This window comes from Rana temporaria, chromosome 10 (genome assembly GCF_905171775.1).
Source record: "Rana temporaria chromosome 10, aRanTem1.1, whole genome shotgun sequence".
Lineage (NCBI taxonomy): Eukaryota > Metazoa > Chordata > Amphibia > Anura > Ranidae > Rana > Rana temporaria.
In genome coordinates this window covers 68753067-68825155 of record NC_053498.1, presented here as the reverse complement: position 1 = coordinate 68825155, position 72089 = coordinate 68753067, and the positions used below count along the sequence as shown (strand labels likewise).

At 45.4% G+C, this 72089-nt stretch overlaps 1 protein-coding gene across 1 annotated transcript; it reads left to right on the top strand.

Annotated features, from left to right (window-relative positions):
• The first annotated feature begins 24473 nt into the window (after positions 1-24473).
• On the top strand, positions 24474-30870 carry BTG4 (BTG anti-proliferation factor 4). Its single transcript, XM_040325391.1, has 4 exons — positions 24474-24722; positions 25955-26092; positions 29169-29364; positions 30507-30870. Exons 1-4 carry the CDS (start codon positions 24550-24552, stop codon positions 30732-30734), a joined length of 735 nt encoding a protein of 244 aa, XP_040181325.1. The 5' UTR covers positions 24474-24549; the 3' UTR covers positions 30735-30870.
• Positions 30871-72089: the final 41219 nt, after the last annotated feature.

The following is a 72089-nucleotide window of genomic DNA, read 5'->3' as shown; positions in this document are numbered from 1 at the left end:
CATTACAGCCTATCTCAGCGTTTACATTTGGATCAAAGAAGAGAGAAAGCAAGCTGATAAAAAGAGCTCTTCATCATTCAAAAATCTAGAACCACACCTTATCATCCCCAAGGAGATCCACAACCAGAAAGTTTCAACCGTACTCTATTGAACATGTTAGGAACCTTTCTAAAATAAGCAACATTGGGGTGACTATTTTGCTGCTGTGGTCCAGGCTTACAATAGTACAGTGAATGACTCCACTGGGTACTCTCCTTACCGGTTGATGTTTGGGAGAGAGGCTCGTTTGCCTGTGGATCTGGCTTTTGGAATATCACACTTTTCAGGCCTCTTATCTGGGATATGTTGATAGACTTCGGAGAAGTTTGAAGACTGCCTATGAGAAAGCCAAGGAAGTATCCATCGCTAGAGAGCAGAGAATAAAACGGAATGTTGATCTCAAGGTGAGGGTCCAAGACTTGCAACCAGGAGATCGGGTGCTATTGCGCAACTGGGGTGCCAGGAAAACATAAGTTGTTCCATCAATGGCGTTCTCAACCATACATTGTCTGCAAATGATTACCAGGGCTGCCCATTTACCAGATCTGCCCAGAAGGGAAGACGGGCCCACTCAAGACATGGCATCGAATCGAAGCCACTTGCTGCCAATATCTGAAGCCATTCGTGTCTTTCCACCTCCTTGCTGTGATGCACCCCATTCCCCTACTTTGAGATCTAGAACTCGTCGGATACCCGAATCCACCTCCCAGGAGGCTGAAGAAGAGGAGACTGATGAGGAAGAACTAACCCTTGACTGGTTATGGATTCCCCCCACTTGAGGATATCATCAGAGCCCCTCAATGTCCAATGGGAGACAGGAATGAAACATCTCAACCTAGAAGGGTAGAACCTCTGCCTTTTGAGGCAGACGGGCCTATGTGCTCCCCTGGGAAAGGAACTGGAGGGGTAAAACTAGAACCAAATGACAACCATGAGGTCCCCTGTCCCTTAAGCAGACGGAGAGAGTGCTCCTGAGAGTCTGGAAGAGCCAGAGCCGTTTGTAGTTTTTGGGGGACAGATTGTGAACCTGAACCTTTTGAGGGAATATACCTAAGACTTGGACAGAAAATTTGTCCTCCTAAGAGTCTTCTGGGGCCAAAGACTTTCAAGTGGGGGGAGGATGTAGCCGACAGCGGACTACAGTTATCTGGCACTGCAGACTTACCCTCTCCCTTCTTAGACCCTCTCTGTGTTCCTCTAGTTCTGGGCTTGAAATTACTTGCATCATCTTCCTGACCCCAGCAGAGAGCAGTCTGGGGACTGTAGGCTCCTGAACAGAAATCCTGGATCTGCAGAATGGACTACACATCCCAGCATGCCATCTGCTCCAAAGAAAGAACTTTGGGAGAGGCTTTAAAAGGGTCAGTGGACTAGACCCAAGGCCTCTTGCTTCCTGGGTTCTATTAAGTAAACACCCCTCCATTGCTGTACGAGAGGACTGTGGCCTACCACTAGGATTGAGCTTTGTGTTCGAGTCGAACTCCCGTTCGACTCAAACATCGTATGTTCGTCAGTTTGTCGAAATACGAACGTTATGGGCCGTTCGTGCAAAAATCAAGTGGCGTGTCACAGCCCATAATTCACTGCGACATTGATGATTGGCCAAGCATGCACTATGACCCGCATGCTTGGCCAATCACAGCTTGCAAAAAACGGAGAGCCATAATTGGCCAAAGCCAGGGTGGCTTTGGCCAATTATGGTTTAGGGGGTTTAGTACATGCCCCACACTATAACAGGCCGCCTGCAGGTCAGCCTTGTGTAGTGTGTTGCGGTGGTTAAGAGAAGACAGAGAGAGAGTGTCATTTATTGCAGGTAGATAGAGCAGGCAGGCTAGTCAGTTAAAGTTACTGACAGGCAGGCAGGTGATTGTGCTAGCTGCAGTATTCTCACGTGGTGTACTGTCTGTGTCCTCTGCAGTGTGCACCTAAAGCTATGTGGTGTGTGTACTGTCCGTGTCCTCTGCACATTGTGCACCTAACGTAAAGCTGGTGTTTCTCATATTTACTCCTAGAAGCAGGGATCTGCTCATATTAATACTACAGGCAGGGTATATTGCTGCAAGTACTTTCACGTGGTGTACTGTCTGTGTCCTCTGCAGTGTGCACCTAAAGCTACGTGGTGTGTGTTCTGTCTGTGTCCTCTGCAGTGTGCACCTAACGTAAAGCTGATGTTTCTCATATTTACTCCTAGAGGCAGGGATCTGCTCATATTAATACTACAGGCAGGGGATATTGCTGCAAGTACTTTCACATGGTGTACTCTCTGTGTCCTCTGCAGGCCATTAGTATGTCTGGAAGGACAACAAGGAGAGTCAGAGAGTCATGAGCCGATAAAAGAGGGCAAGCAGGCTCTGCGTCTGGAGGCAACAGTGCTGGTCGTGGACACGGTGCATCCTCATCAGCACGTGGCCGTAGGACACACTCGTCCTTTTTTTCGGCAGCTGGCTGTGTTGAGCCGCAACATACCGAAGACTTGGTAGAGTAAATGACCAAGCCGTCCTCCTCATCCTCTCTCACCCAGGCTCAGGGTACTTTGTCTGGCAAAGCAGCTGCCAACGCGGCCTCTTCCCTCTGCTCAATGGCATCACTCACTCCTTCCCTAGCCCCACCATGTCCTCCTGAGGAGTCCTCCGAACTGTTTGACCACAATGTTGGGTACATACTGCAGGAGGATGCGCAGCGTTTTGAAGGCTCTGATGATGGTACACAGCTAGAGGAAGGCAGTAACGTGAGCCCAGAGAGAGGGGGTGCCCAAGAAGGACAGCAATCTGGCAGTTATGTTCCCCCAGCTGCAGCATACTGCCAGGTTTTCTACAGTGATGAGGAGGGAGGGGATGATGAGGTTACTGACTCTACGTGGGTGCCTGATAGGAGAGAGGAGGAGGAGGAGGCACATCTCCAACAAGGCAGGATGCCCTCCGGGGGCCAGCTTAAGGGCAGCACACCAACTGCATCACAACACAGAGCTACGCATGTGCAGTGCGCTGCTGTCTCTCAGCGTTTTTCCAAAAGTTCTTTGGTGTGGGCCTTTTTTGAGAAGAGTGCATCAGATTACACCGCTGCTATTTGCAACATATGTCTCAAAGATATCTCGCGTGGCCAAAACATCACTTGCTTCGACACCACATGCTTGACCAGACATATGTCGACCTGCCTTGCAGTTCGTTGGCAAGCATACCTCAAAGACCCACACCAAAGAACAAAGCAGACCTCTCCTTGCTCCTCATCAGCTGGGATCTCAACCCCACTATACCCTCAGTCCTCTCTGAAGCCTGCACTGATAGGACTGAAGGTGTAGAATTAGGTGTGTCACAGCCAAGTACTTGCGGGCAATCTACTATCGGTACACCGATGGCAGATTGTACCAGGCAAATTTCCCTTCCCCAGCTGCTGCAGCTCCGAAAGAAGTTCTCTCTCAGCCATCCACATGCCCAGCGGTTGAATGCTAGCTTAGCTAAAATGCTAGCACTTCAACTGCTGCCTTTTCAGTTGGTAGATTCTGCCCCCTTCCGTGAGTTTGTGGAATGTGCAGTACCTCAGTGGCAAATTCCCAAACGCCACTTTTTGTCACGGAAGGCGATTCCGGCTCTCTACCGGCATGTGGAAGGCAATGTCCATGCCTCGCTGGACAGGGCAGTCAGTGGTAAGGTGCATATTACTGCTGACTCATGGTCCAGCAGGCATGGACAGGGACGTTACCTATCTTTTACAGCGCATTGGGTGACTCTGCTGGCAGCTGGGAAGGATGCAGGACAAGGTACAGTAGTGTTGGAGGTTGTTCCGCCACCATGCCTCCAAAATGCTACTACTGAGTCAGGTCACCCGTGGCCAGGTGACAAGTGCACCCCGTTGGGGTCAGGGATGCACCACAGGGTAGTGAACCCTATAGCCGACTGCTGCTAGCAGAGAGGAAGCGTAAACCCAAGATCACCCAGGGCGCGGAGTCTAAGACCCAGTTTTGTGTTCACCAGAGCCTCTAGTGGTGAGGATGGCCTTGGCCGTAACTGGATCCAGGTCGTGACCCCCGGGATCCCCTAGGTCACACTACGCAGGGAGAGAGGGGAAGCAGCCAGCAGGGCAAATGGTGGTAATGGGTAGGCCGAGATCAGGGCGACAGGCAGACAAGAGTAACCGTGGGACAGGCAAATGGTCAGGGGCACAGGCAAACAGCAGAAGTCAGGAACAAGCCAAAAACGGTACACAGGAAGATGATCGTAGCACACTGCAAACAGGAACTTAGCAAACTACACTATTGAACATCACTGCAGACCTGCAGTGCAACAGTTAAAATAGACTTCCTGGGATGGCCTGGGTGGGGCCATACAGGAAGAGGAAGTGATAAAAAAGGGAACCAGAACAGGGTCAGGCCTCTAATGAACAGATGGAAAAACAGGTAAGCTGCCAGACTATTGCATATTCATGACATACTGGTTGTGACACACCTCTCTCCTCCACCCCCTCTTCTTCTTCCTCTGTGGCCTCTTCCTGTGCTGATGTGTCCTCTGAACCAGCGGTGCTCCGTAGGCGTTCAAGGGGCTACGCAGGTACGAAGGCAAAGAGATGCCATGCGGTGCTTGAGCTGGTGTGTTTGGGGGACAGGTGCCACATCAGAGGTGGTTGACGCCACACCAGCTTAAGCCAGGAATGGTGGTTTGCGACAATGGCACCAAACTCCTCTCCGCCCTGCGACAGGGACAACTGACCCATGTGCCCTGTTTTGCTCATGTCCTTAACTTGGTGGTGCAGCGGTTCTTGGGCAGGTACCTGGGCTTACAGGATGTCCTGAAGCAGGCCAGGAAAGTCTGTGTGCATTAACGACGGTCATATAATGCCAGTGCTCGGCTGGCAGACCTCCAAAAGGAATACAACATGCCCAAGAACCGCCTAATCTGTGACATGCCCACCAGGTGGAACTCTACATTGTCCATGCTGCAGCGGCTGCACACGCAGCAGAGGGCCATCAATGAGTATCTGTGCCAATATGGCAGCAGGACAGGGTCAGGGGAGCTTGGTTTTTGACTGCATACCACTGTGCCACACTCAGGATTCTTATTCTATGAGCTCCAACTTGCCGGTGAAGATCATTGCAGGGCCTTGCATCCTGGACACTGTTATCCTATTACTATTTAAAGAGACACACCCCTAAAATCTAGACTACCCAGTCTCTAATTAGGATTAAAAGTATAATAGGCCAGCCAGGGGTTCCCCTTTTTGAAAGTATAGACAGCAATTTATTGTCTGTTCCTATGTGCATTGTAGGGATGAGCCGAACACCCCCCTGTTCGGTTCGCACCAGAACCTGCAAACACACCAAATGTTTGTGTGAACTTTAGAACCCCGTTAAAGTCTATGGGACTCAAACGTTTGAAATCTAAAGTGCTAATTTTAAAGGCTAATATGCAAGTTATTGTCCTAAAAAGTGTTTGGGGACCCGGGTCCTGCACCAGGGGACATGTATCAATGCAAAAAAAGATTTAAAAACTAACGTTTTTTCGGGAGCAGTGAATTTAACCCTTTCATGCCTATGCCTATGTATGACATTTGGTGTTTACAAGTTAAAATCCATATTTTTGGCTAGAAAATTACTTAGAACCCCCAAACATTATATATATATTTTTAGCAGAGAATCTAGAGAATAAAATGGCGATTGTTGCAATATTTTATGTCATACGGTATTTGTGCGGCGGTGTTTTAAACACAACTTTTTGGGAAAAATTTACTTTCATGAATTTAAAAAAAATGAAAAAGTAAAATTAGCCCAATTTTTTTGCATAATGTGAAAGATGATGTTATGCCGAGTAAATAGATACCAAGCATGACACGCTTTATAATTGCACGCACTCGTGGAATGGCGACAAACTACGGTAACTAAAAATCTCCATAGGCGACGCTTTAAACTTTTTTTACGGTTACCAGGTTAGAGTTACAGAGTAGGCCTAGTGCTATAATTATTGCTCTCGCTCTTACGATCGCGGCGATACCTCACATGTGTTATTTGAACACCGTTTTCATATGCGGGCGCGACTTCCGTATGCGCTTTCTTTGCTGCGCAAGCTCGCGGGGAGGGGGGCGCTTTAAAAAATTTTTTTTTTGTTTTCTTATTTATTTATTTATTTTTTCTAATATTACATTTTTTTTTTTTTTTTTTTTACATTTTGATCACTTTTATTGCTGTCACAAGGAATGTAAACATCCCTTGTGACAGCAATAGGTCGTGACAGGTACTCTTTATGGAGGGATCGGGGTCTAAAAGACCTCCGAGCCCTCCTTTGCACTTCAAAGTATTCAGATCGCCGAAAACGGCGATTCTGAATACTGTGTACTTTTTTAAATCCGGCGCCATTGGCAGCCGAGAAACCCGGAAGTGACGTCATGACGCCGCTTCCGTGGTTTCAATGCGCACACTGAATCAAAGCCGTTTACGGCTTTGTTTCAGAGCGCGCCGAGACGCTGGAGGCGCCGGATCGTGGATCGGGTCTCCCGGTGGGACGGGAGGCCCGGTCAGAGCGGCGAGAGGCGGCGGGAGGGGGGGGGATGTCCCCTCCCGCTCCTCCGGCATAACAACCGAGCGGCTTTTAGCCGCATCGGTTGTTATGTTTGGAAAGCCGATCGCCCGCTCTAAACAACGGTACCGGGATGATGCCTGCGGCTGCAGGCATCATCCCGGTACAACCCCTGAAAGCCGAGGACGCATATATGCGTACGCTCGGCGTGAAAGGGTTAATAATGCTTGAAGTGAAACAATAAAAGTGAAATATTCCTTTAAATTTCGTACCTAGGGGGGGGTGAAAAGCAAGTATGTGAAATAGCGCATGTTTCCCGGACTTAGAACTGTCTCTGCACAAAGTGTCATTTCTGATAGAAAAAAAGTCATTTAAACCGGACTCGCAGCTATAATGAATTGTTGGCTCCCGGCAATTCAAAGAGAATTCATTCATAAAAAAAAAAAGCGTGGGGTCCCCCCAAATTCAATTACCAGGCCCTTCAGGTCTGGTAGTCTGGTATGGATATTAAGGGGAACCCCGCCGTCAATTAAAAAACAAAAAATTACGTGGGGTTCCCCCCAAATATCCATTCCAGACCCTTCAGGTCTGGTGTGGATTTTAAGGGGAACTCCACCCCAAATAAAAAAAAATGGCTTGGAGTTCCCCCAAAAATCCACACCAGACCCCTTATCTGAGCACGTAACCTGGCCGGCCGCAGAAGAGGGGGGACTTGTCACATTCTATTTTTTGTTCTATTTTTTTTTTTTTTTTTTTATAATATGTATATTTTTTTACTTTATTTCAGATAATACCCGGTTTGTTCCTCCTGAAGAAGCGGTAGAATTCTGCAAAACATGTATAGGAAGGAATACATGTCCGTTGAGGACCCACTCTTGTCTCCATTCTGGAGTACACTAAGTATTAGTGAAACCCATGAGCATATAAGCAGACTGTGTTTTAATATCTTTTTTCAATTTGAAATGTGTGCTTTTCCCTGTATCTGGATATCTAGGCCCAGATTCTCAAAGGGCTTACGACGGCGCAACGCCATGTACGCCGTCGTAATTCCTAATCGTATCTATGCGACTGATTCTTAGAATCAGTAGGCCGGATTCAGCAAAGAGATACGCCGGCGTATCTCCTGATACGCCGTCGTATCTCTGAGTCCGGCCGTTGTATATATGCGCCTGATTCATAGAATCAGGTTACGCATAGATATCCCTAAGATCCAACTGGTGTAAGTGACTTACACCGTCGGATCTTAGGCTGTAATCTCACGCTGGCCGCTAGGTGGCGCTTCCGTTTGTATACACGAGGAATATGCAAATGAGGAGTTACGCCGATTCAGAAGCGAACGACCGCCCAGCGCTTTTTTTTACGTCGTTTGCGTTCGGCTTTTTTCGGAGTATAGTTACCCCTACTATATGAGGGGTATGTGCGGCGTATCCTATGTTAAGTATGGCCGTCGTTCCCGCGCCGAGTTTTGAATTTTTTACGTAGTTTGCGTAAGTCGTTTGCGAATACGGATGGACGTAATTTACGTTCACGTCGAAACCAATGACGTCCTAGCGACGTCATTTAGAGCAATGCACGCTGGGAAATTTTACGGAAGGCGCATGCGCAGTTTGTTCGGAATTTGAATACCGCCGGGGGATTTACGATACGCCGCCGCAAGTTTACAGGCAAGTGCTTTCTGAATAAAGCACTTGCCTCAAAAACTTGCGGCGGCGTAACGTAAATGAGATAGGTTACGTGGATCTAAAGATCCGCTCACCTATCTGAATCTGGCCCAGTTACGCATAGATAACCATTAGATCTGACAGGCGTAAGGCTCTTACGCCGTCGGATCTTAAATGCAATTTTTTTTGTCCGCTAGGTGTCGCCTCCGTCATTTTCCCCGTCGAGTATGCAAATTAGCTAGATACGCAAGTTCTCGAATGTACGCGCGGCCGACGCAGTAAAGTTACGACGTTTACGTTAGGCTTGTCCTGGCGTAAAGTTGCCCCTGCTATATGAGGCGCAACCAATGTTAAGTATGGCCGTCGTTCCCGCGTCGAAATTTGAAAAGTTACGTCGTTTGCGTAAGTCGTCCGTGAATGGGGCTGGACGCCATTTACGTTCACGTCGAAAACAGTGACGTCCTTGCGACGTCATTTGGAGCAATGCACCCTGGGATTTTTTACGGACGGCGCATGCGCAGTTCGTTCGGCGCGGGGACGCGCTTCATTTAAATGAAACACGCCCCCTAACCGCCGAATTTGAATTACGCGGCCTTACGCTGCGTGATTTACGCTACGCCGCCGCAACTTTACACGCAAGTGCTTTGTGAATAAAGCACTTGCATGAAAAACTTGCGGCGGCGTAACGTAAATGTACATTACGCCGCCGCAGAGATACGCCCGATCTACGAGAATCTGGGCCCTTGTTTTTAGCTTTTTGTATACATTAAAAACCTTACTTTCACTCCACATGTATTGTGTCCAAGGTACCGAGATAGTCTTTTATTTTTGGAGACTACTGGGGGAATTGTCTCTTTTCCAATTTCTCAGTGCACCTGACCTTTTGTTTTTGGCAATGCAGCACATCACAAAGCATGGTAGTAGGTTACTGTGTGCTGAGATATACTGCAATGCATGCACTATTTAAAATGAAGCCACTACAACACATTAACATGTTCATGGTGCAATAAAGTGTGTGGCAATGGAGAGAAGCTGGTGTAAAACAATGTTTATGGCACAAAGCCTTGCAAATTTATTTGCACATAAAATAACTTATTTTTTTTTAACGTGTTTCTTTTTTTGACAATAATCTATCAGAGCAATCAAAGTAAAGTGTTTTCTATTAATCCAGATTTTATGACAGCATCGCCTGCTGGCAGGTTTTGGTATCAGGCTGTCACATAAAATGTAGTGGTGATTTATGAACAGACTCCTCTTCTAATTTCCAAATCCAACTACTACAGCCTAAAAATGCTTTACGCAGCTTAACGCTGTATACAGCTTTAACACGTGTTTAGCAATGTTTAGCCATGTCAGACGTTTTTACAGCTGCTGCTCCAGAACACGTTGGTCCTGTTTTTTTTCAGCTTGAAAATGCCTATGCCACTTACAGCTCCTAAGATCCTAAGTGTGCATGGATACAAAGAATAACATGGAGAGGCGTTTTTAAGCTGTAAAAATAAGCCTGACGCTCCTAAAAGTGTCAGAAAAAAGGGCGCTGAGTGGTCAGGGATTGGTCAGTCAGATCAGCTGTTTATGGAGGGTTCTGGAAGTTTGTAAGGGTAAGGCAGTAATTGATCAGCAAAGGTCAGGTGACACAGTGGAAGATTCTGGAAGCCGGTTCTGGCCTATATAAGGTTTGGTTCCGTGTGGGTCGATCCCGGTTACCAGAGGATTCCAGCAGGAGGAGATTCCCTGCTTGTGTTTCTAACATGGAGGCCCTGATTCATCAGCTACTGGAAAGAGCGGAATGTGCGGGCGGAGAAAAATGGATTCGCCAGTGCCTGTCCTTACCTTTGGAGACGCATCCAGATGGCAGCAGCATGGAAGTTGAACCTGCAGTGGGACCAAGCGGAATGAGTGCATCCCTCCAGCAGCCATGTCTGTCAGCAGGGGCGGAGTTCCCGACAATTTCAATTCCGGAGATCATGAGGTCGGGTGACGTTGCGGAGGAGGACGGCACAGGGCGGAGGATGAGCAAGCGGAGGCATTCTCAGAGGAGGAGTGTGAGCCCTGCTCCACCCAGGGCTAACGATGACAGCCTAGATAGTTCTTTTTTATATTTCAGGAACTAGCAAGCAGGCTCAGTAGCGGCCCAGAGGGGTCGTGGGCGGAGCAGCAGAAATACGGCGATTCCAGTCAGAGGACCATCACCTCAGCATGTCACACATGAAGGCACCCAAGCTTCCCGCAGAGGCGGCAGGGGAGGTCGCAGGGCTTCAAGCCTGTCTACCCAGCAAGACAGTCAGCAAGCCGGCAGTATACCTGTGCGGTGTGACGTGCCTACAGCAGCCCCTGGAGCGTGTTCTGCTCAGGGTATGGAGGGTGAGTTCACTACAGCATCTCAATTATCTGCCTTATCTGCATCTGTAGAACAGTTAATTTCTGTAATGAAAACTCATGTTGCCCCTCAATTTTCTCAGGAGATAGTTAATAATGAATATAGGGTCTGGTCAGCGGCTGACTCGCTATCTTTGTCTCAATCTCCTTGCACTGTCACAAGGGAGGTTAATGATAGCATTGCTAAGAATATGGCAGACAAAATATTCTAAAGAATGTATGCCATATTTTCTATCTCCATTAGGGTTCCATCTACATTTAAACATTAAAGAAAAGATCTGGAAGGAGGAATATATTGATTTTTGCACAATTCTTCCCCCTTCAAGGTATGATAGGAGAGAGGAGAAGCCGGATGATCGTAAACCAGTGATTAAAAAAAGTTAGCAGTTCAGCCATCATTACAATGGGGGTCTAAAGATGATGATCTTTGGCTCAATTTATTTTTGCCTCAGAAACAACCTTTTTCTCATTCAAACACGCTTGTTCCACCACAAGCACCTTCCAGTAGTGTTTATAAGAAGGGTTTGTGTTTTGCTTTCAATGACACCCAATGTAAGTGGTTAAATGCTTGTAAATTCAAGCATGTGCCTTCTGTTCAGGGAACCATCCAATCTCCAAGTGTTTTCGTAAATTGCAAGCACACACAAGAGAGGGGTTTCCAAAAAGCAGCTACACCAGTGATACTCCCAAACATGCTCCCTTGGTTACAAATCTATCCAAACCAGCGGATGGCTTCCCTGCTAATTAAAGGTTTCTCTAAGGCCCTGTACACACGATCGAACATGTCTGCTGAAACTGGTCCGCAGACCAGTTTCAGCGGACTGATCCGACCGTGTGTACAGCCTAGCAGACAAGTTTTTCCAGCAGACAAGTTTTAAAGCATGCTTTAAAACTTGTCGGCTGGAAACCCGTCCGTCCGACATGTCCGCTGGTTAGTACACCTAACCAGCGGACAGATATCTCCCGCATGCGTCAAATGGATTCGACGCATGCGTGGAAGTATTGTACTTCCTGGTTTGGTGACGTGGTGGCGTCAACGTCACCGCCACGTCACCGCGCTGTCTGTCTGCGGAGATTTCGGTTTGATGGTGTGTACAGCCATCAGACCGAAATCTCCCAGCGGACATGTCTGATGAAAATGGTCCGCGGACCATTTTCATCAGACATGTTCGATGGTGTGTACCAGGCCTGAAGGTTTCCATGTACCAAGCTTTCAAGATAATGGTTGCTCTATAGTGGAGAACTTGAAATCTGTTAGGGAAGCACCATTGTTGGTAAAATCAAAACTTTTAAAAGAGGTAAAAGCTGGTAGAATGGAAGGTCCCTTTGACCACCCTCCCCCCCCTTTTGAACTTCAGAATCTCTCCATTGGGTTTAGTTCCCAAGAAAGAGCCTTTTGAGTTCCGTTTGATTCATCACTTATCATTTCCATTTGGCAGCTCATTAAATGATCAAATTGACTCTGACGCTGTATTTGTGTCATATTCATCATTTGACTCAGCGATCGATAAGCTTCGTTTCCTAGGAAGAGATGCATTGATGTCCAAAGCGGATATTCAATCAGCCTTTCGGTTACTCCCTTTGAACCCAAATGGCTTTAATTCTCTGGGCATTTGTTTTGAAAAACAGTTTTATTTTGATAAAGCGTTACCTGTTACCGATTTCTTGTTTTTATTTTGAAGCATTTTCAACCTTTCTGGAATGGGTAGTGAACATGGTATCAGGTTCCAAATATCTAATACATTATTTGGACGATTTTTTTTTTGGGTCCAGTAGGCTCGGGCGACTGCTCTCACCTTTTATCCTCATTCCAAATGGTATGAAATCATTTCGGGATTCCTTTGGCAGAAGATAAAACTGATTTTCCTACAACTTGCATTGAATTTTTAGGTATAACTCGGTCGCTATGGAATTCAGATTGCCTGACGACAAAATCTATAAGTTATCCCAGTCATTAAAATTATTCTTTAGAAGGAATAAAGTGACACTGAAGGAAATGCAATCCCTTCTGGGCCAATTAGCATTTGCGTCAAGAGTATTACCCATGGGTAGGGTCTTCTCCAGAAGACTATACTCAGCCATGTCAGGTTTAAAAAACCCAGCAGCGCATAGTAGGCTAACATCTGATATCAAACAAGACCTGTTGGTTTGGTTACAATTCTTGGAGAACTTTAATGGGAAAACTATGTGGCAGCAGGATTTTATTCTTGACAGCGAGTTTCATCTGGAGACTGATTCAGCAGGCTCAGTTGGTTTTGGGGCGATTTAGGGAAACCATTGGTGCGCGTCTACCTGGCCTAATAGGTGGGTTACCCATGGTTTCTGCAAAAACATAGTACTGTTTGAATTGTTTCCTGTAATCGTATCTTTAGAGATATGGCGACATTTATTCACTAATAGAAGATTATTGGTAAGTACCGATAACAAAGGTGTATCTTTTGCTGTAAATATACTTTCATCAAAATCCCCTACAGTTGTATCCTATTTACGTCATTTAGTTTTTCTTTGTTTAAAATGGAACGTTTGGCTGAAAGCTAAGTACATCCCTGGTAAAAGTAATATTATTGCTGATGCTCTCTCTCGCTCTACAGATGGACCGGTTTTTCGAGTTGCTTCTGGGGGCAGATCCGGTGTGGGGGGGGGGGGGTTTGTCCTTCCCATTTATGGGATCTAATTTAATTTTACAGAACATTCAAAATTCGGTAGCCTTTTCTACTTGGAAGAGCTACACTTCCTCTTGGTTTCTATGGTCAGCCTTTTTTGTTTCCTTACGACTGTCTGTATCAGATCATTCAGAAGAACTGGTATTGTTGTTTCTCAATGCTCTGATTCAGAAGCAGTACTCATGGTCCCACATCAGTAAAACGCTATCTGGCATTTCCTTTTTCTTGCGCCTTTACAATCTGCCACCTTTCCACAGTTTTTTTGTGGTTAGGCAGGTTATGAAGAGGTATAGAAGAGGTTATTTTAGGAAGGATGTCAGGTCACCTGTTACCCCGGCTATTTTGTCTCAGATTTGCGGGGCAAACTCGGTAATATGTTTTTCGGCATATGAAGCTACATTTTTTAAATCTATTTTTATTATTGCATTTTTTGGTGCTTTTAGGATCTCTGAGTTGCTTCCTGCCTCTGGGAATGATATCTCAGGAATTTTATTGTCCGATGTATCAGTTCTTGAGTATAGTTTGAAGTTATTTCTAAGGTATAGTAAGACAGATTCTTTAGAAATAGGAGCGTGGGTATCATTGAAGAAATATAGTGTTACGCATTGGCCCAGTGGCTAATCTGCAGGAGTATCTGCAAATTCGCCCGCCTGTTCCCGGCTTATTGTTCATTCATAAGGATGGCTCCCCAGCATCCATTTACCAATTCTCATCAGTACTAAGAAAATGTATTTCACATATTCGTCATGTTAAAATTACATCTTATTCTTTTCGAATTGGAGCGGCCACAGAGGCCGCTAGGATTGGTCTGGAAGAGAGTACTATTAAAAAATTGGAAGATGGAAGTCAAATGCTTTTAAATTATACATTCGCCCTTATTAATGGTTTAATTTTTTTCAGGTCATCAACGTTCAGTTTGGATTGTAGCTCATTCAGTTGTTTTTTGGGCGCAGATGAGAGCAGCGGATAGAATTTATTCTGAGAATTTGGGCCTGGATCCCTCAACTTTCCGTATTCATTGGTATGGTCGCAGAGGAATGTTAAGGGATGATCTGATTTTTCAATTAGGCAGGTTATATGCAATTTTTCCCCCGCCAGGCATACTGATATTGCACGTTGGGGGTAACGATATTGGGGAGATAAAAACGTATGATTTAATTAACAATATGAAGGATTAATTTAATTTCTTGAAGTTGGCCTCTCCACATACAGTTTTGTTTTTTTCAGAAATAATTCCGCGCTTGCGCTGGTTAGAATCCATAATTTTCAGGCCTTTGGAGAAAGTCCGTAAATGAATAAATAGAGCTTTGGGAACATTTTTGTCCCCTGGTTTGGGTATTTAATTTAGACATTTAGGGCCAGATTCTTGTAGATCGCCGCATCTTTGCGGCGGCGTAACGTTTATCATTTACGTTACACCGCTGCAAGTTTTACGGGCAAGTGCTTGATTCACAAAGCACTTGCCTGTAAAGTTGCAGCGGCGTAGCGTAAATCCTCCAGCGCAAGCCCGCCTAATTCAAATGATCCGGGTAGGGGGTGTGGATCATTTAAATTAGGCGCGTTCCCGCGCCGAACATACTGCGCATGCGCCGTCCCTAAAATTTCCCGACGTGCATTGCGCTAAATGACGTCGCAAGGACGTCATTGGTTTCGACGTTAACGTAAATGGCGTCCAGCGCCATTCAAGGACGACTTACGCAAACAACGTAAATTTTCAAATTTCGACGCGGGAACGACGGCCATACTTAACATTGACTGCGCCTCATATACCCAGGGGCAACTTTACGTGTCGCAAATGTTACGTAAACGTTGTAACTTCACTGCGTCGGTCGGGCGTACGTTCGTGAATTCGCGTATTTTGCTAATTTGCATACTCGATCGGGAAAACGACGTCGGCGACACCTAGCGGTGAAAAAAAAAATGCATTTAAGATCCGACAGCGTAAGAGCCTTACGCCTGTCGGATCTAATGGTTATCTATGCGTAACTGATTCTATGAATCAGGCGCATAGATATGACGTGCTGACTCAGAGATACGACGGCGTATCAGGCGATACGCCGGCGTATCTCTTTTGAGAATCTGGCCCTTAGAGTTGGAAGGGGGGGATTCAAGGCCTGTATAGGACGGATGGGGTACACCTGTCAAATATAGGCCTTGACACCTTTAATGCAGATCTCCAAACATGCATAGAAGCGGCCGCGGTTTGGGGTGGTGTGGACAGAGGGGTGGCTGTGAGCCCCCCTTCTGTCGTTTGGGAGAATTAAGAAAGTTTCAAGTTTGATGATAAATCAGCTCGAGTCTCAGTGGCTGGGGTGAGGATGGTTATGGAGAGATAATTGGTTGAGTTTATGCATTTATGAGTTATGAGTATGGTATATTATTTGAATGGATTTATTTAAACCAATGAATCAGGCCGTGGCCAATTTATTTTCCAAAAAAAAATAAAAAATATATATATATGATTGTATTTTATGATATGCATTATTGAAAATAAATATGCTTATAAAGAATATTGCTGTCGGTTCCTTTATTTCTCTATGCATGTTTGTGTTAATGCATTATGCCTGTGATCCCATAAAGATTCTAGTCTTAGTAATACAATTCAAGATAATGTTAATGAACAGATTTCGTATTGCTTATTGCTTTACCTTGCCACCATAGTAAATGAAACCCCAAACATTCAATGTGCTTCATTATCCCCTACTCCCTACCACTTTGTGCCCCTATAAGTTCATATCTATGATGAGTAGCCCCATGACCAATAAAAAGGCCTGGGTTTTGGGCTCCCCGGGGCCCCTGAAATATGTACCGCTAAACACCTGCAATTATTTCTTGATGACCGATTTGTTCATGTAATTTGAGTTCTGGTATGCTTTACTATACATGAATTTCTGTAAATAAACTTTCATGCACATTTTATATTATACATGAATTTAAAATTAACATTATGTTATATTAAACATGAATTTTACATTAACATGATGTTATATTATACATGAATGTAACATTAACATTATGCTATATTATACATGAATTCTATATTAACATTATGTTAATTATTCCATACATTTTACATTATGTTCTAATATACATACATTTGTGTAAATGATCTTTCATTCACAAGTTTTATTATACATGAACTTAATATTAACATTATTTTATATTATACATGAATTTATGGAAACAATCTTTCATTCACATGTTTCATCCAGCAGGTGTCACTTTTGCCATTTCAATAAAACTAAAAGAAACGGAGATTCCTGAATTCTCTTCTTCAAAGGCAATAAATTACTTTCCAAAAAGGAAAATCAAAGCAAAACAATCAGCGGTGTATGTTTTGTTGCATTTTGTTCTTAGTCTAATCATTTATTTTCTGTTGTTTATAAAAATGTGAAATCAAATATACAATGTTGTTTTTATTTGAAAAAAAAAAAAAAAAGTAAAATGTAGAAAATATGTTAAAAAAAATTGCTAAAAAGTGGGAATATGCAGAAAAAATAAAAAATAAAATAAAAAAATAAGCCCATTGCAAATGCAAGCTAATTAAAACAGATGATCATTTGTTGTTGTCATTGTCTCCTCACAAGTAATTGCAGAAAGCTGGGGAAAAACTGGAACTGATGCTCACTGTACACATGGGGTGTATGAATGGATGCACAAGTATTCTGTGCCATGTTATTTGGGATGCAGAGCCTGCACGGTCACGGCCAATACTAGTCCCAATTAGACATCCGTTAGGGTGCAGGTGTGTGTCCCCAAACTCATTGCTGTGCACCCGTACCTGCAAGGAATCTCTGCGGGTAAACACAGTACTCACACTGGGTACGCATGATACGCCCTGTGTGAAGGAGGACTAATAAATTATATATCCTGTCCCTGAAAATGATAGATGAAACCAATTTATTTGTTATACACCACAACTACTACTTGGTTTCCATTTTTCATTAAGACCCCTTTCACACTGGGGCATTTTTCAGACGCTTTGGCAGTAAAAAAAGCGCCTTTAAAGTGCCTGAAAGAAGCCTCATCTGCAATCCCAATGTGAAAGCCTGAGTGCTTTCAGAGCCCTTTCACACTGCCAATGCCCGAAAAACGCTGGTAAAGCAGCGGTAAGACCCCTTTCACACTGGGGCGTTTTTCAGGCGCTTTGGCGTTAAAAAAAGCTCCTAAATGGGAAGGGGCGCTTTAGGAGCGGTGTGTTTATTGCTCCTAGAGTGCTGCAAAGAAGCTGCTTGCAGGACTTTTTTTGACGCCATGCCAGCGCAACACCTCAGTGTGAAAGCACTCTGGCTTTCACACTGGGATTGCAGATGAGGCTTCTTTCGAGCGCTTTACATGCGCTTTTTTTAACGCTAAGACCCCTTTCACACTGGGGCGTTTTTCAGGCGCTTTAGTGTGAAAGCACTCAGGCTTTCACGTAGGGATTGCAGATGCAGCTTCTGTCAGGCGCTTTACAGTTGCTATAGCGCTAAAAATAGCTCCTGAATATCGCCTGTAAAGAGCCTCTCCTCTCAGTCCAATGTGCAAGCCCGAGGGTTAAAAGCACCCTGCTAGCGGCCGAAAAGCACTGCAAAAAATACAAATAGCGGCGCTTTACCGCCGACTCCTACAACGTCTCGTTGTGAAAGTAGCCAAAGACTCCCAGGATGTTTCTAGCACGTTGGTAAGTGAGGCCTACTTGGTACTGCTCACCTCCACTTTCACAGGAGTGAGCTCTTTTTCTGATTCAAACACCCTCACATACTTTTTTTCTCCCCTGATGTAGTAGCTCTGAGCTCAGCATTTTAGAGCTCACTACTGTGATGGTAGAGGTGAGCAATAATGACTAGGCCTCATTTAGCAACATTCTGGGAGTATTCCAGTCAGGCTTTATGATGTCTGTAAATGGCCTAGACCTATAGCAAGGAGGTATTCAACTTTAGTCAGAGCTGCCCAGTTTGTTTTTATGTACAGATGCCCCTTATCCGCATAGGCAGTTTTTTGGTACATTTTACATGACTGGATTGCTACTTACTTAACACATGCATTTATTAATTAATTTCCTTTAGTAAATTGACTTTAACACAGTTTTTTTTGTGGTATATACTAAGCATTTGAGGTAAATACCACATAAAGGGATAGTGATTTGACATTTTCGGTATCAGATGTGATATTTGGGAAAAATGTGTCACGTGACCAAAATACTGCATACAATATGCTTTAGTGAATTAGGACCAATGTGTTTGAGAGCCTTTTTACAATGAATGTCACCACAATGCCCATAGAGAAGGGGCATTGCCATGTATTGCTGAGATACGTGTTATGCTTTTTGCTCCCATTGATGCAATGCACATACATCAACGGGCCCTCAGTGTAACTGCCGCTGTTGCTGGGCAGCTTTGCCCATTACAGTTGATAACTGATCATTCAGAACTGAAAGAACTGTCAGGCTGAACAGGTAATAAAACTATACTCTAAGGGGGGCTCTGAAAAAACAAACACTGCTGTGTTAATGTTGGTGTCATATTTTTATTTCTGCCTATGGGTACATTACATTTATGTGCATTGCATTAGGGCAGCCTATTCATTCATCGGCTGCCAATTCACCACAAGAAACATAACATCATACATTAGCCTTTTACTATGATGCAGTACACCACAGTGCAAAGATAGTTCACATCTGTGCTTTGTAGTGTATTGAAATGCACTTGGGTTGAGGTGCACTGGTATATTGGGGAGCCACTCAAAATAAATAAAATAAAATGGGACCCCCTCCTCCACATGGATCATGCACAAAACCATGTTACTTATTTGTGTGAGATTATGAATATCTGTGAGCCAGGAGAGAAAGGTTAGTGCACCAAATCTCTGTACACAATATTTTACATTCAGGCTGGGTTCACACCTATGTGAATTGGATGCGGATTTCCCCCCATTCAATTCACATTACGCCCTGGTTCACACTGGTGCGATTTGACATGCGATTTGACATTTGCTGGCAATTGCTGGCAAATGGCACCATCCTAATCGGCGCAAAGCCGCATCTGCGGCGCAGCACCGATTTCAAAAAGTCGTTTCTGTACTACTTTTTGTGATTTCAGCACAGATGTCTCTGAAATCGTGGCCAAAATCGTGACTGACAAGCGGGAGTGAAATTGTGAGAGGGCTAAAGGAGAGTGTGACCAGCTCTCAATGGAGCCAGTTTACACAGGTGCGGGGCAGCCGCAGTCCTTATGGAGAAGGGTCCTGTGCGTCTTTGGCTCTAAATTAGGTGCTTATTCAGGCAGAAATACAGGCCCGATTCACGCCTGAATTGATGAACAGGGTTGCACCGGACCCCTGCGATGAGGCACGGTCGCAGCAAGTGTGAACCCAGCCTAATGGCCCATACACACGATCCGAATATCGGAAGAAAACTGTCGTCCAAGGAAGAATCGTAGGATTTTCGGATTGTGTGTACACTACTATCGAGAGCCGATCACGACAGTTCATCTGATATTATTCGATCGGACAAGCACGAAAATGTTCCTTGTACAATACCAGATTGTACGATTTTCATTTAGTCAGTATAGTTGTCATCCGAAAATACAATACAAATACATTACAACATATGACATCACTTCCAATTTCCGCCCATGCTTCTTAAAGCAATATTTTCTTGTCATTTTTTCAAATGACAATTTTTTAGTTTTTTTTTTGCATTTAAAGCGGTTCTCCACCCTAAAGTGAAGTCCCGCTTATCGGAACCCTCCCCATCTCCGGTGTCACATTTGACACCTTTCAGGGGGAGGGGGGTGCAGATACCTGTCTAAAGACAGGTATTTGCACCCACTTCCGGCCCGGCATTCACGGGCAAAAGACGGGCATTGCGTCACATCCCGTCGCCCCCCGTTGTGTGCTGGAAACACTCGGCTCCCAGCACACAGCGGGAGCCAATCGGCGGGCGCGGCGCGACTCGCGCATGCGCCATAGGGAACCGGGCAGTGAACAGGTAAGTGTCCTTATATTAAAAGTCAGCAGCTGCAGTATTTGTAGCTGCTGGCTTTTAATATATTTTTGGGGTGGAACATCCGCTTTAAGTCTAAATATGAGATCTGAGGTATTTTTTACCCCAGATCTCATATTTAAGAGGACCTGTCATGCTTTTTTCTATTACAAGGGATGTTTACATTCCTTGTTATAGGAATAAAAGTGATCAGTTTTTTATTTTATTTTTTTAGTGTAAAAATTAATAAAATAAATAAAAATAAATAAGAAAACAAAATTTTTTTTTTTAAAGCGCCCCGTCCTGATGAGCTTGCGCGCAGAAGCGAACGCATATGTGAGTAGCGCCGCATATGAAAACAGTGTTCAAACCACACAAGTGAGGTATCACCGCGATCGTTAAAAAAGTGCTCTTGTAAGACGGCTGTGCAAATACAGTTTGACAAAAAGTATTGCAATGACCGCCATTTTATTCTCTAGGGTTATAGAAAAAAATATATATAATGTTTGGGGGTTTTAAGTAATTTTCTAGCAAAAAAAACAGTTTAGTCTTGTAAACGCCAAATCTGAAAAACAGCCAAGGTCCTTAAGTGGTTAAGTATGGTTTACCGTTTACACAAATCGCATGTCAAATGGCCGCCTATTTCCGGCAATGGCACCAGCTTAATCAGTGTGATGCCTGCATGCTTCCCAAAAGTAGTTCCTGCACTACTTTTGGTGACTTTGAGGGCGATTTGAATAGACATCAGTGCATGAATCCACACAGATGTCTGTCAAATCGCCCCCGACTGAAATACCGGTTTGAAATCATGAGTTCAGCTAAAATCGCACAATTTCAAACCGGCTCTCAGTGTGACTGTCGGCTAATTCATCCCAAAGGTGTTTTATCAGGTTGAGGTCAGGATTCTGTGCAGGCCAGTCAAGTTCCCCCACTCCAAACTCGCTCATCCACTTCTTTATGAATCTTGCTTTGAGCACTGGTACGCAGTCATGTTGAAAGAGGAAGGGGCCATCCTCAAGCTGTTCCCACAAAGTTGGGAGCATGAAATTGTCCAAAATGTCTTGGTATGCTGACGCCTTAAGAGTTCCCTTCACTGGAACTAAGGGGTCAAGCCCAACCCCTGAAAAACAACCTCACACCATAATCCCCTCTCCACCAAATGATTTGGACCAGTGAAAAAAAGCAAGGTCTATAAACACATGGATGAGCGAGTTTGGGGTGGAGAAACTTGATTGGCCTGCACCTCAACCCGATTATCCTTGGGATGAATTAGGGTGGAGATTGCGAGTCGTGCCTTCTCATCCAACATCAGTGTCTGACCTCACAATTGTGCTTCTGGAAGAATGGTCAAACATTCTCATAGACACATTCCTAAACCTTGTGGACAGCCTTCCCAAAAGAGTTGAAGCAGTTATAGCTGCAAAGGGTGGGTCAACTCAATATTGAATGAATGAAAAACGTATAAAGCGCGGCGCATGCGAACTGAATCGCTTCTGGGCGCTACGGACTAAGACTGGGATGCAAATAAACACTTGTCGCCCACACACCTTCAAATGATGGAGGGACGGTGCGGCTCTAGTTCTGAGTGGACGTCATATGGCAGTGCACCCAAGCAGCCGTGCCTGTGGGGGCACGCAGCGCGCCGATCCCAGCCGCGCAGTGTTTCTAGGACACGGCGCAACCCCAATCTCTGTAAAGAGCCACTGTAATCATGCCGGCCACATGTAAACAAGAAAGTGCCGGTAATCATCGCTCCTTGCCACACACTGACAGAATGTGTGGCGAGGAGAGCTGATCAGCGGCATCTCCTCGCAGGGGAGCAGGGGAGCAGGGGACAGTGAGAGATGTAATCAGGGCACTGATGATCAGTGTCCTGATTACATTAGAGTGCCACCAGTGCCAGCAATCAGTGCCCATTAGTGAAGCCAGTCAGTGTTGGCTTTCAGTGCCCCTTATCAATGCTGTCCATCAGTGCCACCCATCAGTACAGCCTATCCATGCCAGTCAGTGCCACCTATCAGTACCCACCAGTGCCACCCATCAGTGCTGCCTATCAGTGCCACCTATCAGTGCCCATACGTGCAGAATATTAGTGCCTCATCAGTGCCACCTAATCAATGCCCATAAGTGCCGCCTCATCAGTGCCCATCAGTGCAGCCTCATCAACGCACATCAGTGATTACTTAGGCCCCTTTCACACTGAGGAGTTTTTCAGGCGGTACGGAGCTAAAAATAGCGCTTAAATACCGCCTGAAAAACTCCTGCCCAGCCTTCTCAATGTGAAAGCCAGAGGGGTTTCACAATGAGGCGATGCGCTGGCAGGAGATAAAAAAATCTCCTGCAAGCAGCATCTTTGGAGCGGTGAGAGGAGTGGTATGTGTACTGCTCCTTCACCGCTCCTTCCCATTTAAAACAATGGCAAACATCGGTAATACCGCCCGCCATGCGCCTCTGCAGAGGCGCATGGCGGGCGGTATTAACCCTTTATCGGCCGCTAGCGGGGGTTAATACAGCACCGCTAGCGGCCGAATCCTGCGGCAATTCCGACGGTATAGCGCCGCTATTTTTAGCGGCGCTATACCGCCACCGCGCCTCCCGCCCCAGTGTGAAAGGGGCCTTATTTACAAAATATACTGACAGAAACTAAGAAAAAAAAACTCTTCAAAATTTCCGGTCTTTTATTTTTTTTGTAAAAAATAAAAATCCGAGCAGTGATTAAATACCACCAAAAGAAATCTCTATTTGTGTGAAGAAAATGATAAAAATTCCACATGGTTACAGTGTAGCATGACTGCGCAATTGTCATTCAAAGTGTGACAGCGCTGAAAGCTGAAAAATGGCCTGGGCAGGAAGGGGGTGAAAGAGCCCTGTACTGTAGGTAACTGGTTAATGTTCAAGTGTGTGTAATGGAGGGCATCCCAATACTTTTGGTAGTATAGTGTATATCTCCACTTCATGCCTGTTTTTACCCTAAAAACCCCACAGCTGTGCCCAGCTGCCTTTTCAGCTTGGGGCACGTGATAAATCCACAGCCATCTCCTTGGCAGCAAGTGTAAATGAGCCCTTATGGAGCTTTCTAATGCCAGCCACAGTATAACATCTTTCATGAGATTTTTTTTTTTTTAGTGCTGCAGGGTTACAGAATCTCCATATTAGAGTGTCAGCTTGGGCACGAGTCTGAACCCACCTGAGCTAACCCATCAGGAGACTATCAAAGCTGGCAGCCAGTCATAGGTGATGGAGGTATTCCCTGCCCTGCAGCCACTGTACAAGGTATGTGTATGCATGCGGCTGTGGGGAGGGGTCGGTGAATGCCTCCCCTGCCTGTGATTGGCTGACAGCTTTGACAGCTTCCTGGTGGGACTAAACCCAAGCTCATCCCTGTTCCTATTCTTGTACTAAAAATCAGTCCCTCCTTATTTTACATGTTTGTAAACTGCATTGCTCTATGAGTGGAGGGTGTACTTGGAAACCGGAGAAGTAAAAAAAAAAAAAAAAAGATTAAAATGATTATGTGCAAGCTAATAAATCTAACATATAGATGTAAAATATTGCACTTCAATAACAAGGCAAGCAATTTGCAATTGCATCACTAGCTCTACTATCTACATTAAATGCATAGAACATTATACGGATCCTAGTGCTTTACAGATACAGGAAGACAACAGACAAGCTTTGCTTTGGTTCTCTAGTCTGGAATTCTGTTGAGTTAATTAACTAATATCATGTGTATCAGGGACACCTGCATTAGGCTGAGTCCAAGTCCCAGCCTATTTAAACCCCGGCCAGAGTGTAAGAGTACAAGCTTGATTTCAGGTGAGCAGGAGGTGTGGGTTGGTCATGGAACTATAGTAGTCTTAGTCAAATTACTGGCTTTTTTTTGTTGTTTGGGGGGGGGGGGGGGAGAAGAAAATAAATATGTTTTTTGCATAAGCTGCCCCCAGTATAATGGTGGTAAATTGTGTGGTTGTGTACCCCAAATCACATGATATAGTGTAGGTAAATGTCCTGTTAAGGGGATGTTGGAAGTGTAATTAGTATTTAAATGTAATATGTTGCCAGCAACCAAGAGCAGATAGCTTTATTCTGTTGTGCTCCTAACCTTGACTGAAATTTTCATACTGGTTTCTGTAGGTGATACCTGGAACAGCCAGTGTTGTACCCCCTTTTTTTTTTTTTTAATTTTTTTTTTTTTTTTGTTCATACAACACTAAATTTTGTAGGGGGTAAACCAGTCTTTTATCGTTCCCTTGCATAATGGGTTTAGTTTTGATTCCCCCATGGATTTTGTTTTCTTAAGATTATTCCAACATCCTGTGCCACAATAAGACTGTCCTACCATGAAAGAAGAAATTGCTGCCACAGTAGTCTTTATCACAATGCTTGTGAAGAAGCACAGGAAGCTGAGCAAGCAGAAAATTGAACAATTTGCAGCTAAACTGACCACCGTACTATTTGCAAGATATAGATCTCATTGGTATGTAGAAAATCCAACCAAAGGACAAGCTTTTCGGTAAGTTGTGCACGATCTTTCAGTTAGACGTTAAAAATATACACCATTGCAGGCTTCCATGAACTTCATTGACTATGATGAATTTGCAGATATTTTGCCAAGAACAGCCAGTCCTTGATTGCATTTCCATGGGTTGGAAGTCCTGGGACCTGCCCCCTAGCTTTAGTGTTGATGCTTTGTGTGTAACTACCTGGGACCTGAGAAATTTTCATTTGAAAAGGGAATCGCTGTTCTGTCCCCCCTAAACTCTTAAGGCCCAGTTCACACTAGTGCAATGCCAGACATTGCATGTGATTTGCACCGCATTGCTATTCATATCACATGCAATGGCTGTGCGATGCAATTTCAGTCATGCAAACAATGTCTGAAATCGCACCAAAATGGTGCTGGACTTTTTTTTTTTGTCTGCCCTGTAATCGTATCGCATGGGTGTTAACACCTATGCGATCAGATTCCTGCGCCATTTCAGTTTTCACTGATCTAACCAATCCTGGGGGTGTCGTTAACTTTACATTGAGATCTGTGAACCACGGTGCGATGCGGGAACCCACACTGGATTCGCAGGGTTCTCACATCGCACTAGTGTGAACCAGCACTCGATGTAAATGTAAATGTCATGATCTCGCAGACGGGCTCATCACCCTCTTACTGATGCCTGAATGTCTATGGTCTCCAGTGGCGTTTTGTAGGCCTTGACCACTAGGACCCTGGGTCTTTCTGGCATATAAAATAAAAGCATAAGGCTGCTTTCACATTGAGGCGTGCAGCCGCGGTGACGGTTTAGCCATGCTATTTGTAGCGCAGCTATACCGTCGTATTTACCGCGATATTCGGGCGCTAGTGATGAGGTTTTAACCCCCTCTAGCGGCCGTTGCGGGCGGTATTACCGCGCTTTCCCATTGATTTCAATGGGAAGGCACGGTATAGGAGCAGTGAACACACTGCTCCTGTACCACGGTAAAGATGCGGCTAGCAGGACTTTTGGAGCGCTCCTGCTAGCGCACCGCTTCAATGTGAAAGCCTTCGGGCTTTCACATTGAACACTACAGGGCAGGTTTTTTCATGCGGTATAGCAGGATTATTTTTAGCGCTGTACCGCATGAAAAACGCCTCAATGTGAAAGGGGCCTAAGATTAGATGCAGTTAACAAAAAATTAGAAGTCTGTTCTTTTAACTGGTTTGATCTAGATCTTATGAGCAGTATAACACTTAACTTTTTTTCTCTCCCCAAGATGCATAAGAATAAACAAGTGTCAGAGTGTTGACTCTGTTTTGGCACAAGCATGTGCAGAAAGCAATGTAGATTATGACGATCTTGGACTGCCGGCGGAAATGACTATCTGGGTGGATCCATTTGAGGTTTGCTGCCGGTAGGTGTTGCGTCTGTTCCTTTTAGTCAATTGTCACTTACTAGCTTGAAACCATCCATACAATCAAACTAGGCATGGACACCATTTGTTAAGGCATTGCAACTGCTAACAACTTGCTGGGTTTAGCCCCTTCATGACTAGGGAATTTTTTTTTGCTATTCAGCACTGCTACTTTAACTGGTAATTGCTCAGTGATGCAACACTGCACACAATTTTTTTTTTTTTTTTTGATTTTTAAATTCCGCAGGGTTTGTGGTGGGGTGTGTATGTGTAATAAATAAATATATATATATATATATATATATATATATATATATATTATATTCATTCCCCTAAATTTTAGACGTGCCTCTGCACAAACCTTTTTTTCATAACTTTTCGCCAAAATATACTCTGCTATTTCTTTGGTAAATACCCAACCAAACCACCCCTTTTCTAAAGTAGACTGTGTAGTTTATGCTAATAGTGGTCATCACTGTTCTAAGCAATCGTTTTTGCTGTCATGAATGGCTTTCATAAATCACAGCTTACTTAAGCCCCGGATCATTTGGCTGGCCAAAGACCAGAGAACTTTTGCGATTCGCCACTGCATCACTCTAACTGACAATTGCGTGGTCGTGCGACATGGCTCCAAAACAAAATTGACTTTTATTTTCCACAAATGGAGCTTTCTATTGGTGGTATTTGATCACCTCTGTGGTTTTATTTGTTTGCGCTATAAACAAATAGTGACCATTTTGAAGAAAAAGCTATTTTTATTTACTTTTTTATAATATCCCCCCCCAAATCTAAAACTATTTTTTCCTCAGTTTATGTCGCTACGTATTCTACATATTTTATAGCGTCTACAAAATAGGTGATAGAGTTTTTTTTTTTTTTTTTTTTTTTTATTTATTTTACTGCAACATGTCAGATTCTTTTGGTGCCATTTTGGGCCCATTCGCATTTATACAGCGATCAGTGCTATAAAAATGCACTGGTTAGTGTATACATGTGAAGGAGTTAACCACTAGGGGGCTAAGAAGGGGTTAAAAGTGTCCTAGGGAGTGATTACAAGTGACATGTCGCTGCACCCGTTGAGAGGGAGCAGACTATCGGTGACATGTCACTAGGCAGATGCTGTGTTAACACTAGCATCTCCCCATTCTTCAACTCTGTGACCAATCATGGGACACCGGCGGACATTGAGTGCGCGGTCACGGAGCTTGTGGCAGGCGCGCACAGTGGCAAATTCAAACTGACATAAATATACGTTGGCTTCCATTCATGACAACATTGGTCATAGAGCTCACATGATACACTGGCTGCTCATGGCTTTTGGCATCTGGCTGTCCAGACACAGCAGTCATGGGATCATGCTTCTAGGAGCACCAGTGTGCATACCAGTACTTTACTGGTGGCAGCTATAGGCACTGCAAAGTACTGTGAGCAGGTTAAATTAAACTGCGTTAACTGAGCTTAAATGAGGTGATGCAATGATCACTTTAACGAGTTCCATGAACCTTCTTTTTTAAAGCCGAACTCAACTGATCGGAGCACTAAACTGAAACTATTTAAAAGGTCACTAAAGGGATTTTTTTTTTTGTTAGCTAAATAGCTTCCTTTACCTTACTGCAGTCCTGGTTTCATGTCCTCATTGCTCGTTTTTGCTCTGATGTTGCTGTAAAAACTGCTCTGGACACTTCCTGGTTGTTTGACTCCGTATGAAAAAGTCATGGGAGAGTTTAGTTTTGTTTTCCTAGCCATGACTCTCTATGCTATGGCACTGTCCAGCACAGAGGCATAAAATAACAGGCAAAGACTAAACTACTTTCAGTTTCATTTTTGCATCTAAAAAGGGAAAATTATATGATTGATTTTTATCTATTTTTAATCGTTTTTAAAAGGAATCAGTTAACTATTATGTCTCTATACCCTGTAAACAGTAATTTTGGCAAAAAATGTTTTTTCCTTTTAATTGTTTTAATATTCAAAGCAAACTTGTTCATCCCTTCGTCTCCTCTTTGCTTTATTTAACAAACTCACTGACCACAAACCTAACATTTCTAGCTTGGCCATCTTGAGTAAGAGCAGTTTATGTAGCATTTACTTCCTGGGATCCATCTGCCCCTAGCTCAGGCACGCAAAGCCCAGCCCCCTTCCTCCAGACAAAGGGGGGATGCCCATGAAGACTTCTGGGATGTACAACTTGATTTTGGCCTATCCAGGAAGCAACCTGAAATGTAAACATGTCGCTATACATTTTTAATGCTTTATATACTAAAGTTAGCCTAATGCCGCGTACACACGATTGGACTTTTCATCTGAAATTCCAATCATGTGTGGGCCCCATCAGACTTTTTTCCAACAGTGTTTAGAAATGTAACTTTTTTTTTTTCCAATTGGTCCCCCCCTCCCAAAATCGGGAATTCTTATCGTCTGTGTGCAACTCCAACGGAGAAAAAACCCACACGTGCTTAGAATCAAGTTGATGGATCCTCTGGAAGCATTGAACTTAATTTTTCTCGGCTCGTTGTAGTGTTTTTTTTTTTTTTTTTTTTTTTTTTTTTTTTTTTACGTCGCCACATTTTGGACGGTTGGAATTTAGTCTGACAGTGTGTATGACTTGCCTGTAGGTACAGTGAAAAGCGAAACATTGATGTCACTGGAGTATGCTGCTGTCCACTGACTGCATTCACATTGTTGTGACCCTGGAAGCGGTGACAGCATACTGCTAGAGGGCTTTGCTTTAGGGCTAGTCTGCAGTCCATGCTAGCACATTATGACTTGCACCATCCAGGGGCCTGTGTGTTTTTACTTTATTACTGCTTTAAAGACCATGAAGGTTGAACAGTAGTGCTCAATGTTTGGGGTGCACCATAAAACATTGTATTCATGATGACTTTAAGAAAGTGTAAACTTATTCTTACTAGTATGACTGTAGTGCAATCTTGCCCCTTCAGGGGGGAACTGGGTTATGTGCAGGCATAGGCTCTTTGAGTAAGTGTTTTGATATTCAATGTATGGGTTTATTTTCCCTTCTCCCTCCTATGTCATGAGTCTAGTTGTATAAAATAATGCATCCCTCTTCTTCCAGGTATGGAGAGAAAAATAACCCTTTTACAATTGCCAGTTTTGTGGGGAAAAGTGACTTCAATGTGTCTAAACGGATTAGCACAGCTGTTATGAAAGCCACTTCAGATTACCATTCTGGTACATCTTCTGATGAGGAGACCACTATTAAAGAGCCAAAGACTATTCCTACAGTAAGCAATCCCAACAGCATCTACCAGGTATGTAGTTTGTGTGTATATATGTGCTGAGTATGCCTAGTTTCTTTGATTATGCTTTTGAATTTAAACATGCTGCTGGATTGTATCTGCTAGTTGGGGCCATGAACAGTACCTGTGTGAGGCTCTATCCAGACCTGAGCTTGGGAAGGTTTTAGACCATTTACACCTTCATGCCTTCTATTTGTAAATGTCTGTCTTCTAGGACTAAAAAATGGCAACTTGACATGCATGGCATAACCGTGTGCCTTTCCCTTGCCTGTCCTATGATGTATAAATGTTTATTTTTCTAGGGCATGTCTGTAGCCTTAAAGCGGTGGTTCCCCCTAAAACAAATTTCTAACAATACATTCGTAAGACCCGTTACACTGCGGGTAGGCTGGCTTTTGTTTTGTTTTTTTAGTACATACCTCGATATCGGCGTTTCGTCCCTTGGCGGTGGGCGTTCCTAGTTGATTGACGTTCCTCCGGGCAAATACTGCGCGTCACGACTTTCCGACAGAAGCCGAACGTCATTGCGCAGGCGCCGTATAGAGTCTGCTCTATACGGCGCCTGCGCAGCGACGTTCGGCTTCTTTCGGAAAGTCGTGACGTCACGTATGTGCCCGTCGGAGGAACATCAATCAACTAGGAACGCCCACCGCCAAGGGACGAAACGCCGATATCGAGGTATGTACTAAAAAAACAAAACAAAAGCCAGCCTACCCGCAGTGTAACGGGTCTTACGAATGTATTGTTAGAAATTTGTTTTAAGGGGGAACCACCCCTTTAAGGTCAACATTCTTTCTTAGCTCTTTAAGCAAGAGAACTGGGCAACTAAATGGTACCCTGCCCGTATGGACCTCTCCATTTACTGGGCCATAGTGGGAGGGTCACTGTTCTAGGCCATTGCATGAACTTGCTAAATATTGAACCTGTTGGTCTTCAAGGAATGTCAAAATCCTAAAATTGAGTAGAAGAAACGGGAAGTAGATATACAGAACTCCACTGGGTTATCTAAATTTGTTAGGGCATTGAAAAATCTGGTTCAGTTGGCAACTAGCTTTTGGACATGGTTCTTTACATTACTGAATATGCTTGCTTATGATTTGGAACTGGTTTCACAACTTCTGTCTTGCTTATTTAACATGATCTTTGCTTTGCAGTGTACAGACTTCAAATCTCTACAGTCTTGGTCTCAGTTTCCTCGTAGAAAGAACTATCAAAATGATGGATACCATCAGCAGCAATCTACATCCTCCTATTTTCCACACAGCTATCCCCCACAAAACAAACACTACAAGTACCCCAGGCAGTCTGCAGTAGTCTCAGCTCCTCGCATTGACCGTTACCACTGGGTAAACAAGACACTGACACAAAGAAAATTGCTATAAAAAAAAATCTGCTTGTCTTTTTAAAGTTTTATGAAAAAATGTTATTTATAATTTTATTTGTATGTATGTGGCTACAACTCTAATACGCTGACATTTGTCTTTTAAAAAAATGAATAAATTAACCTCTGACTTTTTACTTTTGTGTGGAATAACTTTTTTACTCAAGTCGTCTTCCAGGACGTCACCTTGAGTGTAGACTGGCTCCACCTGACAGGAAACACAATCGGAGGTTTAAACACCCCGCCCCTCCCCGTGCACCTCAGTTCATGATTGTGTTTCCCCCAGCAAAACGTTTTATTTTCAGCTAAAAACCTGGGGCTGGTGGTCCCCCTCCCGGGTACTGAACAGTGGGTCCTTATTCCCACCCCCTCCTTCACCTATCTCACTATGTTGTCTTCTGGTGTTTTCCCTTACAGGGGAAGAGGTTGCTGCCCTGGGGGAAGCTTCTAGCATGCCAGCAAAACACACTTCTAAAGCTAAAAGATGTGGTAATTGTAGCATTAAGCTGGCTGCAGACTACTCCAAGCCCTTTTGTGCTAAATGCATCCAAAAGCTAACAGGGAAGGAAACTTCTCTAATCATGAAGGAGTTTCTGACTATCCAGTCTCAAATGCTTTCCACGCGAAGGGAATTTAAGGACACCTTAAAGAACAGGGAACCTGATCTCCTGGCAGCTGGCCCCTCCTCACAGGAGAGCTCATCCATCCCGGGACCACAGGTTGTGAGGGCTAGGGACCTTCTTCTCTCAGACTCCGAGGCTCAGGAAGAAGGTCTAGTTGATAGCCAGACCAAGGATAAGGATGAAGACGCCAGGTCAGGCAAATACATTTTTCCCCTCCCGTCTTTCAGGACAGCCCACAATTGAGAGATACTCCTCCTCTTCCTCTAGGAAACACTGCGCCAGCCCATAAATTTCTTACTTCCCCTGCCAGACCTCAGTATTTGTGTTTCCTCCGGTGGGGAGACACTGTGCATGGGAACCTAGGCCAATTCAGGCAGGGGACTGAGGCCATTTTTTTTTCTTACCTTAAGAAAGCAGAGGCTTTCAGGTGAATCTTCAGGCCCACCATTAGCCACCCCATCCACGCCGAGCACGGCTGCTGGTTGCGGGGGACCCCTATCGCGTCTACAGGGGTGCAGCGAGGGAGACATCGAGGCTCACCCTGTTACTACAGGCCGCAATTTTTTTTGAACCGAGCGGGTTGGACGGCGGGTGACATCATTTCCGGCGTAGAGCGGATGTCTCCCCTTTGAACCACGACTTCCGGTTCCGGGTCACGGTGCTGATAGGAGGTCCGGGCGGACGCTGGAGGGAGTCAGATCTCGCACAGGCGAAGAGAAGCTCTTCAGCAAGCAGCCACCTGCGGTCATGTCGGCAGCATCTCCAGAGCCAGCCCTGACAACTGACGCTACCTCCAGCGAGCCTAAGGTTAAGAGTACCCTGGGGAGGGGCGCTCTCTAGCTTAGGTTTGCCTCCATGTAGGGTTCAATGCATGGGGAGGCAAGCCCCCTGGGTGGCCAGGGGAGGGGGAGTCCTTAGTCCCAGTGTTTATAGGGGGCTAGGTGCACTCCCAGGGTTGTAACTAAGTTTATGTTTTTCTAAAACTGTTGTTTTTCTGCCCTTCCTGTATATCAGAAGGCCATTGAAAAAACAGGTGGTGGGAGGCATAGCTCAAAGAGGAAGTGTGCCTCCTGTAGGGATGTCCTCCCAGAATCATGGACTAAGGTCCTGTGTAGGGATTGTATTCAATCCTTAGTCAGGGAGAGTGAATTAGAACAGGAATCAGGGCTCGCAGCCTCTGTAAAGGAGCTGTTGTCCACTTTCTCCTCATTTAAATCCCTGTTTGAGAGGTTATAGCCTATGGCTGTCGCCACCCAGGTTACAACCCAGCCACAGGCTCAGGGCCCTGCTCCTGTCATACCCATTGCAGCAGTTATGGCAGACGTTCCCGCAGGCCCTTCCCAAGAGGAACCAGTTCTTCCGGATAGTGCCACCTCTGATTCTCAAGAGGGATCAGATGGAGAGGACCAGGACGGGGAGTCCAGGAAGCCCTCTAGGTACAAGTTGTCGCTGGATGAGGTAGAGGACCTCTTAGGGGCAGTTTACACAACCCTTGGTATCCAAACCGACAAACCTCTTACCCTCCATGATCGGATGTACAGGGGTCTGGAGGAGCAAGAGAAAAGGGTCTTTCCAGTACATGATATACTGGTTGAGACCATTAAGGAGTGGCAGGATCCTGAAAGAAAACCCTTTTTCTCCAGATCCCTAAAGAGGAGATTCCCCCTTCTCAGAGGATCCTTCGTCTGTTTGGAACAAAAGCCCCAAATTAGACGCTGCCTTCTCCCAAATGTCCAGAAACACAGATTTGGCGTTTGAGGACATGGGGGTTTTGTCCGATGTCATGGACAAAAGAATGGATTCCCTATTAAAGAAAACTTGGGACTCTACTATCGGGAATCTTAAACCAGAACTTGCCGTCACGGTAATGGCCCGCAATCTGGAACATTGCTCTCTAAGATTCAGGAGCATATTGAAGCTGGTACGGAAAAGGAAACTATTCTAGCTTCCTTCCCTACTATCCTGCAAGGAGTCGCTTCTATAGCGGATGCCTCAGCGGAGTCAGTCCGTATGTCAGCCAGATCGGCTGCTCTGGCTAACTCAGCCAGAAGGGCCCTCTGGCTCAAGACTTGGACTGGCGACAGCGCCTCTAAGTCCAAGTTGTGTGGTATTCCTTTTACAGGTGACCTGCTTTTTGGCCCAGGCCTTGAAGCAGTGCTAGACCGCACGGCGGACAAAAAGAAGGCCTTTCCTCCTAAAAGAAAAGCCCCGGTACAGACAGGAAAGGGGTTTCGTCCGCAAAAACATAAAGGGGCAGGCCAAAAGAGGGTTTGGACCCCCAAGGGCAAAGGCAGAGGTGGGGCGATTTCTTTATCGTACATCACGGGACACAGAGCAGCATAGCCATTACATATGGGTTATATAGTGTAACTTCAGGTGATGGACACTGGCACTCTCCGACAGGAAGTTCCCTCCCTATATAACCCCCACCCATAGTGGGAGTACCTCAGTTTTTTTCGCCAGTGTCTTAGGTGTTGGTGCACGTTGAGGCTGTGCCTGTAGTAGTCCTTGGGACCAGGGCCAGCTGACCGGATCCGTCCAAGGTGCTTCATAGCCAAAGTGGACGGTACCCGGGCCCCAATTCGTGGATGGGGTTTTGCCTATAATGCCTCTCCTTGGAGGGCTGGACCCTGGGTTCCAGGTCTGGTTTCTATACCTAGAGAATACCTGTTGCCAGTGGTGCTGTATAGGTCCAGGTGTGTGGTGTTCTTTTAAGACCCCGGTCCCTGAAGGTCTATGACCATACCCACGGTAAAGGGGGAAGATTGGGCCTCTTGCAGAGCAATACCCTGCGGCGTGGAAAGGTAAGCAGGGGGCCTACGGAACTTGGTTTGTCAGTAGGCTTCCTACAGGGGATTCTTGGGCAGCCTATTTATGCCTCTGTGCATGGGCAAAGGAGAACCACAAAGTTTTCAAACGGGATGGCTCAAAGCACCCAGGTATAGTTCCCCTGGCTGGGCTAGTAGGCTGCTGCTGCTTCTGTCACAAGGAGGGCCTTTTTTTGGGCAGGGTGTTCCACAGAGAGGGAACCATACCATTAGGGAGACAGTTGAAAGCTTCCTTTTACCTGTGTCTGCTGCTCCAGCGTTTCAGGTCCTGATGCTCCTCTCCACATGGCTTCCTGCTTCCCCTGACGGCGTTTGGCGCACGCTTTACTTATCTGTGCGCGCGCTCGCGACGCCGCGGGGAGGGGGCGGTTGACGCCGGACGCCTCCTCCCTGCACACAGGGAGGATAAATCCTGGAGGGCTGTTCAGTCTGTGAAGGGACACGGAGCAGCGATGCTGGCTACAGCATAGGAAGGTTTGACAGAGCTTTCTGGCACAGTGACACCCGGTGGCAGTTGTTGGAAGTACACCTTACTAAAGGAGCCTCTGGCTTAAAAGTTTGCATTCAAAGCCTGTGTACTAAGCAGCGCCTTTGAACACTTAGGGGTGCTCACCTAGCCCAGCATTAGGGGGTCAATACCAGACTGGTAGTTGAAGCCCTTGGGGCTCAGTATTGATTTTCCTTTTTTATAGGTTATGGGAGGTTTGGAGTCCCTCTAACATTACCCTATCCTATTGTTTCACATTTATTTGATTATATGTGTATTTCCTCCAGCTATTACAGTCAGTTGTATACTAGCGGAGTGCCTCAGAATTTGTATATTATGGCTCCTAAGGGTGCAGGTAGCGCTAAAAACGCTAAGACGGTTAAACCAAAGAGTTCTCCATCAGGCTCTGAGGATATCCAAAATCCAGCGGCCCCTACTGCTCCGGAATGCCCGGAGGTTGTTGTCCTAGGTGAGCCATCAGGGTTGCTAGGTGCTACGGCTGGCCCTATTCAACCAGCTCCTTCCTATGTGACGGAAGAGATGTTAGCCTCCACCTTGGGTGGATTGGAAAGGAGGATGGCCGCTCTAATTACGGCATCTTTGGCAGGGAAGAAGCGGGTTAGATCCCCCGTCTCCCAGGTCTGAGTCTCTGGAGGAGGATATCCTCTCCGCTGACGAATTGGAAGATCAAGGAGACCAGACTCAGGATCACCTTGACCATTTAGGTTCTGAGGATTCTACAATAGAGGAACCTTTTTCAGCTTCTCACGCAGAAAGACTGTGGGTTCAGTCCCTAACGGATATGGTGCGGTTGGCTTTTAAGATACCTGTGCCTCAGCCTCTGGCCTCCGCGGTATCCTCATTTGGCTCCCTGAAAGCGCCCCAAGCCAATTTGGTATTCCCGGTACATCCTTTGTTAAAGGACCTGATTTTTCAGGACTGGGCTAAGCCGGACAGGATTTTTCTGCCTCCCAAAAGGTTCGTAGTCATGTACCCCTTAGAGGAAGAGTTTTCAAAGAAATGGGCTGTCCCTACTGTGGACGCAGCCATCTCATGTGTCAATAAGTCTTTAACGTGTCCAGTAGACAATATCCACATGTTTAAAGACCCTGTGGATAAAAGGCTTGAGACCTTATTGAAGGCATCCTTTGCCACAGCGGGGGCAGTGGTCCAGCCGGCTGTAGCCGCCATTGGCGTCTGCCAGGCTTTAAAAGACCAAGCAAAGCAGCCCAACAAGCTCAGGATCTGGCTGACCTACCTAGGGCCTTATGTTTCGCGGTAGACGCAATCAAGGATTCGATCCAACAAGCTTCTCGCTTATCCCTATTTTTGGTTCATATGAGGAGATTGCTTTGGTTGAAAAACTGGTCTGCAGAAACCCCCTGCAAGAAACTCCTTACTGGATTCTCCTTTCAGGGAGAAAGATTGTTTGGAGAAGATCTTGACAAATATATACAAAAGATCTCTAGTGGTAAGAGCACCCTCTTGCCGGTTAAGAAAAGGTTCCGGGGTCCCTCTTTTAAGCGTCCAACCTCTCCAGTCCCAGGGCCCTCATTCTCTAGGCAGTATCGACGGCCTCCTGGACGCGCAGCTGCAAACAGTCCACAGGGGCAAGCTGCAGGGAACAAGAGACCATGGAACCGTAAGCCGGTTAAGGCTGCCCCTAAGGCAGCCTTGTGAAGGGGTGCCCCCACTCTCTCGGTGGGGGGAAGACTCTGGTTCTTCTCGGAGTTGTGGGGGGCCAAAGTTACCGACCAATGGGTTCTGTCCTCAGTGACTCAGGGGTACAAGCTGGAGTTTCGGGAGTTCCCCCCTCCTCACTTTCAAGCGTCAAGACTTCCAGGCGACCCTCAAAAGCAGGCATCACTTCTGTCCGCCCTAGAGCGACTCCTATCTCAAGGAGTGATTATGGAAGTACCAGCAGGGGAGCAAGGACAAGGGTTTTACTCAAACCTCTTCATTGTCCCAAAGCCAAACGGCGACGTCAGGCCTATACTGGACCTAAAGTCATTAAACCGCTTTTTAAGAGTCCGGTCCTTTCGAATGGAGTCCATTCGCTCGGTGGTGGCCGCCCTTCAAGGAAGGGAGTTCTTGGCCTCCATCGATATAAAGGACGCGTACCTGCACGTTCCGATTTTCCCAGGCCATTACAGGTTTCTGCGTTTTGCCCTAAACTATCGGCATCAGTTCGTGGCCCTTCCGTTCGGACTAGCCACGGCCCCTCGGGTTTTTACAAAAATCCTGGCCCCTGTGTTGGCCATCCTAAGGGAACAGGGCATTCTGGTCATGGCCTACTTAGACGATCTTCTGGTAGTCGACCACTCAGCGGCCGGCTTAAATCAGGCAGTGTTGCTAGTAGTAAACTGCCTAGAGTCCCTGGGTTGGGTTCTAAACCAGGACAAATCGGCCTTACAGCCCACAAGAAGGTTGGAGTATCTAGGTCTAATTTTAGATACAAGACGACAATGGATCTTCCTGCCCCAGTCCAAAGTAGACTCGATAAGGGAATTAATCCAGGTAGTCTTAAGCAGCACAAGGCCATCTATACGCCTCTGCATGCGCCTGTTGGGAAAGCTAGTGGCCACCTTCGAGGCAGTGCCCTATGCCCATATCCATTCTCGAAGGCTACAGAGAGCAATTCTCACGGCCTGGGAGAAAAGACTCCAGGCCTTGGATCTTCCCATTTCTCTTCCCTATGCGGTAAGGCAGAGTCTGTGTTGGTGGCTAGTCACAAAAAATCTTCTGAAAGGAAGATCGTTCAGTCCCCCCTCTTGGAGGATAGTAACCACGGATGCCAGCCTATCGGGCTGGGGTGCAGTCCTAGACGATTTAACCCTACAGGGGAAATGGTCAAGGGCAGAATCAGCCCTACCCATAAATGTCTTAGAGATCCGAGCAGCTCGGTTGGCTCTTTTGGGCTGGATGGAGATTCTGCAGGGCTCCCCAGTAAGGGTACAATCCGACAATGCCACTGCCGTAGCTTATATAAACCACCAGGGCGGCACCAGGAGTCAGGCAGCCCAGAGGGAGGTAGATCGGATCTTTTCATGGGCAGAAGCCCATGTCCCCTGCATCTCAGCTATCTTTATCCCCGGGGTAGACAATTGGCAGGTGGACTTCCTCAGCCGCCAACAGATGTCCCCAGGGGAGTGGTCCCTCCACCCCGAAGTGTTCCAGGACATTTGCCGGAAGTGGGGTACTCCGGAGGTGGACGTTATGGCGTCCAGATTCAATGCCAAAGTAGCAAAGTTTGTCTCTCGAACGAGGGATCCATTGGCCTGCGGGACGGATGCCTTGGTGTGCCCTTGGCATCAGTTTGCGCTAATCTATGCCTTCCCTCCAATACGGATGCTACCCCGTCTTCTTCACAGAATTCAAAGGGAACGCAAGCCAGCGATTCTAGTGGCCCCGAAGACCTTGGTACTCCTTGATAAAAAGGATGACGGTAGAGGAGCCTTGGGTCCTCCCTCTACGTCCGGACCTCCTCTCACAAGGGCCATTCTACCATCCTGCCTTACAGGCCCTAAATTTAACGGCCTGGCGGCTGAGTCCCTGATTCTCAGAAACAGAGGCCTTTCAGGGCAGGTCATTTCCACCCTTATAAGCGCAAGGAAACCAGTTTCCAGGTTAATATACTATAGAGTGTGGAAGGCCTATATTACCTGGTGTGAGACCAGGAAATGGGATCCCCGCAAATATACCATTGGGAGAATCCTGGAGTTTTTACAAGTGGGAGTGGAAAAAGGTTTGGCGGTCAGCACAATCAAGGGGCAGGTGTCTGCCTTGTCGGTCTTCTTCCAGAGACCTTTGGCTGCCCATTCTTTAATGAAATCCTTTTTACAAGGTGTCATTCGGGTGAATCCCGATTAAAGCTCCCCTGTATCCTTGGGATCTAAATTTGGTTCTATCGGCCTTGCAAAGGCAGCCTTTTGAGCCCTTGTCCGCAATCCCTTTGGTCCTTTTGACTAGGAAACTAGTGTTTCTGGTGGCCATGGCATCCGCCAGAAGAGTGTCGGAGTTGGCAGCCTTGTCATGTAAGGCACCTTATTTATTACTGCATAAGGACAGGGTCGTTTTGCGGCCGCTTCCGTCCTTCCTGCCTAAGGTGGTGTCTAATTTTCACCTTAATCAAGATGTGATTCTTCCATCATTTTTTCCAAAGCCTTCTTCTAAGGAAGAGAGGTTACTACATTTCTTGGATGTAGTTAGAGCTGTAAAGATTTACTTGGAAGCTACAGCCCAGATTCGTAAGACTGACGTCTTATTCATTCTGCCAGAAGGGCCCAAGAAGTGCCAGGCAGCGTCTAAAGCCACTATTTCTAAGTGGATTAGGCAGACAATTATACAGGCCTATGGCCTGAAGGGGAAAAGTCCACCCTTATCGGTTAAGGCTCATTCCACTAGAGCTGTGAGTGCCTCTTGGGCAGCGTATCACCAGGTCCCTATGGCTCAGGTCTGCAGGGCAGCGACCTGGTCGTCTGTCCACACATTTGCAAAGTTTTATCAAATGGACGTTAGGAGGAACGCTGATTCAGCTTTTGGGCAGGCGGTCCTCCAGGCCGCAATTTAACCTCCTCCTGTCCGGTGGCACCTCCTGTTTGTTTTTTTCTGGTTGTCTCCCTCCCCTCATGGAGCATTGCTTGGGGACATCCCATATGTAATGGCTATGCTGCTCTGTGTCCCGTGATGTACGATAAAGAAAAAGGGATTTTTAATAACAGCTTACCTGAAAAATCCTTTTCTTGTAGTACATCACGGGACACAGAGCTCCCACCCCTCTTATGGGGAATTTTGGGATGCATATTGCTTGCTACAAAACTGAGGTACTCCCACTATGGGTGGGGGTTATATAGGGAGGGAACTTCCTGTCGGAGAGTGCCAGTGTCCATCACCTGAAGGTACACAACCCATATGTAATGGCTATGCTGCTCTGTGTCCCGTGATGTACTACAAGAAAAGGATTTTTCAGGTAAGCTGTTATTAAAAATCCCTTTTTTTCACCCTCCTGTCCAGCCCCCTAAAAACCCATGACTCTCTAGTCAGGGTGGGAGGAAGACTGGGGACCTTTCTCCCACAATGAGAATAAATTTCCCCAAACCAATTTGTCCTGGCGGTCATAAGAGGGGGATACCGACTGGAATTTTCATCTCCCCCCCCCCCCCCCCAGAGATACCTAATCACCCAACTACCCAGGGACAAGGAAAAGTCTGAAGCCTTGTTGGGGGCTCTAAGGGAGCTGGAGGATCAAAATGTAATCCTCAGAGTTCCAAGGGCAGAGGAGGGAAGGGGATTTTATTCACATACCTTTGTGGTAAAAAAGCCCTCAGGGAGGTACAGGTTAATCCTAAACCTAAAGCCTCTGAACAAATCCATTTCATACAAGAAGTTTCGCATGGAATCGATTTACACAGTCAGAGCCCTCCTTCCCCACAACTGTTTCACGGTATCTCTGGACCTCAGAGACGCATACTTGCACGTTCCAATCGCAGAGAGTTCTCAGAAATATCTGCGATTGGCTGTGGACCTGGAATGGCTCTGCCATTCAGGCTATCCTCTTCGCCCCGGATTTTTACCAAGATCCTGGCAGAACCCATAGCGTTTCTACGGCTTCAGGGGGTGTCCATCATAGCTTACCTGGAAGACCTGCTTCTTTTCGCAGCTTCCCCAGAGCAGCTATCCAGGGACCTGGAAGTGACCAAGAAGGTCCTAACAGACCTAGGGTGGTTACTGAACTTAGAAAAGTCCAGTTTAAATCCATCACAACGGATCACTTACCTGGGGTACCTGCTGGACTCCACTCTTTCAAGAGTGTTCCTCCCGGTAGAGAAGGTCAAGAAATTGGACAGTGGCTTCCCTCCAAAGCAATCAGCAAGTGTCGTTAAGGTCTCTGATGTCATCCCTAGGTCTGTTGACATCTGCCCTCCCAGCTGTGCAGTGGGCAGGTCTTCATTTTCGCCCCCTGCAGGCCTTCCTGCTAAAAGTCTGGGATCACAGCCTAGAAACCCTAGATTCCTTAGTCCAGGTACCAGTTCAGGTAAAAAGATCCCTCTGGTGGTGGAGGAAGGCCACCAACATAAGGCAGGGACGTCTGTGGATTATCCCGGTGTCTCGGGTGGTAACCACAGACGCAAGCGGCAAAGGCTGGGGGGCACACCTGGGATCCCTTCCAGCACAGGGTACCTGGGGTCACCAGGATCTGAAAAGATCTTCCAATTGGAAGGAGCTGAGGGCAGTGGGCCTAGCCCTCAGGTTCTTTCAGGAAGAACTCCGGGGGCACCACGAGAAGCGAAAGTTTGTCAGCCCTGGCATCAGAGATTCTGAGCTGGGCCGAGATCCACACCCTTTCCCTTTCAGCAGTCTTTCTGAGGGGGGAAAGAAACGTGACAGCAGACTTCCTCAGTCGAAGGCAACTGAGGGATGGCGAGTGGACCCTCAACCAGGAGGTCTTTCATCTCTTGAACAAGAGATGGGGAACTCTGGAGGTGGACCTCTTCGCGTCAAGAGAACGCGAAAACCCCCTGTTTTTTCTCTCTGAACAGGGGAGAAGGAGCACGGGGGGTGAATGCCCTGTCCCAAAGCTGGAAGTTCGGAAGATGCTATGCATTCCCACCTCTGGTACTTTTGCCAGCAGTTCTGAGAAAATTCCAATCAGAGCACACCTCTCTAGTCCTGGTAGCTCCTTACTGGCCCAAGAGGGCATGGTTCTCAGTCCTCAAACAGTTGGCGACAGAACCACCCTTATTTCTACCTCAACGAGAGGATCTTCTATCACAGGGCCCAGTCCTCTGCCCACAAGTTCACAGGTGGAGGTTAGCGGCGTGGCTACTAAAGAAGCCATACTAATATCCAAGGGGTTTTCCGAAGGTTTAATCGCCACGCTCCTTAATAGTAGAAAGAAGGAGAACCGCAAAATTTACAAGAAGGTTTGGCTTTGCTTCAACAAATGGTGTGTAAATTGCCCCTGTTCTGTACAGAGCCCCACGGCTGTCCTGGAGTTTCTTCAGTGTGGGGCAGATAAGGGTCTTTCAGTTAGCACCCTAAAAGGGCAGGTTTTGGCACTTACTGCGTATTTAGAAAGACCTCTGGCCACCAATCCCTGGGTAGTCAGATTCTTTAGAGCACTAACCAGACAGAGACCGGCTCGAGGTCCACCCTTCCCCAGTTGGGACCTGTCTCTGGTGTTGCGTACCCTGACAGGTACTCCCTTTGAGCCCTTAGACAATTGTTCTCTAAGGGATTTAACCTTAAAAACAGCATTTTTGGTTGCAGTGACCACTGCTAGGAGGGTCAGCGAGTTAGAAGCCCTATCAATCAGACCCCCCTTTTGTGTTATTTTTCCGGATCGGGTCGTTTTTAAGACCGATCCAGCCTTTCTTCCTAAAGTGACTTCGAAGTTTCACAGGAGTCAAGAAATAGTTTTACCCTCTTTTTGTTCCAACCCCTCGGGGGGAAAGGGAACGTCGTTTCAGTACTGTGAGGGATGACAGAAGCTCAATCCAGCTTGTACTCCATTTTGTATGCATATACTCCATTTCTACAGACATAATTTAGCCACATAAGCAATATAAGTGTATACGTGTTTTTGCTGAGTTGTTCCATTTCTGATGCAATCAAGGGTCACGTAGAAGACTCAGACAGTCAGCTGCTTTTTTATGCTTACTCGCTTAAAAATCTAAAAATCCCCTAAATGACGATTGTTTTTCTCTGAAACGTTTAACCCATAGGAATTGTTATATGTATTTTGAAAGCCATGATGTACGCCCCCATTTCCCCCTATATAATCAGCAACGAGCCAAAAATAAACAGAGCTTGGTTTCACAATTATATGTCTCCGTGTGTGTTACTTCTCTGAAACGAAACCAATCTCCCAGGCCTGCAGACACAACACGAGCGCGCCATCAGGTAGTCAGGGACTATCTGTGAGACCGGGGGTCTCAACCACCAACAGCAGTGGGGGCTCGTCCGGGATCTGAGAATCATCGTCCACGAACACCTACTCACTCGGTAAGTAGAAATCTTTTTTTCTATGTAACCGATTGTAGTGAGGTGACGGGGGCGCTGATTAAACTCAGATCCAATAGAACCAAAAAGTGTTGAGGTATTCCGGGAATACTGTCCACACATAATAGAGATATCAAGTCTCGGGGAGGCTTAGAAGAGTTAGAAAATTCGCTCGTTTTGTGTCTGAAAAAATCTTTATGCTTTTCTTATCTATCGCATAGAAGTGTAAGATAATTTGTTTGTATGACTCAACGAGTTTGGTTGGTAAGTGGACAAACTCGAGTCATTTACTAAATGTCCTTTATCTGATGAGAATGCCAGAGTAGTCACGCTGCATTCGAACCGCTCCGTATTGTCAGCACGGCTGAAATACAACTGTGACTAGTTCACGTTTTGGGAAGACGCACGGGGCAACCTGTGGCAGTCGAGCACTGTGAACGTTCCATACCTCGATGCATAAACCGTGATAGGATACATGACGTGTCCCCTTTGTACCCACTGTTTGAGTTTTGATATAACACACTGCAATTTAGATTTTGCTAAATTAGTTTCCATAATCCCACCTAGAAGGAGAAGGTTCCTGGGGACCCAGTTTATTTCCACCAACCCCAAGTGTAGGACTATATATTATAATATCAATTTCCACGGGGAAATAGACCGTAATTTGATCGGTATAACCTACAAACAGATAAAAAACATCTACCAGAACGAACCATCAGCGTTCTGCAACAGATGAGCTGTCACTGGTGTAACAAGGGAGAACCACGGGTTACCTATATAATATCAAATACGGACGGGATACTACTACATTCTGTCGTTCGGGCAATAATTAACTCCCCCAACGAAGTATTAGCACCATCGGTACTAGGAAGAATAGGATCGTGCTCTCAAGTCGTCTGGCACGACGATTTTAATTGCGTACCCGGTAGCGTTGGTCACCGATTAAGGTGGACTTACCCCTCTGAGGACCGCCGTTGTTTACAACCATGGGCCAAGGAGGTAGTAAACCACCCCCTGTACCAGAACTTGGAGAAACATGTAAAGAATATGTAGCAAGGGTTAGCGGGACTGATTATTTCCTAATCAACCCATGGGTGGATAATATAGCAGGGTGGACCGAAGCCATGCATAGTTCCAACCCTTTTCCACGGGAGGGCGCCAATGACCCCTTCCACATGGATATGGTGAAAGGATTATGTCTTTTAGACAAAACAGTGTGGCCATATTATGGTCCCGACCCAGGGTGGGACCAGGAATATATGGAGCAAGGAGGGTTGAGTTGGTTACAATATGCCCCGTACTGGAAAGAAGTTCAACAGAAAAAGGGTAAGAAGAAATTAGTTAAAGTTCTAGACCCAAAGAAGTGTCATGACTTGGAACGGATGAACACTTTGTCCAAACCAAGCCATATTCAACAAAATAACACTAAACAATTTTACACTACACCCCCGCCCTACAGTCATATTTACCCGATACTGGATGAACGTGATATTGAGTCACTGGCCATAGTATCCGCACTGCCCGAAATAGAACCAGTCAATGACCCACAAGGAGCATATCACATAAGACCTACAGCACCCGACCAACCCATTCAGGAGTCACCTACCCTTAGCCCACGGAGAATAAGTATGTTGCGGGCCACTACCCATAGCCCAATTAGGTCAGGACCACTGTCAAGAGTCCGGATGTCTCCCGGTGTCACAGTCCGAATCCCTCTGACCATTCGGGAAATGCCGGAACCTATCGATACTTTAGAAGACGAAATGGTTTCCCCACACCATAGTAGGAGTGGAAGAGTATATAATGCATCCGATCCCAATCCAAACCCCCCTGGGCCCCCGATCATTGCCGAAGGAGACAATAAGCATTTTCCTTTTATGACAATGGGGAATTATCTGGTAAAGAAGCCCATAGAGTTGGAAGACATCGATAGAATAGTAAAGAACTGTCCCAAACCCACGGCAGCCCCATTGGGAACATTAAATTATTTAAAGAAGGCTTGTAAGGGTAGGAATTATACACAGGAAGACATGCGTCTGATAATAGATGGAATCATTGGTCCTAGGTCAGAATGGGATTGGACAAAGGTAACTTCCATTAGTGTAATACAGATAAAACAGGAGGCAGTAGACCCACCACAACAACCTCCACCTCCATCCAATCCTTTAGCCGGACAGTATGCATTAAACACGGAAGTTGGAGTGGCCAAAATGTGGGAGGAATTGGAAAATGAAATGAAGAGAGTTTTTAAACAAAAATCATCCCTATCCACCGCGTTAGCATGCAAACAAAAGAAAGATGAACCCATCCCCGAATATTGGAAGAGATTCCATGACTGTTGGGTTCAAGAGGCCGGTTTAAAGATACAGGATAATGATCAATTATTCATTTCCACTTTTCTGATTAATACTCTGCCTCACCTCGTCACCCCCATCAAACAAATGGTTTCCTCCTGGCCATCCGATACGGTGCCAGACTTCCAGAAGCATCTTTTTGAAAAAGAGGCTGCTGGATGTTTTGAGATAAAAAAACCAACTATCAGTACCCACCATTTTACTGACAAGATTGATGCCCCACAGTATGGGAGGGGAATGAGCAGAGGACGAGGTAGAGGTTACCCTAGTCAAAACCGAAATGAATATGGGAGAGGTAGGAACCAGAGAGATCCACAACAGCCTAGGTACCCCCAGGGTACCTGCTACAATTGCGGAGACCCTAATCATTGGGCCAGGGACTGCCCTAGACCCCGAAAAAACTACCAACCCCAAAACAACAGCATGTCCACTGAACAACAACCACAAGCGACCTCAACAGGGAATAAATTCCCTATAAACTGGTCAAACCAACAGCAACAACGCTGATGGTGCCCGGAGGCTGATATCCCGACTTTCCCACAAATCACAGAAACTTGGAAGGAACTGCCCCTCGTAGACTTAACGGTAAACCAAAGAAAACTTGCGTTCATCGTCGATAGCGGGGCGACTACTAGTGTAATGTCACCAAGTAATTATTCTGGTCCAAGGGAAAGGTCAACGCCTTCTATGGGAATAAACGGGGTATCAACTCCCACCTTCAAGACTAATCGCTTGAAGGTTACCGATGGTACAGGCAAATTGATCTGCTTCCATGCTTTTAGTATAATACCCGGGTGCCCAGTGAACCTGCTTGGTAGAGATCTCTTTGAAAAACTAAATTTGAGCATCGCAGTGGATAAGAAGGGGGGAGGACTGATTGTAGATTCACCCTGTTTTTCGGTGGAACCAAATCTGAAGGTGACTCAGAGAAACGAAGATTTTATTTGTGTAAGTCTACCACTAGACCTGCCAAACGAAATCTGGGCAGAAGGGAATCATGACACGGGTTTAATAGATTGTACCCCGTATAAAGCAACCCTCAAACCCCAAGCTATGCCAGTTTACCAAAAACAGTATCCTTTGTCACCAGAAAAAATAGAAGGAATCACTCCCCAGGTAGAAGAATACCTGGAGAAAGGTATACTGGAGTATTGTATCTCATCTTACAACACACCAGTAAACCCAGTAAAAAAGCCCGATGGCCAGTACCGTTTTGTGCAAGACCTAAGGGCTATTAACAACTTAGTTATTCCCATTGCGCCAATAGTCCCAGACATTAGCGCGCTTCTGGCAACCATCCCACATGAAGCCTCCCATTTTTCGGTTATCGATCTGAAGAATGCCTTCTTCAGCATACCTGTTGACAAAGAGACACGCCCCATTTTTGCTTTTAGCCTTGATGGGAAGCGCCAAATGACTTGGTCAAGATTACCGCAAGGATATGTGGACTCCCCCGTGGTTTTTAGTATTGTACTACAGTCCACACTAAGGCCATGGAACCCCCCCCAAGGTTCGGTAGTGCTGCAATATGTTGATGACCTGATGGTCTGCAGCCAGTCAGCAGAGGCCAGCCAGGAAGATAGCAAGTCATTATTATTATGGTTGTTAGAATGTGGATACAAAGTGTCGAAACAGAAGTTACAGTGGTGTTTAGAGAAGGTGGAATACTTAGGCTTTGTCTTCTCAAAGGGAGTAAGAAGCTTGAGCAAATCACGGGTCGATGCCATCGTGGGCCTGGTCACCCCACACACCAAGAAAGACATGTTATCTTTCCTTGGGATGGTAAGCTATTGCAGACAATGGATCCTTCTATGATAACATTTTAAGACAAGCCACACTAAAGGATTCACCCGACAATGTTAAATGGTCAGAAGAAATGTGTGAAGCGTTTAGGGCATTGAAATGTTCAATGATGACAAGTCCTGGTCTTGGCCTCCCTGATTATAGTCAAATGTTCCATTTATATGCAAGAGACAATTGTAAAACCATGGCGGGCGTTCTCGGCCAAGAACACGGTGGGAAGATGCGACCAGTCGCATTTTTTTCTAAGGTCATGCCTCTACAAGTCCAGGGTTTTCCTTCGTGCCTCCGAGCACTGGCTACTTGCGCTATGGTTGTCGAAATGGCTACTGTTTTCACACTGGGTCACCCTACACACAACTCATGATGTGTTATCTATTCTGAAAGGGATACACACACAACATATGTCTGCCCAGAGACAGAGTGGATATGAGATTATATTGCTGAGTAACCCCCAACTAAAAGTCCAGTACAACTCCACCACGGCAGGACCAGCAATGATCTTAAATGGACTACTAGGACTGAAGTCCAATGATGACACTATAGCGGAAGAACACAGCTGTTTAGAATCTATAGAAGTCATGACATCTCCCAGATTAGACATGCAAAAGGCCCCTCTGGAAAGAGGGGATGTAATTTTTGTAGATGGTTCTTGCTCCCGCCCAAATGACAACACTTATCATGCGGGTTATGCAGTAGTAAAATTACCTGATGTTGTCATCGAGGCGGAACCAATCAATCACCAGTCAGCACAAGCAGCCGAGTTAGTAGCTTTAACAAGAGCATGCACCCTATATGCCAATCAACCGGTGACTATATATACTGATTCCAGGTACGCTCATGGTGTTGTCTTTGACCATGGAGTATTATGGTCCATCAGAGGATATATAGGAGCCGACGGAAAGCGCATTTCACATGCCCAATTGATAAAACAATTGCTAGATGCCATAAAACTCCCATCAGAATTAGCCATCATCCATTGTAGAGCACACACTCAAGGTTCAGATGACATATCAAAAGGAAACGCCCTTGCTGATATCACAGCCAAGTCAGCAGCTAAGACAGTTATTTCAACTTTCCTAACCATGCCAACCTTGGTACCTCTCCTCCCAGACGAAACACAGCTGCTAACTGATTTGCAGGCTTCCGCTACCCCAGAGGAACTTGCTGATTGGTGTTATCCAGTGTTACAAAAGAGTCCTAAAACTGGACTCATTTGCAAAGAGGGGAGACCATGCATCCCACAACATAGTGCCCCAATCTACATAGCACATGTTCACGGAATAGGACACATAGGTTGGAAAGCCACTTTACAACAACTTAAAACAATGTTTTACATTACCAAAGTTGAACCTATGGTAAAAAGTTTTGTACAGAGATGCATAACCTGCATAAGAAACAACCCCAACAACCCACATAAGGTCAAACACGAACACCTACCCTACCCAACAACACCATTCACACATCTACAAATTGATTTCACTCATCTCCCAGTAAAGGGGGGCACACAACCAGTTTGTGTAATAATAGATGTTTTCAGTAGATGGCCAGAAGCATTCTCTACAAGAAGAGAAGATACTAAAACAGTGGTGGGAATCCTGACAAGAGAGATAGTGCCCAGATGGGGAATACCTCTACAAATAAACTCAGATCAAGGCCCCGCCTTCACATCCAAAATTTGTAGAGAACTGGCCAAGACATTACAGGTAGAATGGAAATTCCACATTCCCTACCACCCTCAAAGCTCTGGGATTGTGGAACGAATGAATAGGACTATTAAAGATAAGGTGAGGAAAGCAACAGGAGGAACCTTTTCCAATTGGAAAAGATACCTCCCAGCCATCATGGCTGAAATAAGAATGACCCCTAATAAAGCTCTAGGGTATTCCCCTTTCGAAATCCTGTTCGGTAGACCCTTCCCCACCCCATGGTCTAGGAAAACTTTTATGACCATGGACAACCTTGATAACTTAAGAGATGAATATGTAAGGAAGCTGATCGAAACCTTGGTCCGCACCGAGGAAGATGTTACTCGCAAATGTCCTTTTTCTTCACAGGAAAACACGCACCCCTTCAGGGAGGGGGACGAAGTAGTGGTCAAGCTACATCCAAAAGGGAAAAGACAGCAAGACTTCACCTACGGACCTCCCACCATCATTGTTGCAGTGACCAGAACAGCAGTCCTGACAGAGAACAGCCCCACCTGGATCCACGCTACCCGAGTAAAGCTGGTAAAGAAAGGTCCAACCACAGAAGCAAGTCCAGAAGCAAGTCCGGATTTAGAGACAAGAGAGGTACTAACGGAGGCAAGTTGCCTTGGCCTTGAAGAGGAAGATCCAGAAGCAAGAGAGGCACTAACGAGGGCAAGCTGACTTGCTCTGGCCTTGAACAGGATAATCAAGAAAAGGGGGTTCCGGAGGCAGACAGCCTTGGCCCTGTAGAAAAATGACAATCTTAATTTCACCGGACTCTGGAAAACTTTGGTTGCTCATAGGACTTACCTCATTTTCAATTTTCTCCATAGTATGGGTTACCACCAACTGTATTTATAGCCCAGAAGATTTAGGGGGATTGCGAGGTATTTGCGGTAAGAATTACAGCGAAGAAATGCAAGTCCCCCGAGATGAGAGGAGTATCCCTTCCAGTAACCTTAGTTCCCAACAAATAACCATCGCACAAGTTAGAGATCAGACCACCACCAATATTACACATACCAGGCACAAGAGAGGTACACAATTATATAACGAAGGGAGTAAGACAGATAGTCTCACAGACAATATGTTATTGTTAAAATTTAAGTATGCCTATGCTCGAAAAACTGGATATGAAAAGTGTTGGATTTGTAGTAAACTACACCCTAGTACTGCTAGGATCCCTCTAATGGCGATACCCCTAAATTTTTATCCCCTTTTAAACGGCACACCTCCCATTATCCTTACAAACGTCACGAGGACGCTTCCAAATAATACCCTTACGTTTCCAATTATTGGTAGAAGCCACTCCCCAGACTGGTGTTTCAGGTTGGGGAACTCCACTAAAAGGGCTGAAGTTTGCCAACATGCTAAAATTAATTTTTCCATGACTTCAATTGAGGACCCTGTATTTCACACTTCAGACCCTACCATGAACGCCACCTTAATGGATTTCCTTAACTCAAGCTCCACTTCCCCAATAGGTCAGCTGTTGTCAAGTTTCACCTTTTCGAGTCTTTCTGACGAAGTGATGACAATATTCAACAAACGGCCCCTAGCCCTAGGAAACAGTATTTATATTTGTTGTGGGAAAATCTGTCACCCTTGGATCCCCACTGAACCCCAGGGATGGTGCTATCTTGCATCCCTAGTCCCCATTATGGGCGTAGTGGGAGATGACAAGGGTGAGCACCTCCTTGAAGCTAGTATGCATCCTAGGTATCCCCTTAAACACCGCCATAAAAGGGAATTATTTTTCGAGAAGGATATGGCATGGGCCTGGTTTCCTTCGTGGACCGGGTGGGGAATAGACATAATGAAAAGGCTAAACAATTACTCTAAAATTCTTGATGAAATCCTAGATAAAAATTCGGGGGACATCACCAATTTAAATGAGGAGATGAGAGCAATTAAGAAACAACTTGAGCTCCATGACCTAGCCATAGAAAGCATGAGTGCTGCCCTTACTGGGTTATGTGAGGTTACAGAGGATTACGAGTGTTGCACATGGATACACAACACATCTGTTGAAATACCCGATTATTATGACATTATTGCACAACACCGAAAGGAGGTAGATAGCCTGCAACAAGAAGCCAGGGACATTGCTAAAACATGGAGTCCTTTTGGTAAAGGGAATTTTGGGCTTGGAGGAATATTCTCATGGTTGAAAGACATTGCTATGACTATTATAATAATTTTGCTTTTTATATTATTTCTATATGCATGTTTTAAGCTCATAATGTATATCATTGCTAGGGCTTCCCGATCACCCGCACACGATACCTCAATGGTGTCACACCAAGTGTCAGCCTACGATGTCCCAAAGCCACAGAAACCCAGTGAATACACAACTTATGTTAAAATGCACAAGCAAAAGAAAAAGAACCTCATCATTTAGGAATGGATGTGCCTTGGTCCCTTCTCCCAGCAGGGATACAAAGGGTTAATCCGCCAAGCACGTTAAACATACCAGGGAGATTTTATATCCCCTGATGACATTCCTAAATGATCATGAGTTCCACCATTACCCGAGGCTCGGGTGAGAAAATTAATTAAGGGTTTTAATTATATTTTAAGAGGGGATTGTGAGGGATGACAGAAGCTCAATCCAGCTTGTACTCCATTTTGTATGCATATACTCCATTTCTACAGACATAATTTAGCCACATAAGCAATATAAGTGTATACGTGTTTTTGCTGAGTTGTTCCATTTCTGATGCAATCAAGGGTCACGTAGACGACTCAGACAGTCAGCTGCTTTTTTATGCTTACTCGCTTAAAAATCTAAAAATCCCCTAAATGACGATTGTTTTTCTCTGAAACGTTTAACCCATAGGAATTGTTATATGTATTTTGAAAGCCATGATGTACGCCCCCATTTCCCCCTATATAATCAGCAACGAGCCAAAAATAAACAGAGCTTGGTTTCACAATTATATGTCTCCGTCTGTGTTACTTCTCTGAAACGAAACCAATCTCCCAGGCCTGCAGACACAACACGAGCGCGCCATCAGGTAGTCAGGGACTATCTGTGAGACCGGGGGTCTCAACCACCAACAAGTACGTTAGATGTATCCTACATTACTTAGAGGTAACTAAACCGTTTAGAAGGTCAGACTCACTATTTGTTTTATTTTCTGGAACCAGAAAGGGATGCAAAGCGTCTAGGCGCACTATTGCCAGGTGGCTAAGACTAAGCATTGGGCAAGCATACACTTTGGCTGGTAGGGAGGTCCCTACAGGAATAAAGGCACACTCCACTCGAGCGTTGGCAACTTCTCAGGCAGAAAGAGCTGGAGCAACGCCGGAACAGATTTGCAGAGCAGCAACATGGTCCAGCTACACCACCTTTGTTAAACACTACAGGGTGGACCTGGTATCGGCAGGTGAGCAAGCCTTTGGCGAAAGGTTTTGCAAGCCATAGTCCCACCCTAGTTGGTAAGTACTCGATTATCCTCTCAATTGTGGGCTGTCCTGAAAGACGGGAGGGGAAAAATAGAGTTGCCCTTACCGGTAACATCTTTTCCAGTAGTCTTTCAGGACAGCCCTTGGTACCCACCCGAATAGAGGAAGGCTGATTTCAAGACCAGGACATGATGTTGATATGTAATATGTTATTAACATGTTCTTGTGTCTCCCCAGCTGACCGGAGGTGCTCGTATAAAAACTGAGGTCTGGCAGGGGAAGTAAGAAATTTATGGGCTGGCGCAGTGTTTCCTAGAGGAAGAGGAGGAGTATCTCTCAATTGTGGGCTGTCCTGAAAGACTACTGGAAAAGACGTTACCGGTAAGCGTAACTATTTTTTCCGCTGATGACACTGGGGGTCTGCTGGCTGCTGTCTATGCCTCTGAAGGGGTTCAGCAGCCAGCCGAGCTGGTGTCGGCACAAGACAGAATGTATCAGGGTCTAGCAAAACCCCAGCCAAAAGTTATCCCAGTACATCAGTCACTTAAAGACATAGTTCTGAGGGAATGGGCCGAGCCTGAGAAGAAGTTGCTAAAGTACAAAACCTGGAAGAGGCGTTGTCCCTTTAAGGAAGAACTAGAGAACACATTTTTTTTTAAATTCCTAAACTGGATGCTTCTCTAGCCCAGCTGTCTAGACAATCCGACCTCTCTTTTGAGGATGCGGGGAATTTAAAAGATTCCCTAGACAGATGGGCGGAGACCTCCCTTCGCAGGGCCTGGGAGGCTAATGCGGCAGCCCTTGGGCCCGCACTGGCCTCGTCCTGCGTCGCTAGGAATGCGGACACCTGGCAGACCAGGCTGCTGGAACATATCCCTCAAACTTCTAAGTTCAAGGAAATCCGAGATTCCCTTAGAGTCATAGGTAGCGCTGCGGCCTATCTAGTAGATGCATCGATTGAAACTGTACGATCCTCTGCTAAGACGGGCGCTCTCATCAATGCCTCTAGAAGGGCGGTATGGTTCAAAACATGGGAAGGAGATCTGGCCTTCAAGTCCCATCTGTGTGCCCTGCCCTTTGTAGGTGCCCTCCTCTTCGGGACGGGTCTAGACCAAGGTCTAACTAGGGCCTCAGAAAAGGGGCAAACGTTTTCCTCCTAAACCCAGGCAAAACAGGAGGAGATTTTTTCGAGGCCCCCAGAATAAAAACCGACCTTCAGACCGAAGATCGGCCTTTAATAGGCGGTGGATCACGGGAAAGGATAAACCAAAAGGGTATCCTTTTCCCCGATCCCAAACCCGCAGGGAAGGACTCCAAGTGAGTCAAGAGTCGGAAGACTCTCCCGAAATTTTTTTTTTATTTATTTTTTTTCCAGCCTGGGAGAGCATAACACAGAGTCCTCACATTTTGCAGATAGTGAGGGAGGGTTACAGATTAGAATTCCGCCATCTTCCTCCTCCAATATTTCTCCTCACGCATTTACCCAAGTATCCCCTCAAGGCAGCAAGCCTTCTAGGGAATGTGGCAGATCTAGCTCAACAGGGGGTCATAGTCCCAGTTCCGGTAGACCAACAAGGTCTGGGGGTGTACTCCCATATTTTCATACTGCCCAAACCTTCCGGGAAGTTTTGATTAATAATCAACCTAAGACCCTTGAATGCCTATCTCCTCTACAAGAGGTTCCGCATGGAAAATATTTACAGTCTCAAAGGACTTTTGTTAGAAGGGGTTTTTATGGTAACCATAGACCTGAGAGACGCCTATCTTCATGTCCCAATTTTCCGGGACCATCAGAGGTTCCTCAGATTTGCCATTGCCTCCCCTCAGGGGATTCAGCACTGGCAATTCACCGCACTCCCCTTTGGTCTTGCCTCCAGCCCGAGAATTTTTACAAAAGTTCTGGCGGAGGTGGTCGCCTTTCTACACCTGAAGGGGATCTCCCTTGTCCCCTACCTCGACGACCTGCTACTTTTCAATCCCAGCCGAGAACTTCTTCTCACGGACCTGGCCACCGTCCTGACTACTCTGGAATCTTTAGGTTAGATTGTAAACGGGGAGAAATCTTCTCCCAGAACAGATAACAATTTATCTGGGTTTCTTAATAGATTCCCTACAGAAAAAGCTGGTCCTTCCAGCAGACAAGATCCAGAGACTCGTGTCAGTGGTCAGGTCCGTCCTGGGAACAGTATGCATTTCCCTCAGGGAAATCATGAGGTTATTAGGTCTTATGACCTCATGCATTCCGGCGGTCCCGTGGGCCCAGCTTCACTACAGGCCTTCCTGCTCTCCTCTTGGGACGGGAAGGAAACATCCCTAGACTCCAGCGTCAGCATCCCAGAATCTGTAAAATGCACACTGGGGTGGTGGCTCATTCCTCAGAATCTGGAAGGAGGCCTTCCGTGGAACCAGACAAATCCTCTCAGGATAACCACGGATGCCAGCTCCTGGGGATGGGGAGCCCACATGACGGGTCTCCAAGCCCAGGGTTCCTGGGATCGACAGCAAAGGGAGTCCTCTTCCAACTTCCGCGAATTATTAGCGGTCGGAAGGGCCTTGGAGGCGTTCGAGGGGAGAATCTTGAACCAAGAAATACAGATTCTCTCCGACAACGCAACCATGGTGGCGTTCCTAAACCATCAAGGAGGCACCAGGTCCCGTTCTCTCCTAATGCTGTCCCTAGAAATTTTGGGCTGGGCAGAACAGAGAGTCCTCTCCCTTTCAGCTGTCCACATCAGGGGAGTCCTAAACCTAGAAGCGGACTTTCTAAGCCGCCAGCCCATCCTCCAGGGGGAGTGGGAACTAAATCAAGAAGTCTTCGACTGGGTTCGACATTTCCGCAACCCAGAAATAGACCTCTTCGCTCACAGGAAGGTAGAAAGATTCTTCTCCCCCTCCCGGGGTCAGAGGTCGGAGGGTGTGGACGTGTTGGCCCAGGCCTGGACATTTCACCTAGCCTATGCCTTCCCTCCCCTGAGTCTGATCCCGAGGGTCCTGCAGAAGCTGAGTCGTTCACAAGGGAAGCTGATCCTGATCACTCCCTGGTGGCCCAAAAGAACTTGTTTTCCAATGCTAGAACGCTGGTCAGTTCTCCCCCCCCTTCCTCTCCCGGTCCGAGTGGACCTTCTGTGGCAGGGACCGATCTTTCACCCAGAGCCTGACTTTTTCAGTCTGACGGCCTGGTACTTGAGAGGTGGAACCTGCAGCGGAGGGGTTGTTTGGAGAAGATAATAAACACCCTCTTGGCTAGTCGTAAGGAGGTCACTAGAAAAATGTATGCCAAGACCTGGGGAGTTTTTTAGCACTGGTGCGCGGCAAGACAAGCCCCACTACCCGAAATCTCGGTCATCTTGGAGTTCCTTCAGGAAGGAGTAGACCTAGGTCTAGCCACAAGAACCTTAAGAGTACAGGTCGCCGCCTTGTCTTACTTTTTGGACAAGAGGCTGGCCCTGGATCCGCTGATCAAGAGGTTCCTGACAGCTAGGGATAGGTTATCCCCTATACAAATCTCCAGAGTTCCCCCCTGGGACCTCTCCCTGGTGCTAGATCAGTTATCTTAAACCCCCGTTTGAGCCGATAGACAGCATTCCGGTTAGGCTGTTGACATTTAAATTCTCCTTTCTTCTGGCTATCACTACGGCCAAAAGAATAGGAGACATGCAAGCGCTCTCTATCAAAGAGCCTTATTTTCATCTTTTTGAGTACAGGGTGGTCCTAAGTCAGGACCCCCTGTACCTGCCTAAAGTGGCAACGAAATTTCATAGGTCACAAGAAATTATTCTTCCTTCTTTCTGCGCAAACCCACAGAATGAGAGGGAAAACACCTTTCATTGTTTGGATGTAAGACGCTGTTTATTTAGAAAGGGTGAGCGAGTTCAGACGCTCGTCTCACCTGCTAGTTAATTTTTCAGGACAGAAAAAGGGGTGCCAAGCATCTAGAGCAGATGTGGGCAAACTACGGCCCGCGGGCCGTACACGGGCCGGCGGACCTTTTAATCCGGCCCCCGGGCGGATCGCTAGAAATAGCATTGTAGTGGATGGCCGTGGCGGAACTACCGCCATAGCGACCCACGCGGGCGCTATGGGGCCCGCAGCTGAGTGAGGTTCGGGGGGGCCCGCAGTCCGATATTTGTTTATGACCGGGCCGCACAGCGGGAGGTAAGCGGGGACCACGGCCTGGAGAGGGTTAACACAGGCCGCGGTCACCGCTTACCTCCCTCTATGCGGCTGTGCCTGTGTCTCCTCTAGTCTCCAGGCTCTCCTGCCCAATGTCATCTATCATCAGAGCAGGGCTGGGAGAAGCCGGAGACACTGAACAGCATGAGTGCTGTGCAGGGATCCGTGGTTGCTAGGAAGCAGGTCGGATCCAATCAAAACAGCTATTGCTGTCCCCGCACACGCTCTGCTGCCTGCAGTAGCTAGGCAACGCCGACAGATTACGTCCATTCAAAAAACAACAGGAGGGAGGAAGACACGTATGAAGTGAAGCCATCAGATCGGGAGACAAGTAAAGGTGACACAGAAGAAGCAAAACAGGTAAACGAGAAAGGGGGTAATGGAGGAGGAGACAGGAAAGTGTAAATCGATAAAGATGAATGGTGGCACTGGCAAAAAGGAGATAAGAAAGGGGAAAGAAGAGGGAAGAACAGATAGAAAAAAAAGGGGACTATATAAAGAGAAAAATAAGGAAAACAGAAAAGCAGAGAAAAATAAGAGAAAAAATACGAGTGAAAAATAAAAAGATGATAGAGAAATGAGAATAGGAAAAAATGAAGAAATGAGTGGGAAAAGGAGACAAATTAAGAGGATAAGGTACAACTGAGAAACATGTATGAAAATAAACTTAAAAAAAAAAAAATGGTGGCACACTGGCAGCAATTGATGGCACACTGGCAGCAATTGATGGCACACTGGCAGCAATTGATGGCACACTGGTGGCACACTGGCAGCAATTGATGGCACACTGGCAGCAATTGATGGCACACTGGTGGCACACTGACAGCAATTGATGGCACACTGGCAGCAATTGATGGCACACTGGCAGCAATTGATGGCACACTGGCAGCAATTGATGGCACACTGGTTTATGTATGTCTTAGTGATTGATTAACATCACAACTTCATTGATTTGAAATTGATACCCTTATTTTTTGTATGATTTTTGCTTTTGCTCATCACTGCCACACACATGCAGCCATGCATTGCACGTGTGTGGCAGTAATGAGCAAAACCTAAAAATCATACAAAAAAAAAGCTATCAATGAAGTTGGGATGTGAATCAATCACTAAGACAATAAGACATACATAAACCATAATTTTCACTAATATGAGTCACAAATAGTGAAAAATGTTCATTGTTTTGGGAAATTTTGTTTAATAAATTTTTTTTCTTGTAAGGCAACCTCACTTTTTCATTGTTTAACTATAACAAGTACTCGTACCAGTTGTCCAACAATGATATTTACTGCTTTTTATAAAGAAATACAATTGATTTTATGCAGTATTGAGTTTAGCCTTTTGGCCCGGCCCTCCAAAATATTTTTAGTTTCTCATGTGGCCCCATCGAAAAAATAATTGCCCACCCCTGATCTAGAGCCTCTATATCTAGGTGGATAAGACAGGCAATTTCATTAGCATACATTAAGGCTGGCAAAACAGTACCTCAAGGCACATTCCACGAGATCCATAGCAACCTCCTGGGCAGAGAGAGCAAGAGTTTCAGTGGAACAGATCTGTAGATCAGCAACGTGGTCAAGCCAGAACACTTTTCTCAAACACTACCGAGTGGAACTTCTGTCACCCCAAGACTTGACGTTTGGCAGAAGAGTTCTGCAGGCAGTTGTCCCGCCCTAAGGTAGGCCTGAGGGTTACTTGCTTATCTCTCAAGGTGCCGTCCTGGAAGACGACTTGAGAAAATACCAGTTACACTTACCGGTAGCTGTTTTTCCCTAGTCGTCTTCCAGGACAGCCCTTGAGAGATGGAGTCTCCTCCCATCGACCCAGGAAACACATTACCAGCAGTTCAAAAGGCGGTCCCTCTGATCCCTGGTCAGTCTTTGTGTTTCCTCCGTCGGAGGAACATGTTACCTTAAAGGAAACATATTGACTTCATCTCTCAGGGGCTCTCCTGCAGGGAAAAATGGGACGTACAGGGGACTGGGTCTTTTCTGTACGCCCAGTGAAGTCTCACCTCTTGGTGATGGGCACGGGTACCGTCCAGCCTATCGGAGCAGGCCCGTTCTCTCTCCTCTTCCCGGTGCCGATGCAGGCCGGTGGCAGAATGGCGCGGTTCCCCCCGAACTCCGGATTCAAAATTCGCGCCGTTCTGTGGGGCCGGAGACGCCGTGCGTCACTTCCGGCGGAATCGCGTCATAACTGAGCGCCGAGACCTTCCGTTTCCGGGTCTCCACGAGGCGCAGGGGGAGAAGAGGAAGCCCAGACTGGTCCTGCAATCCCAGCCTGCATCCAGCCATACCGGACGAGCGGCGGGATCGGAGGAGGGAACGACCATGGAGGCGCAGTCCCTGTTCACTCCGGAGGACGCAGGCACCAGCATTCCCCAGGTAGGCTGCCGGGCATGTCTCAGGGGGAATTACTAGACATATTGTGGTGGCTGGGTACTGCTCCATGGGGGGTCACATCCCAGGGGAAACTGTACTGGTGGTGGTAGCAGCACGGGTGTCTCCCTCAGTGAGGATATAATTTTAGTATGTTTTTTCTCTTTTCTTACAGGTTAAAGAACCCTCTAGGGAGTCTGGCCGTAAAAAATGCCCAAATTGTGGTACTAAATTATCATCTGGTTATGATAAAAATCTGTGTAAACAATGCATAGCCAAATTGTTTAAATCTGAAGCGGACTCTCCTGTAGTCAGGTTTCTGGGGTCATTTAAGGAAGAAATGGCATCTACCTTTCAATCTCTTAGAGATTTAATTGCTAATGTTAGCATGGTTGCTGCCACCAGTAGCTCTAATACTGTTTCCCCTTCTCCAAGCCCCACTATGCCTAGCTCAGGGGAGCCCCGTAGGGAAAGGGAGCATAGCCCCGAGTTAGCTAGACCTGAAACCTCCGATGCAGATTCAGACCAGGAGGAAAGTCAGGTCGCAGCTAACAGAGTGTCAAAATACAAATTATCTGTCGAAGAGGTAGATGAATTGTTGGGTGCCATTTATGGTACACTAGATATTGAGGAAGAAGAATCTCAGTTGTCTAGACATGACGCCATGTATGCTGCCCTAGGGAGGAAAAAAGCCAGAGTATTCCCCATTCATGAGGTGCTATCTGAGCTGGTCCATAAAGAGTGGGCGGAGCCAGATAAAAAAACATTTTTTCCAAATTCCCTTAAAAGGAGGTTCCCATTTGACGAGAACCCAGAGGCAGTTTGGAACAAGGTATCAAAGCAGTCGGATCTGGCCTTCGAGGATATGGGGCATTTGAAGGATCCAATGGACAGGAAGACTGACGTTGTCCTAAAGAGGGCCTGGGATGCCTCTATGGCAGGTTTAAAACCTGCAATGGCTACTTCTTGTGTAGCAAAAAATTTGGAGTTCTGGCTAGCTCAGCTGGAAGAACATCTCAAGGCTGGTACCCCTAGGGAAGATCTTCTTAAGACCTTCCCTATGCTGTTTAAAACAACTGGCTTCATCTCGGATGCAGCTACAGATGCAGTAACATTTTCAGCAAAATCTGCAGCTCTCTCTGTGTCAGCAAGAAGATCCCTGTGGTTAAAAACCTGGGCTGGAGATACAGCATCCAAAACCAGGCTATGCAGTGTTCCATTCACTGGAGACCTTATTTTTGGTCCAGAATTGGATACAGCTTTAGAAAGGACTGCGGATAAGAAAAAATCCTTTCCCCCTAAAAAGAAAAATTTCTTTCAGAAAAAGTTTTTTCGTTCCCCAAGGAACCTGAGAAAACTGGAAAGATTTCAAACCCAAAAAACATTGGGCAGGCCAAAAAGGCAGGGGGAGAGGGAGCATTCTTTTTAATCGCCCCGGTCCAGACCCCAAGCCACAGTGACATCAAGGTCCCGGTGGGGGGGAGATTAGGAAACTTTCTTCCCCAGTGGAAAAAAGTAACCTCAAACGAATTTGTCCTCAACATCATCAGGAGAGGTTATGCTCTGGAATTCCACAGCGAACCACCGTCCAAATTCCTAGTGACAAAGTTACCCAGTCACTCAGAAAAGGCCAAGGCCTTACCTCTACTAATAGGGGACATGGTGGATCAAGAGGTATTGACACCGGTTCCTATTCACGAACAGGGGGAGGGTTTTTACTCTCATATCTTTGTAGTCAAAAAACCCTCAGGCAGGTTCAGACTAATCATGAACCTACGACCCCTAAACCTCTCCATCCGTTACAAGAAGTTTCGGATGGAGTCTATTTACTCGGTAAAAAATCTTCTGCAGAAAGAAGTTTTTATGGCAACCCTGGATTTAAGGGACGCCTACCTTCATATTCCAATAAAGAAGGAATGCCAGAAATTTCTTCGGATGGCGATTCAAATAGAATCAAGGACTTATAATTTTCAATGCAGAGCTCTGCCCTTCGGGCTGTCGTCCTCTCCAAGGATATTCTCAAAAGTCCTAGGAGAAGCACTAGTCCCTCTGAGACTTCAGTCAGTATCGATCATTCCATACCTGGACGACTTGCTCCTCACAGCCACCTCGGAGAGACAACTCTGTCAAGACATAGAGCTAACGCAGCTAAGCCTGAGAAATCTAGGTTGGATAATCAGTCTGGAGAAATCCAAAACGACTCCAACACAGGACATCTTGTACCTGGGTTACAGGATCCTGTCAGTAGAGCAAAAAATTGTCCTGCCAGAAGAAAAGATACATCATCAGATGACTTTTCTTCAAACAAATCACGATTGTACAGTGAGAGAGATCATGTCTGCATTGGGGCTTATGACATCAGCCATCCCAGCTGTGCAATGGGCAAGGATCCACCAAAGAAACCTACAAAACTTTCTACTGGAACAGATAAAGACAAGGGATCTGGAGGACTTAGTAACAATCCCCAACAGGGTGAAACGTTCACTCTGGTGGTGGAAGGACAAAGACAACCTGAACAAAGGGGTTCTCTGGGTCCCTCCTATCAGATACATTCTGACCACAGATGCAAGCAGCTGGGGCTGGGGGGCTCACCTCAATACCCTTTGGGTACAAGGAAAATGGACTCCAGAGGAAAGGAAGTCTTCCTCCAATTGGAAAGAGCTAGTGGCTATTCTGAAGGCTCTACTTGCCTTTCAGGACAAGTTACAGGGTCAACATCTCCAGGTCCGGTTGGACAATGTGACGGCAGTAGCCTACGTGAACAAGCAGGGTGGTACCAGAAGCCCTCGCTTGATGTCAGTTGCAAATCAAATGTTCATATGGGCAGAGACTCATCTAACATCCATCTCTGCAATTCATCTGAGAGGCGAACAGAACAATACTGCGGATTTTTTGAGCCGACATTTAGTGTCGAATCAAGAATTGTCTCTTCACAAAGAAGCTTTCAGGCTCATAACGAGTCAGTGGGGATACCCAGACATAGACCTGTTCGCAACCAAGGCGAATACCAATGTTCAAAACTTTTGCTCTCTGCACCCAGGAGACCACCCTTGGGGAGTGGATGCACTACAAGTCCCGTGGACTTTCAATCTAGGTTATGCATTTCCACCATTGCATCTCATTCCAAAAGTATTGTCAAAATTTCTGGTAGAGGAAACATCTCTGATTTTGGTGGCTCCTTTCTGGCCGAAGAGGCCTTGGTTCACGACAATACAAAATTTAACAGACCAACCACCACTGAGACTCCCTTACAGGCAGGACCTTCTGTCACAAGGGCCTCTCCTGCATCCTCAGATAGCCATGCTAAAACTACCAGCGTGGTTACTGAGGAAGAGTTACTAAGGCAAAAAGGCCTATCAGAGAAGGTGATCAAAACTCTGTTGCAGAGTAGAAAACCAGTCACCAGGGCAATTTATGGAAAAACCTGGAAAAAATTTAATTCTTGGTTGTCAGAACATGGCGAATCTGAAAAGAATATCAAAAACATATTACAATTCTTACAGGATGGTGTAGACAAAGGGTTGTCCCTCAGCACTATTAAAGTGCAAATAGCAGCTTTAAGCGTTTTTCTTGAAAAACGACTACAAGAAGACCATCTTATCTCTAGGTTTTGCAAAGCAGTTGCCAGACAAAAACCAGCTAAAACAAAAACAACTCCAACATGGGACTTGGCAGTTTGCGCCCATCTCGGAGGCCTCCATTAGACTACTCACCTTGAAAACTGTGCTCCTGGTAGCAATTACTACAGCACGCAGAGTGAGTGAAATTCAAGCACTTTCAGTCAGGGAGCCTTTCCTTCAAATCTTGGAAGATAGAATTGTTCTAAAAACAGACCCTGGGTTCCTGCCAAAAATGACATCAAACTTTCACAGGTCCCAAGATATTATTTTACCTTCTTTTTATCAGAACGCTTCTAATAGCAGGGAGAGACGGTTTCATCTCCTTGATGTAAGAAGATGCATTCTAGAATACTTAGAATCAACAAACCCCTTCAGGTTAACAGATTCCCTTTTTGTTCTTTTCTCTGGTAAGCATAAAGGGCAGAAAGCCTCCAAATCCACAATAGCTAGGTGGATTAGATTAGCTATTCTAGAGAGTTATAGAATAGTAGGATTAGACACTCCAGGGGGTATTAAAGCTCACTCCACGAGGGCACTTGCAACATCCTGGGCAGAGAAAGCTGGTGCCACTCCGGAGCAGATTTGTAAGGCGGCAACCTGGTCAAGTTTTTCCACCTTTACAAATCACTACAGACTGGATCTACTGTCCAGCCAGGATCAAGCCTTTGGGAGGAAAGTCCTCCAAGCTGTGGTCCCACCCTAGATCTGGTGAGTACTTGGGGATCCTCTCAAGGGCTGTCCTGGAAGACGACTAGGGAAAAATGGAGTTAGTACTCACCGGTAACTCCTTTTCCGGTAGTCTTCCAGGACAGCACGATCCCACCCTTTTATTTTATAGGTAATGCATTAAACGTATTAACCTGTTGTAGTTATATTTTGCAGTTCCATCCTTCGGTTCTTGGGGAAGACTGATCAGGCATCAGAGGTTACCGCCTTTTGAACTGCTGGTAATGTGTTTCCTGGGTCGATGGGAGGAGACTCCATCTCTCAAGGGCTGTCCTGGAAGACTACCGGAAAAGGAGTTACCGGTGAGTACTAACTCCATTTTTCTATAAGTCTTACAGGACGGCAGGCCTATTTCCCACCCTGATGACTTCATTATGGTTTGTATTTTTTTATATACTGGTTCCCGTGCTCTAATGGTGGTTACTTTATCACGAACTGAGGTGCACGGGGAGGGGAGGGGTGGGGTTTTTAAACCTCTTTCTGATTGTGTTTCCTGTCAGGTGGAGCCAGTCTACTTTCAAGGTGCCGTCCTGTAATACTTAGAGAAAAACAGCTACCGGTAAGTGTAACTGGTATTTTTTTTAAGCATGTTAGTTTAGGACATGGCACTTTTAAAGAACCAAGAAAATTAGTCTAAAATATTGTAACACTTTACAATGCAAGTGAAGTGTTGTACAGGTCTGATCTACAACACTGAAATTATGGCAGTGTAAGCTTCAAACTGAAACACTTCACTGTTGCGCATAAATATCTCTAAATTTGGGAAATCTGACCTGGTCAGTCCTCTCCTCCATGAGGAAATGGAGGACTGATTATGATCTGCTCATTCTAAAGCCTAGTATGCCACAACTGTCCAACGTTCAAGACTGCTGTACCGCTCTCCAACAGAAGCAAGTTAAACTGGCTGCTTTTTGCACTTCTTGCAATCATTGGCTGCGAGCACCGATCAGTGTATTCTGATGTAATACAATAGCTCAGTGGGAGTGATTCCCTGTATGAGGAAAAAAAAAAGTAGTGGGGGGTGTGCTTCAGGAGGAGTGTGACTTCCTGGGACATGTGACAGGTCCCAGGTGATCGCCTGCCCACTCCGGGAGCGCTGCGTCGTTCGAGCATGCACAGTGAGTGCCTGGCCGTGAAGCCAAAAGCTGTCACGGTCAGGTGCCCACAGTTGCAATGGAGGCGCCGGCGGTGATGGGGGGGGGGGGGTGGCAGGGACCGGAACAAAGCTGTTGCTGGACCGTGGAACAGGTAAGGGTATGTTTAATAAAAGTAATCAGCTACACTTTTTGTAGCTGCTGACTTTTAATAAACATAAGGCTGGAACTCCCCTTTAAGATTTTCTAGGGGGGTGTGATGGGCAGACATGCATTCTCTGAAAGAGACCCTGGAGATTTTTTTTTCTTTCTTTCTGATTAGAGCTGTGGGCTCCGGTTCCAGAGCATTGCACACCCAGGTGTTGGAATAATGAAGAATTGGCTATGTTAACACTGAATAGCCTCTCCACCAATTAGGAAGCTGGGTCTGATAATTTCCCGAGTGGTTGAAATAAAAGGACAGGCAATCCTATTGGATGCCTAGGGGAGGGGAAAAAAGCTGCCGCTTGCTGGACACACCACTCGCCTGCTTCAAAGATGGGGTAAGTGCAAAGCTTTGATATTCCCGACTGTTCTGTGGGGGTTGTATTTTTGGCAAATATTCCCCTAAGCTAAAACACTGGACAGATCAAGAGGGACCCCCAAAGTTTCCCTCCAAAAAATACAAATTCCAAACCATTCATGTCTAGTATGCATTCTATGGGGTGAAAGGGGTCCCCTTAAACCCATACCAGACCTTAAGCATGCAGCCTGACAAAGAAAGAAGGGGGATGAGTGTGCCCCCCTTCCCCACTCTTGTTTTGCTATTGTCAACATGGGGGTAAGTACCTGGCCAGGGTTCCCCTTGCTAAAGTACCTTGTCTCCATATTTTGAGGACAAGGGCCTCTTTCCCCACAACCCTGGACGAATGGTGGGCTTGTTGGCATACTGTTGCAGCTGTATGGGGCATCACACACTATTCCAGACACTAGGTAGTACCCCACACTGCAGGAGTTGTCTCTATGTTGCCTCTTCTCTTCAGGAACTTTCCCTGCATGAATTACTTCCCTAACCAGTGGGTACCTGTCCCTGGCCTATCACTCACTCCAGGCATGCCAAAAATGTCAGGGCTGGGCTTAGCCCATCCTTCTCTGTGCTGGCAGCTAATTGCCAGCTCTCCAGTGATCCACCTGTTGATGATCATGTTTGTCAGCTCTGCCTACTTAGAGCCTTCCAGTTCATTTGCTCTGTCTTAATATCACTAAACACCTTCTCCTGCATTCCTGTTGAAGACCTGCTTGACTACGTTCCCTCTGGATACAGATCCTGCTTGCTGTACCTACCTTTATTGCTGGCTCTTGGACATTGGCTTGGCAACTACCCGATCACTGAACTCTGGCTATGTTTTGACTGCTCTGTTTACCATTTTATTAAACAAGTGTGATGTAACTGTACTTCTGTCTTGGCTGATTCATGTTTCCAAAAAAAAAGATAATTTTTATTTATAAGGCCCTCTACCCAGATGGCTGCCCAAGGTCTCATGAGACCTTGGCATACAATCGGACAACTGTCTGCACCAAGAAATGAGTCATGAGGTAAAAATTCCCTTATCAAACTTCTCCACCACTGATGGCCTCTTTTTTCACTAAGGATGCTGTTTTTGGCATACCAATAAAACGCATGAGAAAATGCCAAGAATACTTCTAAAACATAATTGCACAGGTATCAAGCCTCCAGTAACCCTGATAAGATGGCATATTACTTTATTGTCTTCAAGTGGGCTATCTTTAACAGATGGTTCAGGCACTATGCAAGGGTTATTCATCAACTTTAGGTGGGGCCCATCAACCAAACCCCCCCCCCCCCCAATGAGTGTCTACAATCAAAGGTTGGACCAACTGACCCTCCCCTGAGTTTTCTGCCTGAATCTCTATTGGGGTAAATACCACTTTAGAGGAGTCTCTCAGACTGGGGGCAAGTCCCTTATTTCACTTTCGCCAAGATCTGCAGAGGGCATAAAAGGTGAACCTGGCTCAAAAACACAAGGCCACAACAAGTTCTGATGCAAAAGTTATCTGTTGCTTCCCGGTCGTTCACCACAACATTGTACACAGGTAACTTTGGGAAAGGTTGTTTTTCAACACAATAGAGACATGTAGCTAGATTCAGGTAGAGTTAGGTTGGCGTATCAGTAGATACGCCGACCTAACTCGGAATCTGCGCCGACCTAAGTTTAAGTTTATTCTCAAACAGAGATCGGACGGCTATCTTAGGGTGCAATATTTAGGCTGGCCGCTAGGTGGTGCTTCCATTGCGGTCGGCGTAGAATATGTAAATCACTAGATACGCCTATTCACAAACGTACGCCCGGCCGACGCAGTACAGATACGCCGTTTACGTAACGCTTTATCAGGCCTAAAGTTATTCCATAAAATAGTTGGAATAGTAATGTTAAAGTATGGCCGCCGTTCCCGCTTCGAAATTTGAAAATTTGACGTCGTTTGCGTAAGTCGTCCGTGAATAGGGATTTACGTCATTTACGTCCACGTCGAAATCAATAGGCCCGTGCGGCGTACGTTGCCGCAATGCACACTGGAAAATGTAGGCAGACGGCGCATGCGCGTTCCAAAAAAAGTCAATCACGTCAGGTCAAAGCATATTATCATAAAACACACCCCCTCGGCCTATTTTGAATTAGGCGCGCTTGCGCCCGCCGCATTTACGATACGCCGCCGTAAGTTAGGAGGCAAGTACTTTGAGAATACAGTACTTGCCTCTCTGACTTAAGGCGGCGTTGCGTAAATACGATACGCTACGCCGCCTTAAAGTTGCGGCAAGCTACCTGAATCTAGCTAATGGTTCCCACTGAGGCTCCAGTCTTTTGCCTCACTTGTCTTTGGGATTCTTGGCACGCATCCTATCCCCCAGCCTCAGGGATAGGTACTTGTCCAAACATCAAGAAGAAAAGTGTATAAACTAGATTTATGTACCATATGTATATAGGTCCAAACCACTTCACCCATGTATTGTGGCCAATAGTCCTTGCACTTCTTGTGTACCAAGTAGTGCTAATGCTCACTTGCTATGTTCCCACGTTAACTCACACAGTTTAGAGAAAACCTGTCAAAATGAGGACCTTGATCTATAATGCCGCGTACACACGATAATTTTTCGGCATGATCGGCACGTTGTTTTTCAAAAACGTAATTTAAAATGATCGTGTGTGGGCTACACATCATTTTTCAGGTTCTGAAAAATGACAAAAAAAAAAATTTGAACATGCTGAATTTTTTAACATCGTTTTAAAACTATGTCGTTTTTTGAGTTGTAAAAAATGATCGTGTGTGGGCTAAAACAAGGTAAAAACCTGCGCATGCTCAGAAGCAAGTTATGAGATGGGAGCGCTCGTTCTGTTAAAACTACCGTTCATAATGGAGTAAGCACATTCATCACGCTGTAACATACAGAAAAGCGCAAATCGTCTTTTACTAACAAGAAATCAGCTAAAGCAGCCCAAAGGCGAATGGAACTTCCCCTTTATAGTGCCGTTGTACGTCACCGCGCTTTGCTAGATAATTTTTTAAAAACGATGGTGTGTAGGCAACGTCGTTTTAATGATGAAGTTGGGAAAACGTTGTTTTTTTGGACATGCTGAAAAACAACGTTTTTTTTTCATGCTGAAAAATGATCGTGTGTACGTGGCATAAGGATCTGTTTTGGGCAACCATTTGGCTGTACAACATATGTCCAGAAGAGCTTGGCTGTGGTATTGGCTGTTTGCCAAGTGGGAATTGCTATTGCAAATTTAGAGAAGTGATCCATGAACACTAGCGCATAACATAACCCAGAAGATGTTTCAACCACTGTCAAGTCCATGGTCAGCAGTTTAAATGGCTGTCGTTAAAAACACAAGGGAATGGTGTGCTCTATTGGTTCTTTCTAAAGTGCCCATTGCACTCTGACAGGCCTGCTATCTGATAGATGTCTTGCTTTTCGGTAGGAATTTAAGCCTGTCGGTACAACACTCTATCCTGTAGCTCCATGCTTTCCTATTGGCCAAACAACTGTTGTACAGAGGCCGAAACTTGGACCCATTTCTTATAGGTGGGGATTCCTATTCCTGGAAAGAAATCTCCAGGCCTATGAAAATCCTGCTGTTGCAAGCTAGACCATTCTGCCCAATTGTATACCTTGGATTCTTAGGGTTACCTTAGGTAAGGGAGTTGCAGTTCAATCTGAAAAGCAGACATATTCAAGTTCCCCACTTGCTTGATTTGAGAAAGAACAACTTCTAAACATTGGTCTACATCCCCTTGAGGTTGTTCTGGGGGATCCTGGGATAATGCGTCCACATTAAGGTGTGGTTGTTCTGGCTTATAGTGGATTGTGTAGTTGAAACGAGCCAATTGAGCAACCCAACAGTGCTCTAATGCTCCTAGTTTAGTGGTTTCTAGGTAAGCCAGAGAGTTATCAGTAAAAATATCCACCCACCCACCTATCAGATATTCAGAGAACTTCTTTGTTATAGCCCAGACCAGTTCCAACTATAATTGTATGGGCTACATTCTGTCAGCTGCAGACTTTGACTGGTGGCATGAGCAGTAGCATGCTCAACCCCATCCTGTTTTTGGGCAAGCACAGCCACAAGACCTTGGAAATTGCCATTACTGTGCACTCAGGCTTCATGTAATCGGAAAATACCAGGAGGGGAGAAAAGGTTAGCCATTCTTTGAATGCTATAAAAGCTTCCCCTTGATATTCTTGCCATTTGGACTGGGGAGATGTTTTACCTTTTTGTTGAGTGGACTGTCTACATAACAGCTGGCTGAGAGGAGGGGCAATCTGGGCAAACATGGAGATAAAATGCTGGTAGTACTGTATCAGCCTCAGTGTGTGCAGTTCTGTCACTGTTTTTGGGACCAACCAATTCCATTCTGCCTAAATCTTAGCCGAATTAGGGAATACCTCTGTAGCTTCAACAACATGGCCCATGTGTAGAAGCTGAAAGGATGGACAGCCGCACCTCCAAAAAAAGCATTTGTTATTTTGGATAAATCGTCAATTCAGATTAAATTTTTTATTTGTTACGTTCACTAACGTTTCAAATTTGAAAGGAAATTCCAATACCTAATTTCAAAAATTCAAATTTTCTAAATTTCCGAACTTTGAATTTTCGAATTTCCGCTTTTCGAATTTCTGGATTTTCGAATTTGGGAATTTCGTATTTCGAATTTTAGAATTTCAAAAATCCGAAAAAAAGAAAAGAAAATCATGGCTAGCACTAATCGCAGTGCGAAACGCGTAGGCTGTCCCCACCCTTTGCTGTTATTTGTAGTGCATTTTCCACCCACTGTTTTTTAAAAATAAAGACAACCTAAGGTTTTTTTAGGAGGTGCAGCTGTCCATCCTTTCTACATTTTGCCTCGTGCATTGCCAGCACTCTTGGCCTCCTGAGCAGCTACTGATTGTCAGCATACCCACCTGGAGCGGTAATCTTTCTTTCCTCCAACATGGCCCAGGTACTGTATCTGGTTACCCATAAAATTACATTTTCTGGGTTTCAATTTAGGTCTGTATTGCATCAACCTTTGGGAGACCTGTTTGAGATGGCAAATATAATCTTTAAAGATCCAAAAAAAGATAATAATGTCATCCAAATAAATGACAGATTGAAAATTCGAAATGAGGAAATTCGAAATTTCGGAAATCTGAAATTCGGAAATTCGAAATTTCGGAAATTTGAAATTTCGGAAATCTGAAATTTCGGAAATCTGAAATTTCGGAAATCTGAAATTCAGAAATTCGAAAGTAAAAATGAAAATCTGAAAATTCGAAAGAATTTCTAAAAGAAATAATAACTAATAATAACTTTTAACTATTACTAACTTAAATTATAGGTATTGGAATTTCCTTTCAAATTTGGCTGTTAGTGAATGTAACAAATACGAATTTATCCGAAGTTACAAATTATCCAAAATAACGAATGACGCATCTTAACGAATGGAACGTAACGATCGAATAATAAATAATAATAAAAACGTATTATTATTATATATTATTAATTTGTTCCATTCCATTTGTTTAGATGCGGCATTCGATATTTCGGATAATTCGTAACTTCAGATAAATTTGTATTCATTACATTCACTAACAGCCAAATTTGAAAGGGAATTCCAATACATATAATTTAATAGGTATTAATAGTTATTATTTTGAATTTTATTGATTATCTTTCTTTTTTTTCGGATTTTTGAAAATTCTAAAATTCCAAAGTCCGAAATTCCCAAATTCGAAAATCCAGAAATTCGAAAAGCGGAAATTTGAAAATTCAAAGTTAGGAAATTTAGAACATCTTTTGTTTCAATAGTTTTTATTCGTTTTTTAAGTTTCATACAATAGCCATGTCATGCAAGGGAAAGTTCCAATCAAAATTACACAACATTGTTTGACATCAGCAAAACAACGTAGAAATAAATGAATTAATTTGTCTGTAATATTCCATAGAGGAAAGAAAACCATGAATTACAAAGGTAGCACATCAAATCATAGTTGTTCCGAGAACTAGTAATAAATTAAAACAGTGAACATTCAAAATGGAAAATAAAATTGATTAATATTTAACATTAATATCTAACATTAACGACCATGTTTTATAGGCCGCATAGCAAATGCAAGAACTCATTTAAAAAGGAAGCTTCTAGAAAACGAAAATCAAATTAGGCATTCAGTCATTGTGGTCGAACCATAGTTTCCAAGGGGTCCATTTAATATTATGTTTATGTAAAGTATTCTGGGATATAGCCAATAAGTGTTCATATGTCATATGGAGATTTGTAAGATCAATAGCTTCAATCACAGATGGGGGACAAGAATCTTTCCATCTCCTGGTGATTGATAGCCTGGCGGCAAGGAGTAGGTGGACAATCGAATTGCGCTGGGTGACCTGAAAACTGTCCATACCCAGGGACAATAAAGCCAATCCCGGATCAGGGTTTATTATAGTTTCTGCCATACTCGATAAAATCTCAAATATTTGTCTCCAGTAAACCTTTAATTTAGGGCAATTCCAGAGAACATGGAGTATGTCTCCTCTAGCTCCACACAGTCTCCAACACTCATCTGAGTGTTGACTACCAAATTTGGATAAGACGTTGGGTGTATAATACCATCTTAAAGTTATTTTGACTGACAGTTCCCATAATGAGGTGCAGTTGGAGGCCGATTGGTTCAATCTACATGCAATACTCCATTGGTCACATGTATATGAACGTCCCAAATCTTTTTCCCCACTGTAAGTGGGAAGAAAACTTGAAAAGCCCTTTTTTTCCTGTAGTAAGTTGTAAAAGAGTGAGATACCTTTTGTTTTCAACTATGAGATGTTAAAAAATTCCATGCATATGCACAAATGTAAAGATCGTTAGATTTTAGGTTATTCAAATATTGGTTTTATTTTTTTATATTGACTGTGGCATACTTGAGGTATAGAATATTCGGATTCAATGCATTCAAAAGATTAATTTAATTTCCACAGTAAAGATCTTGAATAAGAACAACACCTTGAGATTTCCCATTGAACTAGAGAAACTTGGTTCATATCGAGCCGTAATACACTAAAGAGAGTGTCTATTCTAACCCTGGAACCGACTCCTCCGTGATTTCAAAAATTTAAGCCATGTTGAAATGGAAACCTTCATAGTTGGTGAAGATGTGAAGGGATTTTAAACCCTATTTGTGCTCGAACAACCAAAGTCTAGTCGGTGCTTGGACGCAATAGGAAGATTCAATCAATCCCCAGGTTGTTGTTGGGGATGATCGAAACCACTCCTTTAATTGTGTTAATACTGAGCTATAAAAGTAGTCCTGAAAATCAATGTAACCAGCACCTCCCCACATTCTGTGCTTTATCAGCTTATGGTGAGCGCACCTGGATTTCTTACCTTTCCATATAAACTTCGAAAGAATTGATTGAAGTGTTTTGAAAAAACTCAAGGGTATTGGAATGGGTAGACACCGAAATATATATAAGACCTGAGGGAGATGAATAATCTTGAACGCCGAAAGCCTACCCCACCATGAGAATTCATGTTTTTCCAATTTTATTAAGTCTAGTTGCAGTTTCTCCTTAAGGGGTACATGGTTATGCATAAATAATAATTTAGTAGATCTGGTCCAAATGTATACCTAAGTATG

Coding starts and splice junctions, on each gene's coding strand:
- BTG4 (XM_040325391.1), top strand. CDS start 24,550: ATGAAAGAAGAAATTGCTGCCACAGTAGTCTTTATCACAATGCTTGTG. Junction 24,723..25,954: donor ACCAAAGGACAAGCTTTTCG/GTAAGTTGTGCA, acceptor TCTCTCCCCAAG/ATGCATAAGAATAAACAAGT. Junction 29,365..30,506: donor ATCCCAACAGCATCTACCAG/GTATGTAGTTTG, acceptor TTTGCTTTGCAG/TGTACAGACTTCAAATCTCT.